A 72089-nucleotide genomic window follows, 5' to 3' on the forward strand; every position below is an offset into this window, starting at 1 on the left:
AATAATAAGTAACAAGTTTTCATCCAAATTTCTAATTCATCAAACTAGCAAAATAGGAATTACAAGTACTTACTTTTTTCTTCCTCTATTGTCATCCATGAACTTTTTGTGTGTCATTCATGGAAGGCAATTGCCAACCCTACAAAACGTCTATGGGAACCCGTATGTCCACATCCCTAGGAACCTTATGTTACATCATTCTTCTTTGATCCAGCATAATATGTAATATTATTTTTGTAAAGTTGTGATTTCCAACTAACTTGTGTTGGCTTTAATTCCGTGCCAAATTTGATTGTAATTTCTACAATCATTTTCCCTGTATGTAGGTGGGTTTATTTGTAAGGGATGAACGTGAGAGATCAGTGAAGAATCAAGGTTCAAAAGATGAATTAGTACAATTCGCGACTAGTTCGCGAGTAGCTCACAAGAAGCAACTCGTGAAAAGGCCAAGTGTGAAGCACATGACTGGAAGCTGAAGAGTCATGCTAGGCGGTCAAATTCACGAGTGTTTCGCAAGAAGGGCCATCCCGCAAAGTTCCCAAGAAACATTTTGTTCAGCAAAAAGTTAAGTTGCTTTACCAAATTCTTTACCCACACTATAAATACCCACATTACCCACAGATTGTAATGAGTGATTTTTAGAGAGAAAACCCCAGCAAATACACTTGAGAGTTAGAGATTATTGTGCCCACAATTATCTGCACATTTTCTTGTTGTTTTCCTCAACTTCTACCTCTCCATCTCTAGATCCTTGAGAGGTTGTTAGCCCAAACACTTACCACACCCATTCTGAGTGTTAAGTGAGATTTTGGTGTTGCTAGGAAGTATTAGAGGGAGCAATTTAGTGGTCAATGCAATCGGGCTGAATTGTAAGATCTGGAAAGCTAGAGAAGACAAGACTCCGAGAAGTTCGTTGGTAGCAGAGGCTTGATGGGCTCAAGTACATGGGGAAGACTAGGCTTGGAGGGTCTTTTGTTATTCGTGTGCTCAACACGCAATATTCTTTGCTATTCTTGATACATGTGCAGATACAATGTGATTTGGCCATCACGAGGTTTTACATGTGTTAATGTATGCTCACTAAACTATCTTGACTTGTTTTTGAAATATAAAATTGGTTAGACTTGTTTAGTGCGTGTGTGTGTGTTTCTTTTTGAGGATCCATGTGCTTAAAATTTTTATTGAGAGATGATTTTGAGAGCTTAATATGTTGATTGGATCATTGGTTGAGTTGCATGTTGGATTGCATTCATGTCTGTGTTTTTCACTTCTCGAAAAACTGTTTTTAAAAATGCTGGCTCGACAGCTCCTCGATACCAAGCTATCTATCGAGCTTCTAAGCTTTTTCTTATTGCAATCTCAACAGCTTCTTGACACCTGGTGGATCGGTCGAGAAAGCTCCTGTCTCTTTAATAGCTTCTCGATACCTAGTGGATCGATCAAGATCCTTTTAGCCTTTTGTTGATTTGTCCCTCGACAGATCCTCGACAGTTGCATCTGTCGACATCTATTATGCTCGACACCTGTCTCGCCACCTCTCGATCGATTGAGATTCCCTTGCATGCATTTCATTTTTCTTTGTTTTGCATTTTTTTTTCCTTTGTGTCCATAGCATATTGTTTTTCTTTTTCTTGTAGGTCTATGGTTCCTTGTTCTCCTCGTTCCCTCTCTGTCAATTTTCTGTTTGTCTCCGTCATATCCTTTGGCTTTTTATGCCCTTTGACAATCGTGTCAAAAAGGGGGAGAAATATGAGAACTGAATGTCTTTCCTCAGGGGGAGTAATAAATTTAGGGGGAGAACTTCATGTTAAAGGGAAGAATGTTTTTGATGTAACTAACTTAGGGGGAGAGTTAGTTTGATACACATTGATATTGATATATTTTTTGTGTTGTGTATCTTTTGGTTTTCTAACCATTTACGAACATCATGTGTTGATTTTATATTTGATGATGATGTATGTGTTTCACTCTTTATCTCACATGTGTTGTTTCTTTTCTCTCACTATACACACATTTCTTGTTTATTTAACTTGTCATTATTTTCCACATGGTACCTTGATGTGTTCTGTTTAGTGCCTTTCAGGGAAGACAAGTTAAAGCCAAGTCAAGATTCCGAACCTTCTTCTTGCAGCAACTTCCAAGGTTTAGATCTTTTACACTAGGCTTATTTATTCTGTAATCTTGAGTAGAATGTATTCTAGGACATTCAATGTACTCTTGTGGTTTTGTCACGGATTGCCAAAGGGGGAGATTGTTGGGGACATATTGTTATGCAATTGGCATATCCTTTGACAAAACGTACTTTACTTGGATTTTGGTAAATCTAAGTAGGTTCAAGATAATCATTACAAGTAGTTATATTGAAGACATAAAAACTACTCAAGCACTACTCAAGAAAAGTGCAAATCTGCAGATCTCGATACCTGCTCGATAGAATCTCGATCTGTCGAGATTCATTAAAGCTTGACAGATACCTCGATCGATCGAGCTTACGGGTTTTCAGATAATAGCCAGCAATGTTTTTATTCTGAAAGGCTATTTGTTTATGGGTTTGTATAATACTTATTGGACTAGGAAAACTCAAGGTTTGTATAAACCTATTTGGAATAGGAGAGCCCATTAAGCCCCTATTTAAAGGAGGTGGGAAAAAGAAAAAGAAAAAAATCCTAGAGAGCTTCATAAGGTTTTCTTTTTCAAACCCTAACTCCTCCTACAGAAGAAAGAGTTCTTGCTACGTTTCTTGTATGCCTTTGGGTTCTGTAACCAAGCAAAATCTCTTGCACCAACATTGAAGATCTTATTGGTGTTTCCATGTGAAGCTGCTGCAAATCAACTACAACAATCAAAGGGTTGCTGTGGAGTTAGTCATGTACTGGGATTCGTGCAAAGGAGTAAGTTACGTACTGGGATCCACGCACCAGATTGGTTAGTCACATACTTGGGAGTCGTGCATCTGAAAGGCGAACTGTCACTACAGAACAAGTCCAATTGGGTATTGGGGTAAGAGTTCAACTGTAGGTTGGTGAGGTACTTGGGATTCCTTTACTTGTAACTGCTTGTTGTGATAATAGTAGAGTTTCGGGAGTAGTAACCTGAAAATTACCCGGTGGGGTTTTTATTGTTAGGTTTTCCCCATTTGTAAACAAATCACCGTGTTATTTATTTTCCGCTGCATAATTAGTTTATTGGTGATTTGTTTGTGCTACCACATTTTTGCATGATAAATTGATTAATTAATAACTTGGCTAATTAATTAATTAATTTCTATCACAGGGGGTCATTCAGTTTGTGGCCTATCACTTAGCCAATGCAAATCTGTGACTATCTGCATGCATATTCCACAACGAATGTCCGCAACAAGAAGCAACTTCATGTGGCTAGAGCATGAGATCACAGAAAAGAGTTGAAAAAACAAGTTTTACGACTTTTGGAAGTGGTGGAGTTATCAATGACCACGTAAGAAACCAATTAATTTGATCTGGGTACATCTAGCAATGAGCCTCAAATAGAGTTAGAGCTCCAATATTGCCCCAAAAAGGCAATTAAGGGCAGAACAGAACGAGAATTTTTTCAGGGAGTCGAAGATTAAAAAAAGAAAGAAAAAAGGATCACTAAATTTTTTCAAACGAACCGTTCTGAAGGAATCTCCTCTAATCCACTAGCAACTTTTTTTTTGTTATATTTGATTTTTCAAATCCATTCCCTCAAGGCCTTCTTCAATTCTTTCATTCATGACTTGTTATATTCTTCCAATTACATTTTGTACAACTCTTCCTCTCCTCCTTTTCACTCTTATTCTCCCCCTCTTCTTTTGGACCCAAGCAATATTCTTCCAACAGTTCTTTCTCTTCCATCTTATTTTTAATATTAATTTTTCATGGAAAATGTTTGGCTCCAAACATATTAATTTGGAGCTATTTTGCTCTAACTTATTATATGACGGTTAAAGAGACCATTCATGTGTAGTTTTTGTCATATGCTCTTTTAATATATTACGTGGCTTGTTTAAGTAATACACATAGATAGTCTTATAAATTATCACATAATAAGTTGAAAAAGGTAACTCCAATCAAGTTTGGAACTAAACTTTTCCCATTTTTCAATACTCTTTTTTGTCCCATTTATATGTCATAAACTCCATTTCTTTAACATTTTAATTGTTTTGGTAGTTTTTTTTTCATTGTTTCTAATATTTTAATATTGATATAATTGTTCAATCACATTTTCTATAAATTTTCTTTTCATTCATCTCATTATGATATGATAACATAAATAGCAACTGTTGGAAATGTCCGATATAAATTTGATAAAATCCAAAAACCAAAAAAATTGATTCAAGAATAGTATTTTCATTTTGACTCTATCAAAACTCGCAACATTATGTTTTACTCACCAGAACTACAAAAAGAGAAAGAGATCATTTTTATATTATAATCTATTCCTCCTTCTTTTCATTGCATCAACACCAAAACATACAAACATAATTAGCCTTCACTTTCTTAATTTTTCCAAATTCTTATTCTAATAGTTGAAATTGGTAAATTAACTAAAACAAAAAAATGGCATATTTTCAAACTCAAAAATTTAAGCCTTTTGTATTCAAGATTTTTTTTTTTTTTTGATAATGATTAATTTGAAATCTTCCTTTTCATAAAATTAATTCCACAAAGAGAGGGCATGCTTATAGGAACGACAGTCAGAGCTTTTTTCTAACCCATATTTATGGTAGTGTTGAGGTCCTTGAGGCATTGGTGGACCTAGATGAGTTGATACCTTCAATATAGAAACACTACATATGGGCAAGTTGGCTATTTATATTTTTTGGGCTTCTTTGGACCAATTTAACTTTTGAGAGGAAGTTACTTACAAGTCTCCAAAGTATAGGATACATACTTTTACTATAATATTCAAAAAAAAAAAAAAAAAAATCTTAGGGGTTGGGAAGGCCATGGCATCACTTGGTCTCTAGATTAGATTCAAATCTTTGATCCTAAATTGTTGTCAACATGTTTTATATCGATGTATATACTACTTTGTTGTTATTATTTTCTTATTTTTACATTTAAATAAATTAGTGGGTAATACAATGTAAAGCCCCCGATATACGAGGGCAAATATAATTAGTTGATTTTATTGAGATATTAACGTACTTCTTCAACCCGTTCAATGGGGTGGATCCCAAGGTTATGGCTCTTGCAGTCAAATATTTTATATTCTAGATAGTTCCTTTTTATTTGAAACTATTTTTAATTATAAATGTTTACAAGAAAATATCAATTTTAATATAAAAACTTATGAAATAGAGATAAATTTGTTATTTGAATCTCAAATAGGACTTTTTGATAAATTTTTACTCAACATAAAAAATATAACTTAAGATTTTAATGAAATTCTCACACGTCAACAAAAAATTCATAAAAAATATATATTTTTATTCACTTATTATATATAATTAAAGATAATAAAATAATATTAACAAACTTCCACATAACATTTTGTCTTTAATTGCATTAAATGGCTCAATATATAAATATATTTGGGGAAATTATTGTATACTCCCGGAGTACCATAAATGCGTACTCCTTCCTCTCACATAAATGGTGGGTCCCACTAATTAAATTCATGGTGGGACCCACCATTGATGTGAGAGAAGGGAGTACGCATTTATGGTACTCTCGGAGTACGTAATAATTTTCCATATATTTGTTATGTTAGTTAATATAGAATTTCAAGTGACTCACTATTATTATGAAGGTTGTGATAATATATATATATATATATATATATGTATGTGTAATTTGTAATTAATTTGTGCATAACATGAACATGAACTGATGAACATGCTACCAATTTAAATATGAAAGAAAGAAAGAAATTCCGCTTAAATTTATTGCACTAAGCCTCAAACTATATCAAGCTGCCTGCTAGTAGGTGTAACCCCACAAAGTTCGAATCCATGGTGAAGGTGAACTTCATGTCATACAACATGAGAGTTATTATCTCTCTTGACTTGCACAGAGAGCTCTAGCTTCATGATTTATGTCAGAAAAATCGGCTGCAACTTGGCCACACTTATCCTATAAAATGGTTGAATGGCCGGCATTTCTACTGCAAGCCAGTTTTGACTATCGATAGAGCAATACACTGTGATTGAGAAATGGCCTTGAAATTAGTTCTCTTTGTTACCGTAATGGTTGCTGCATTGGCACTTCCAATAGCTAAAGGCACTAATGTTGTGGTTGAGGTCCAGCCGTCTTTTGTGCCTTGCAGTTTAGGTGCGAATGTTACTGCCACCCCACCTTTCCCAAGTAAGTTTGCTTTGAATTTGTTACTGTTAGTCCAATGCACCATGACTACACACATTAGTCTAAGCTAATAAGGTACTTCAATCTCACCATTGTTTTGTTATGTTTACTTCTAGATGCTCAAGTACAACTGCGGTTTGGAGCTAGAAATGTGGTTGCTAGTACAACGACCAATGCCAGTGGAGTATTTTCATTTTCCTTCGATTCTAAACAACTTTTTCTCTCACCAACAGTACTCTTGAACCTTTGCAATCTAGTGGTTACAACACCCCTCTCCACCTGCAACTCCACGCTTCCTCCTGTGGGAGTCTTGGAATCGCGCATACAGTTCATTAGAAGCAGTGTTTTAGGGCTCCGTATTGTTCTCACGTTTAGGCCAGTTGGGTTCCGTTACAGTTCTTCAACTTGAGGAATAGAAGAGTATTTACATGAATAAGGTCAATTGAACCAATGATATAGTATTTTCCTTTCCAACTCTTTAATAATGTTATGAAGATTGTCATCCAATCCATAAACTCCTTTCCTAATTAAGGAGTACTCCTATTGCTATATATAATTAGTAAAGCCTTTAATGTCCTTCAAATGAATATAGACTTAGTTGTGGATTTCGTTTGACTTGTATATGATAATCAAGGCTATGTTAATTGGCAAAAAACCTTTTTGATGGTGTTCGTTTTGGTATTATTGTACGAAGGAAGTAAAAGTTTAATTTTAAAACTTATTTTAAATGGAAAGAATTATAGCGTTTCGAATATTTGGTAAACTACGGGGTTAAGTGTTGGAATATTTTTATAAAAATCATAATATTTTATATTTATTATTATTTTTAACTATTTGTTAAGAGTTGGCTGCCTAGTAAACGTTAGTGGCTAACGTTTTTCTATTATTCAATCTTAATTCATTGCTTTAAACCATCATCTTTAATTGGTTGAGTTTGTACATTTTTTATGTTACCATTGACATTGATATATTATGATTCAATATAATTACTATTTACTGTCCATTTTAAAGATAATTATAACAACAATCAAGTAAATTTAAAACCCAAATAAACTTGATCTTTATTGTATGTTTCTTCTGCCAATATGAATATGCAGCTAACATGTCCGATTTTAGATGAGAAAATCAATTTTCTTATAGGCACCATTTTCACGTAAAAAAGAAAACTACCAACATTTTTGTAGAATCAAAATTCGAATCTCATGAAAATAAGATATCCTTCGATATACTATATTTTTGGGAAAAAGAAAAGTACTATTGAGAGATTCCTATTCTACAAGCGATGTGGGCTTGTAAGGATAATCAGCAAGGTGGCTGAGTTGTTGTATCCCGAGGGCGGCACGCACAATGTTATTAGTCTGCTACACCAGAAATAGGAATGGCAATGGGTTGGGTTTCTTTATACCCAAACTCGCTCTGCGGGCTAGTACTCTTTAGTTGAACTCAACAGGTTTAATAAACGAGTTTTTTATTTTTTTTTTCAGGCCCCAAACCCGCCCTCTCTAACTAGGTTAGATTTGGGTAGAAAACACGGCCCAATAAAAGAAAAAAGATGGAATTGAAGCCTATACCGTGGCCCAAGCAAAAAAAAAAAAAAAAAATTCGTATTTTCTCATATTCAAATCTGAGCAGCAAGCACGATTTTCCGATGGAGGAGTCACAGATTAGCAAAAGCTTGAACAAATAATCGCTAAAAAAAGAAAGAAAAAAGCTAAAAAATAGTGATGAAAATTAATGCATGTGTTGAAAATAGAGAGTATAAGTGGTGTTTGGAGAAAAGGAAAATGTGAAAGAAAAGAATGGTGGAGGGCCAGCGGTAAGTTCGAGCTGTGGCTGGCAGTGACAGTGCTTGAGGGTAAGTGAGACTGAGTTACAGTAGTAGAGGAAAGTGAGGGAAATGGGATGGGGCAGCTGTGTGAAGTGAGAGGGTGAGGGTAGGGTTTATAAGTTTATATATATATATATATATGGTTTTTTGGTAATTTTAGTTTTAAACGAGTCGGGGTCAAGGTCGGGCCTAAGTTCAGGGTGGGTTTAACTAAAACTTGGACCTGTTTCGAGTTTTATTTTAAAAATGCAAACCCGACCCTATTGTTTTACAGGCCGGGTAAAACCTGTCCCCTTAGGGTCGAGTCGGGTCGGGTCGGGCCAAATACCCACAGATCGAGTACTTTTTGCCATACCTAACCGAAAACCCCATAGACGAAGTGTATCGTCTAAAGACAGTGACAAGGTTCATGCCTCAAATCTACCATTGTCTTGTTATGTTTACTTCTAGATGCTCTAGTACAACTGCAATGTGGAGCTGGAAATGTGGCTGCTAGTGCAACAACCAATAACGCCAGAATATTTTAAATTCCCTTGAATCCTCTACAGGTTCTTCTCCAAACACTATTGAGTAATTGCAATCTAGTGGTTAACACTCCCCTCTCTAATTGTATGGCCAATCTTCCTTCTCTAGAAAGCTTGGCCTCGCCCTTACAGTACGTCGAAAACACTGTTCTTGGGAGAGATTTTTTAATTGGTACTCGAGCAAGTGAAGGAGGAATACAAGTTTCCTCACTGAACCCTGTTTTTTCTAAGATTTTGATCTGGAAAGCAATGCTATTAGGAGCCATGTTATTAAGAAAGATAGCCTTTAGGAACATTGACTTGGGTAGCCTATAAGAGTTGGGTGGTTTGTAGCAAGCAAAGTCTAGTAAATTAATGGGTCCTTCTCTTTTGTATACAAGATATAGGACAACTAGTCCTGCAACTACTACCATCACAAAATGGTGTACGGTGTTCCAGATAATTAGATCATGGAGGCTAGGAATGATGAGTCTTAGGGTCATTGTTGCCATGGATGGAGGTATAGATTTGTTTTTGGTCTTGACATAATTGAATTAATTTAAGTTTGTTTGGCATGCTTTGCGTTGCATTGATTGGCATATGGGTTTTAAGGTTGAGGAGGTATGGGGTATGAATATTGGAGATAGAGCATTACACATGAGGAAAAAGAAAAAGGCCAGAGGGAAATTGAAAGAGAGGAATATGTATAGGACATTGAACATCCTTTTGGTGCTTGTTTCAGGAATCAAGTTGTGCACGCAATGGTCTATTTCTTTCCTAATGCGGTTTCTTTGCTAAATGAGGGAGCCCAAATTATCTTAACAAACACTCATCCCTATTCCATTTTTGTGCAAATGTGTGACAATTATTAGTGATCACAAATAATCTATGAGTTGAGTTTATATATCTTTATGGTTTTTTTAATATGTGGGCACAAGTATATATATGCTTATGGGCTGAATTTGGAATCATGTTGTAATGAAATGGTCTCTTAATTTAACTACTTTCATTAGGGCCTGGAGCGAGCACTTCTAGAAATTCTCAAAGACCTGAGCCAAATTAAGGCCTAAAAGGTAGGGGTAGGTTTAGGTTGGGGCATTTTAAATCTAAACCAACCTCGTTCGATTAAAAAATTGCCAATCTCAACCAATCAATAATCATGAAAATAACCAGACCAAACCAACCCATAGGTGATTCGTTTGAGTTAATTGAGCTAGGCTTTTTTGTCCTAGCCATTGGGTCATTTATCTCTTTCCAAATTCTTTACCCGCAATATAAATACCCTCAGTACCCATAGATTGTAATGCGTGATTTTTAGAAAGAAAATTCTAACAAATACACTTGAGAGTTAGAGATTGTTATACCCACAATCATCTGCAAATTTTCTTTTGGTTTTCTTCAACTCCTACCTATCCATCTCTAGATCCTTAAGAGGTTGTTAGCCCAAACACTTACCACACCCATTCTGAGTGTTAAGTGAGATTTTGGTGTTGCTAGGAAATATTGGAAAGAGGCATTTAGTAGTGGATGCAATCGAGCTGAATTGCGGGATCCGGAAAGTTAGAGAAGACAAGACTCTGAGAGTCCGTTGGTAGCAAGAGCTTGAAGGGCTCAAGTACATGGGGTAGACTAGGCTTGGAGGGTCTTTTGATATTCGTGCACTCAACTTTATTCTCTAGTGGATCGATTTTGACTAGGGAAGGTCACGGAGAGGTTTTTCGTTGAGTTCTTCGGTTTCCTCTTCGATAACACATCTTGGTGTTATCTTGTGTTTGCATCTCTCTTCCCTACTCTTTAAGCTTTCTTTTTATTGTTGAATATGGCTTAGGGTAGTGTTATCAGTTCATTGCGCTTATTTACTCTTGTTCCGCACTTAGTTTAAGTTAGAGTAAACGTAATTTAGCCGTATTTTTTATTTTGGGGTCTGAACAAACTCTTGTGTCTTAGCATAAATCTGAGCTTTCAATTTTTTAGGGTATTTTTTTTAGACATAATTTGGATGGGCTTTTGTGGGCTTGCCTTGTGTGATAAATACTGTGTAGACTCTAAGAAAACGCATCTTATTCCTACTCCAACTATGAAAGGCACTTTAATAATCGTGCCATATTGCCTTGCACCATCATTAATTTGTTTTAATATCACTAGTTGGGGAGAGAAGACTTTGAGAATACTCTAATTGAAACCTTGATATAACATATAGGATTATACTTAACCCAAAACTTATTATCTCCCCAAAAAATTTCACATAAATTATGAAATTCTCAAATTGTGTAGATTGGACTGAATGAGTTTGTGTTGCGTGAGCATATGCAATATTGATCAAAGAAAAAAAACCTTTGACTAAATTAATGTAATTTAAGAGTCTTAAATGATTGCGATCTAGATTCATATATGGCTATAAAATTTTGAAGTATTACTGGTCAAAGTCACTTCTACCTATAATTCTTTTATTGGGGTCCAAAGTAATAAAGTATTATGTATGTAATTCAACAAAGTAATAAATAAATTGGTTTGGATAATGAAATATTCATTATTATATAAGTTGTGAAATTGAGTGTGAATTTGAATGTGTTTGTATATAGGCCGTAATAAATAATATACGTATAAAGACGGATTGAGAATTAGGGTAAAAATTATAAATGTGTTTACGTCGTTAAATATTAAATAATACTCTTAACTAATCAAGATTACATGTGTTTCCTCGGATTATATTTGTTTTACTTGTTAAATATTGCTCCTTGAGTATTCCATAAGGCCCCTGACAATGACCCATTATGAACCCATAGCCGCATGTAAGCAGTTTCACTTATTACCCTGTGAGTTACTTTTTTTATTTTTTTAAGTTTGTCAAATTCAAAATGTACATGTCCACACTAGCATTGATCTCCTTATGCTCTAGTATTTCATAGCCAATGCAAATATGTGACTGTGTGCATATTCCACAACGAATGTCCGCAGCAAGAAGCAAATTCATGTGGCTAGAGCATGGGATCATAGCAGAGTTGAAAAAACCAGTTTTATGGCTTTTGGAAGTGGTGGAGTTATCATTGACCACGTAAGAAACCAATTAATTTGATTTGGGTACATCTAGCAATGAGTCTCAAATAGAGTTAGAGCTCCAATATTGTCCCAAAAAGGAAATTAAGGGCAGTACAGAACAAGAATTTTTTTCAGAGAGTCAAAGATTATAAAAAGAAAAGAAAAGAAAAAAAGATCACTAAATCTTTTCAAACAAACCGATCTGAAGGAATATCCTCTAATCCACTAGCAAATCTCCACTAATCCACTAGCAACTTTTTTTTTTTTTTTTTGTAATATTTGATTTTTCAAATCCATTCCCTTAAGGCCTTCTTCAATTCTTTCATTCATGACTTCTTATATTCTTCCAATTACATTTTGTACAACTCTTCCTCTCCACATTTTCACTCTTATTCTTCCCCTCTCCTTTTTTGCACCCAAGCAATATTCTTCCAACAGTTCTTTCTCTTCCATCTTATTTTTCATATAAATTTTTTTATGGAAAATGTTTGGCTCCAAACATGTTAATTTGGAGTTATTTTGCTCTAACTTATTAATGTGATGGTTAATGAGACCATTCATGTGTATTTTTTTGTCATATGCTCTTTTAATATATTATGTGACTTGTTTAAATAATACATATAGATAGTCTTATAAATCGTTACATAATAAATTAAAAAAGGTATCTCCAAACAAGTTTGGAACTAAACTTTTCCCATTTTTCATTACTTGTTTTACTCTCATCCCAACCATTTATACATAATAAACTCCATTTCTTTAACATTTTAAATATTTTGGAAGTTTTTTTAATTGTTTCTAATATTTTATTATTGATCTAATTGTAGCATCACATTTTCAAAAAAAAATTCTTTTTATTCATCTCATTATAATATGATAACATAATAGATAGTAAGTGTTGGAAATCTTTGATATAAATTTGATAAAATCCAAAAACTAAAAAAATTGATTCAAGAATAGTATTTTCAATTTGACTCTATCAAAACTCACAACATTATGTTTTACTCACCAACACTACAAAAAGAGAAAGAGATCATTTTTATATTATAATCTATTCCTCATTCTTTTAACTACATGAGCACCAAAACATGCAAATATAATAAGCCTTCACTTTCTTAATTTTTCCAAATTCATATTCTAATAGTTGAAATTGGTTAATTAACTAAAAAAAAAGAATAAATAAAGCATATAAAAAAATTGCATATTTTCAAACTCAAAAATTTAAGCGTTTTGTATTCAAGAAAGAAAAAATCATTAATAACGATTAATTCAAAATCTTTCGTTTCAAAAAATTAATTTCGCAAAGAGAGAGCAGGCTTAGAGGAATAGAAGTCAAAGCTTTTGTCCAGCCCATATTGATGGTAGCGTTGAGGTACTGGTGGTCCTAGATGAGTCGATACCTTCAATATAGAAACACTACATCTGGGCAAGTTGGCTATTTATATTTTTTGGGCCTCTTTGGACCAATTTAACTTTTGAGAGGGAGTTACTTACAAGTCTCCAAAGTATAGACTACATATTTTTACTATAAACCCCATTAAAATATATATATATATATATATATATATATTCTTTGGGGCTGGGTAGGCCATGGCATCACTTGGTCTCTAGATTAGATTCAAATCTTTGATCCTAATTTTTTGTCAACATGTTTTGTTTCGATGTATATGCTACTTTATTGTTATTATTTTCTTATTTTTACATTTTAATAAGTTAGTGGGTAATAGAATGTTAAGCCCTCGATATACAGGGGCAAATATAATTAGTCGATTTTATTCAGATACTCTACCCTTTCAATGGGGTGGATCCCGAGGTTACGGCTCTTGCAATCAAATATTTTATATTCTAGATAGTTCATTTTTATTTGAAAATATTTTTCATTATAAATGTTTACTAGTAAATATCAATTTTAATATAAAAACTTATGAAATAAAGATAAGTTTGTTAATTGAATCTCAAATAGGATTTTTTGATAAATTTTTACTCACAACATAAAAAATATAACACAAGATTTTAATGAAATTCTCACACGTCAACAAAAAATTCATAAAAATATATTTTTTTAATCACTTATTATATATAATTAAACATAGTGAAATAATATTAACAAACTTCCACATAACATTTTGTCTTTAATTACATTAAATGGCTCAATATATAAATATATTTATTGTATTAGTTAATTTAGAATTTCAAGTGACTCACTATTATTATGAAGGTTGTGATAATGTGTGTGTATATATATATATATATATATATAAAATTTGTAATTAATTTGTGTATAACATCACTACAAAAAAAAATTTCTATAGCCACATTTTTAAAACGCGACTATAGCTCATAAAAACGTGGCTATAGGACGTTTTGGCCTATAGCCACGTTTTTTTAAACCACGTTTTCAAAATTGGCCTAAACCCTATGACTGTATGCCTGAGGGGTCTATGGCCGAACATTTTCAAACGCGGCTATAGGCTAGGACCATTGGAACTTTTTAAAACGTGGCTATTGGATCGGACCAATGGCCATGTTTGAAACACGGCTATTGGTGAAAGCTATAGCCACCTTTAAAATGTGGCTATAGGTGACAACTATAGCCGCATTTTTTAAATGTGGCTATAGGATATATTTTTAGTAGAATTTTTAAACGCGGCTATAGCCCTTTTTTTTTTTTTTCTTTTTTCATTTTTTTCCTAGGCCAGATGGCTTAAGAAGGACCTCCACACCTGTTTTCTACATAAGATAAAATGCAAGAGAGGAGGGCAATTAACTCACGGTGCACTTTAGATAAAATTTGTGGTGAGGACTATAAAATTTGACATGCCAAGTTTCTTAATTCAAGTTTCTTGATTAGTATCTAGTCCATCCTACATGGCAGATGTTAGGCATATATTTTGCTACAACATAGTGTACAAATGCATAATTAAGATTTTGGCAAATAGGTTGAAGGGTATAGTGGTAGACTTAAACTTTTAATGACAAATTGAGCAAAAGACCCTTTCTATTCAACAACCATGGCAGTAAGTCACAAGAGCCAAATAGTATTGATTAACTACTTTTAAATTATAAATACTCAGACAAGCCAAAAATTGGTTGAAGCAAGTTCAATTCCAAAGTGGAGAAAACACAATAAAATCCAATAACCACAATGGTGTCGATGATTGGATTTTTAAAGGAGATAAGTACAAAACTGACAAGGGGCACAAAAAAGAATTAAACCCATTTCCTGGTCAGAGAAACAAAAGAAAATATTCTATTGTTTCTCTAGCAATCAAACAATAGTATAATTGTATAATTCATACTTGCAATTTATAGGATTTCAAGGTGACATGAAATTGAAGATGGTCAGGATCAGTTCCAAATCTAAAGAAATTATGGGATACTTAGATACAGGCCTAAAATATATCAAGGGTTTAGTTAGAGTTGGAGGATTTCTACGATTGTGTCTTCCAAATATTCTGTAGTCATTCTCAGGAGAGGAAAAAGGCACTAATATGTTCTAACAGCACTAGTAGTCCTTTATATATTATTCTCCATATTTTTATTTTTCATTCTATAGTTTGAAAGGTCTCTGTTTTTTTTTTTGTGGGTTTACCTTTCTGACTAGTCATTTGTGGTTGATTTTTTGTGATGTGGGTGTCTGTGGTTTGCAGGGGTCTCTACTTCATCTTCATCATCTGGGGTGATATCTGTTGGGCATATGGGGATTATGGATTTGGATCGGTGACTATGGAGAAAAGCTTCAGGGTAAGCATCTATAGGTTTGGCACTTAGGCGCTCTAAAAGAGTTATGATAAAATTGGTTTACTGAGTTATTAAAAGTTTTTTTTTTTTTTTTTCTTTTCAGTTATATAAGCTCTTGTAGTTAAAACCATCTCTTTTGCAAGTTGCAACGTATAGAAATAGCAAGAAACCGACATAAAACTTGAGACCATGTACGTGATCATATATAGTGCAAGCATGATCTACTGCAATTACTATACAAAGTCTGCATCTTTTGGTATCTGATTTCAATTAAGGGAGATACAAGCTACCTGGAATCACAAAGCTGCATTCACATTCAAAAATGAATCTATAGGAATGGTAGCATATTCTAATACAAGATAACAATGTACAACATCAACTAAACCAGCCCCCACCCTCTCTCTCTCTCTCCCCACCTAGAACTTATAAGGGGAGGAGATTTTTAGTTGAGCTAGAGCTCATTAAACTTCGTAGCTTTTGAAAATTTAGATAATTCAATCTTCTACTCTTAAATAAAAATCATTAGCCTTATATAGATAGAAGACTAAAACCTAAACCTAGTGGCTTGAAAACTTAATAAGAGTTGAACTCTTGGGGTTTTTACCACAAAGCCCAAAATAAATAACTAAAAAAAAAAAAAAAAAACCAAAATAGGCCAATGTACTATTAGTATAGCACATCCCTAGAAACCGTAAACAAATTTTCCCAACTGCAAAACCTGATCAATAGCACATGTTAAAATACTATTGTGAGTGTCCATATAAATACATTATCTATAGTGTCTTATAAAAGCACTGTTCTTAAGGTGCTATATTACACCCCCAAAAAAAAAAATTACATATCAATAGACACAAACCATGATAATTATTACACAAATAATTTGAGATCTTATTATCGTTATTTCTTATCACCTTTGAAAAGGTAACACTAATGCTCTTATATTTTTTCCTCTTTTATTAAAACTTTGCTTCTTGCAATTTTTTTCCTACCATTGTATTCCTTTTCCCATTTTTCATTCCTTGTTTTACTCTCATCCCAACCATTTATACATAATAAACTCCATTTCTTTAACATTTTAAATATTTTGGTAGTTTTTTTTAATTGTTTCTAATATTTTATTATTGATCTAATTGTAGCATCACATTTTCAAAAAAAAATTCTTTTTATTCATCTCATTATAATATGATAACATAAGAGATAGTAATTGTTGGAAATCTTTGATATAAATTTGATAAAATCCAAAAACTAAAAAAATTGATTCAAGAATAGTATTTTCAATTTGACTCTATCAAAACTCACAACATTATGTTTTACCCACCAACACTACAAAAAGAGAAAGAGATCATTCTTATGTTATAATCTATTCCTCATTCTTTTAACTACATGAGCACCAAAACATGCAAATATAATAAGCCTTCACTTTCTTAATTTTTCCAAATTCATATTCTAATAGTTGAAATTGGTTAATTAACTAAAAAAAAGAATAAATAAAGCATATAAAAAAAATGGCATATTTTCCAACTCAAAAATTTAAGCGTTTTGTATTCAAGAAAAAAAAATTATTAATAACGATTAATTCAAAATCTTTTGTTTCATAAAATTAATTTCGCAAAGAGAGAGCAGGCTTAGAGAAATAGAAGTCAAAGCTTTTGTCCAGCCCATATTGATGGTAGCGTTGAGGTACTGGTGGTCCTAGATGAGTCGATACGTTCAATATAGAAACACTACATCTGGGCAAGTTGGCTATTTATATCTTTTGGGCCTCTTTGGACCAATTTAACTTTTGAGAGGGAGTTACAAGTCTCCAAAGTATAGACTACATATTTTTACTATAAACGCCATTAAAAAAATAAAATAAAATAAATTCTTTGGGGCTGGGAAGGCCATGGCATCACTTGGTCTCTAGATTAGATTCAAATCTTTGATCCTAAATTTTTGTCAACATTTTTTGTTTCGATGTATATACTACTTTATTGTTAATATTTTCTTATTTTTACATTTTAATAAAATTAGTGGGTAATACAATGTTAAGCCCTCGATATACAGGGGCAAATATAATTAGTCGATTTTATTCAGATATTAACACACTTCTTCTACCCGTTCAATGGGGTGGATCCCGAGGTTACGGCTCTTGCAATCAAATATTTTATATTCTAGATAGTTCATTTTTATTTGAAAATATTTTTCATTATAAATGTGTACTAGTAAATATCAATTTTAATATAAAAACTTATGAAATAAAGATAAATTTGTTAATTGAATCTCAAATAGGATTTTTTGATAAATTTTTACTCACAACATAAAAAATATAGCACAAGATTTTAATGAAATTCTCACATGTCAACAAAAAATTCATAAAAATATATTTTTTTAATCACTTATTATATATAATTAAACATAGTGAAATAATATTAACAAACTTCCACATAACATTTTGTCTTTAATTACATTAAATGGCTCAATATATAAATATATTTGTTATATTAGTTAATTTAGAATTTCAAGTGACTCACTATTATTATGAAGGTTGTGATAATGTGTATATATATATATATATATAAATTTGTAATTAATTTGTGTATAACATCACTACAAAAACATTTCTATAGCCACGTTTTTAAAACGCGGCTATAGCTCATAAAAATGTGGCTATAGGACGATTTGGCCTATAGCCACGTTTTTTTAAACCACGTTTTCAAAAGTGGCCTAAACCCTGTTACTGTATGCCTGAGGGGTCTATGGCCGCACTTTTTCAAATGCAGCTGTAGACTAGGACCAATGGCTACGTTTAAAATGTGGCTATTGGATCGGACCAATGGCCACGTTTGAAACGTGGCTATTGGTGAAAGCTATAGCCGCCTTTAAAATGTGGCTATAGGTGACAACTATAGCCGCATTTTTTAAATGTGGCTATAGGATATATTTTTAGCAGAGTTTTTAAACGCGGCTATAGCCCTTTTTTTTTTCCTTTTTTCATTTTTTTCCTAGGCCAGATTGCTTAAGAAGGACCTCCACACCTATTTTCTACATAAGATAAAATGCAAGAGAGGAGGGCAATTAACTCACGGTGCACTTTAGATAAAATTTGTGGTGAGGACTATAAAATTTGACATGCCAAGTTTCTTGATTAGTATCTAGTCCATCCTACATGGCAAATGTTAGGCATATATTTTGCTACAACATAGTGTACAAATGCATAATTAAGATTTTGGCAAATAGGTTGAAGGGTATAGTGGTAGACTTAAACTTTTAATGACAAATTGAGCAAAAGACCCTTTCTATACAACAACCATGGTCGTAAGTCACTAGAGCCAAATAGTATTGATTAACTACTTTTAAATTATAAATACTCAAACAAGCCAAAAATTGGTTGAAGCAAGTTCAATTCCAAAGTGGAGAAAACACAATAAAATCCAATAACCACAATGGTGTCGGTGATTGGATTTTTAAAGGAGATAAGTACAAAACAGACAACGGGCACAAAAAAGAATTAAACCCATTTCCTGGTCAGAGAAACAAAAGAAAATATTCTATTGTTTCTCTAGCAATCAAACAATAGTATAATTGTATAATTCATACTTGCAATTTATAGGATTTCAAGGTGACATGAAATTGAAGATGGTCAGGATCAGTTCCAAATCTGAAGAAATTATGGGATACTTAGATACAGGCCTAAAATATATCAGGGGTTTAGTTAGAGATGGAGGATTTCTACGATTGTGTCTTCCAAAAATTCTGAAGTCATTCTCAGGAGAGGAAAAAGGCACTAATATGTTCCAAGCAATATTCTTCCAACAGTTCTTTCTCTTCCATCTTATTTTTCATATAAATTTTTCATGGAAAATGTTTGGCTCCAAACATATTAATTTGGAGCTATTTTGCTCTAACTTATTATATGACGGTAAAAGAGACCATTCATGTGTAGTTTTTGTCACATGCTCTTTTAATATATTATGTGGCTTGTTTAAGTAATAAACATAGATAGTCTTATAAATTGTCACATAATAAGTTGAAAAAGGTATCTCCAATCAAGTTTGGAACTAAACTTTTCCCACTTTTCATTACTCTTTTTTGTCCCATTTATATGTCATAAACTCCATTTCTTTAACATTTTAATTGTTTTGGTAGTTTTTTTTTTTAATTGTTTCTAATATTTTATTATTGATCTAATTGTTGCATCACATTTTCTATAAATTTTCTTTTCATTCATCTCATTATGATATGATAACATAAATAGCAACTATTGGAAATGTCCAATATAAATTTGATAAAATCCAAAAACAAAAAAAATTGATTCAAGAATAGTATTTTCATTTTGACACTATCAAAAACTCACAACATTATGTTTTACTCACCAAAACTACAAAAAGAGAAAGAGATCATTTTTATATTATAATCTATTCCTCGTTCTTTTCACTGCATCAGCACCAAAACATACAAACATAATTAGCCTTCACTTTCTTAATTTTTCCAAATTCTTATTGTAATAGTTGAAGTCAGTGAATTAACTAAAAAAAAAAAAAAGAATACAAAAAAATGGCATATTTTCAAACTCAAAAATTTAAGCCTTTTGTATATATATATATTTTTTTGATAATGATTAATTTGAAATCTTCCTTTTCATAAAATTAATTCCACAAAGAGAGGGCATGCTTATAGGAACAGAAGTCAGAGCTTTTGTCTAACCCATATTTATGGTAGTGTTGAGGTCCTTGAGGCATTGGTGGTCCTAGATGAGTTGTTACCTTCAATATAGAAACACTACATATGGGCAAGTTGGCTATTTATATTTTTTGGGCCTCTTGGGACCAATTAAACTTTTGAGAGGAAGTTACTCACAAGTCTCCAAAGTATAGGCTACATACTTTTACTATAAACCCCATTCCAAAAAAAAAAAAAATATCTTAGGGGCTGGTAAGGCCATGGCATCACTTGGTCTCTAGATTAGATTCCAATCTTTGATCCTAAATTGTTGTCAACATGTTTTAAATCGATGTATATACTACTTTGTTGTTATTATTTTCTTATTTTTACATTTAAATAAATTAGTGGGTAATACAATGTAAAGCCCTCGATGTACGAGGGCAAATATAATTAGTTGATTTTATTGAGATATTAACGTACTTCTTCAACCTGTTCAACGGGGGTGGATCCCAAGGTTACGTCTCTTGCAATCAAATATTTTATATTCTAGATAGTTCGTTTTTATTTGAAACTATTTTTAGTTATAAATGTTTACAAGAAAATATCAATTTTAATATAAAAACTTATGAAATAGAGATAACTTTTGTTATTTGAATCTCAAATAGGATTTTTTGATAAATTTTTACTCATCATAAAAAATATAGCACAAGATTTTAATGAAATTCTCACACGTCAACAAAAAAGTCATAAAAAATATGTATTTTTATTCACTTATTATCTATAATTAAAGATAATAAAATAATATTAACAAACTTCCACATAACATTTTTTCTTTAATTGCATTAAATGGCTCAATATATAAATATATTTGTTATATTAGTTAATATAGAATTTCAGGTGACTCACTATTATTATGAAGGTTGTGATAATATATATATATATATATATATATGTAATTTGTAATTAATTTGTGCATAACATGAACATGGACTGATGAACATGCTACCAATTTGAATATGAAAGAAAGAAAGAAATTCCGCTTAAATTTATTGCACTAAGCCTCGAACTATATCAAGCTGCCTGCTAGTAGGTGTAACCCCACAAAGTTCGAATCCATGGTGAAGGTGAACTTCATTTCATACAACATGAGAGTTATTATATCTCTTGACTTGCACAGAGAGCTCTAGCTTCGTGATTTATGTCACAAAAATCGGCTACAACTTGGCCACACTTATCCTATAAAATGGTTGAATGGCCAGCATTTCTACTGCAAGCCAGTTTCGACTATCGATAGAGCAATACACTGTGATTGAGAAATGGCCTTGAAATTAGTTCTCTTTGTTACCGTAATGGTTGCTGCATTGGCACTTCCAATAGCTAAAGGCACTAGTGTTGTGGTTGAGGTCCAGCCGTCTTTTGTGCCTTGCAGTTTAGGTGCGAATGTTACTGCCACCCCACCTTTCCCAAGTAAGTTTGCTCAGAATTTGTTACAGTTAGTCCAATGCACCATGACTACACACATTAGCCTCAGCTAATAAGGTACTTCAATCTCACCATTGTTTTGTTATGTTTACTTCTAGATGCTCAAGTACAACTGCGGTGTGGAGCTGGAAATGTGGTTGCTAGTACAACAACCAATGCTAGTGGAGTATTTTCATTTTCCTTGGATTCTACACGACTTTCTCTCTTACCAACAGTACCCTTGAATCATTGCAATCTAGTGGTTACAACACCCCTCTCCACCTGCAACTCCACGCTTCCTCCTGTGGGAGTCTTGGAATCACGCATACAGTTCATTAGAAGCAGTGTTTTAGGGCTCCGTATTGTTCTCACCTTTGGGCCAGTTGGGTTCCGTTACAGTTCCTCAACTTAAGGAATAGAAGAGTATTTACCTGAATAAGGTCAATTGAACCAATGATATAGTATTTTCCTTTCCAACTCTTTAATAATGTTATGAAGATTGTCATCCAATCTGTAAACTCCTTTCCTAATTAAGGAGTACTCCTGTCGCCATATATAATTAATAAAGCCTTTAATGTCCTTCAAATGAATGTGGACTACATTGTGGATTTCGTTTGACTTGTATATGATAATCAAGGCTATGTTAATTGGCAAAAAGCCTTTTTGATGGTGTTCGTTTTGGTATTATTGTATGAAGGAAGTAAAAGTTTAATTTCAAAACTTATTTTAACCGGAAAGAATTATAGCGTTTAGAATATTTGGTAAACTACGGGGTTAAGTGTTGGAATATTTTTGTGAAAATCATAATATTTTATATTTATTATTATTTTTAACCATTTGTTATGAGTTGGCTGCCTAGTAAACGTTAGTGGCTAACGTTTTTCTATTATTCAATCTTAATTCATTGCTTTAAACCATCATCTTTAATTGGTTGAGTTTGTACACTTTTTATGTTACCGTTGGCATTGATATATTATGATTCAATATAATTACTATTTACTATCCATTTTAAAGATAATTATAACAACAATAAAGTAAATTTAAAACCCAAATAAACTTGATCTTCATTGTATGTTTCTTCAACCAATATGAATATGCAGCCAACATGTCCGAGTTTCAATGAGAAAATCAATTTTCTTATGGGTACCATTTTCATGTAAAAAAGAAAACTACCTACATTTTTGCTGAATCAAAATTCGAATCTCATGAAAGTAAGATATCCTTCGATATACTATATTTTTGGGTAAAAGAAAAGCTATTCTACAAGCAGTGTAGGCTTGTAAGGACAATCAGCAAGGTGGCTGAGTTGTTGTATCCCGAGGGCGGCATGCACAATTTTATTAGTCGACTGCATCGGAAATGGGAATGCCAACAGGTTGGGTTCGGGCTGGGTTTCTTTATACCCGAACCCGCTCCGCGGGCTTGTACTCGTTACCTGAACTCTGCTCGTTTAATAGACGAGTTTTTTTTGTTAGGACATATGTGTTTCACTTGTTAGGAACATATGTCACTACTTTATGTAATTGGCTTATCCTTTGACAAAACGCACTATACTTGAATTTGGGTAGATTTAGGATGTGTTTAAATACTTCAAGAAACCATGTTTCAAGATCAAGTGTTGAAGCCTTCATATCTGTCCAAGAAAACAAGTTGATAGTGCAAATTCATTAAAACTCGACAGCTGGCTCGATAGCTGCATCTATCGAGCTTAAGAAAGCTGTTCAAAAACTGGTGTGCTCGACACCTCCTATCTGTCGAGGTTTAAGAATTTCAAATATGATTTTCTTGGGATCCGTGAATATATCTTTGGGCTTTCTTTTCTCCTAAGCCTAGACATATAAAAGGATTGTTTTAAAGGCCGTCAAACAGTTCACAAGTTGCACAAGCGTTAAGCAAACTCTGTTTAAGGAAATTGTGACCAGAGACGAAGTTCTTGCCCTAGTTCATCTCTTTCTCTTGAAGAAGTTGCTGTATATGTGCATCATAGGGTTTTGTGACCAAGCATCTTCTTGATCTTCATCGTGTGGATGAACTGAATAACTTTGCAACCAATAACCTACTTAGTTAGTGATTGAAGTCGCGTACAGGGATCCACGCAATTGGTTAGTCACGTACTTGGGAGTCGTGCATCAGAAAGGGGAACTGTCTCTACAAAACATGTCCAATTGGGTATTGGTGTAAGGGTTTAACTGTAGGTTGGTAAGGTACTTGGGATTCCTTTACTTGTAACCGCTTGTTGTGATAATAGTGGAGTTTCAGTAGTGGTAACAAGAAAATCACCCTGTGGGGTTTTTGCCGTTAGGTTTTCCCCATTCGCAAACAAATCACCGTGTTATTTATTTTTCTGTTGCATAATTAGTTTATTGGAGATTTGTTTGTGCTACCACGTTTTTGTATGATAAATTGATTAATTAATAACTTGGCTAATTAATTAATTAATTTTTATCACAAGGGGTCATTCAGTTTATGGCCTATCATTTTTTTTTTTTTTAATTTTTTTTTTCAGGCCACAAACCCGCCTTGTCTAGCCAGGTTAGATTTGGGCAAAATCCGCAGCCATATAAAAGAAAAGGATGGAATTAAAGCCTATACCGTGGCCCAAGCAAAAAAAAAATCGTATTTTCTCATATTCAAATTTGAGTAGCAAGCACAATTTTTCAATGGAGGAGTCACTGATTAGCAAAAACTTGAACAAATAATCGCTAAAAAAAAAAAAAAATCCAAAAAATAGAGAAGAAAATTAATGCATGTGTTGAAAATAGAAAGTATAAGTGGTGTTTGGAGAAAAGGAAAATGTGAGAGAAAAGAATGGTGGAGGGCCGGTGTTGAGATCGAGCGATGGTTGGCAGTGACAGAGCTTGAGGGTGAGTGAGATTGAGCTACAGTGGGAGAGGAAAGTAAGGGAAATTGGATGGGGCGACTAAGTGAAATGTGAGGGTGAGGGTGAGGGTAGGGTTTATAAGTTTATATATATAGATATATCTATATATATATATATAAATGGTTTTTTGGTAATTTTAGTTTTAATCGGGTCAAGGTTGGGTTCGGGTCCGAGTTCAGGGCGGGTTTCATAAAAACTTGGACCTGTTTCGGGTTTTATTTTAAAAATTCAAACCCGACCCTATTGTTTTACGGGTCAGGTAAAACCCATCCTCTTAGGGTCAAGTTGGGCCAAATACCCACAAGTCGGGTACTTTTAGCCATACGTAACCGGAAACCCCATAGACGATGTGTCTCATCTGAAGACAGGGACATGGTCCACGCCTCAACTCTAGCAACTTTTTTTTTTTTTTTTGGTTATATTTGATTTTTCAAATCCATTCCCTCAAGGCCTTCTTCAATTCTTTCATTCATGACTTGTTATACTCTTCCAATTACATGTTGTACAACTCTTCCTCTCCTCATTTTCACTCTTATTCTCCCCCTCTTCTTTTGGACCCAAGCAATATTCTTCCAACAGTTCTTTCTCTTCCATCTTATTTTTCATATTAATTTTTCATGGAAAATGATTGGCTCCAAACATATTAATTTGGAGCTATTTTGCTCAAACTTATTATATGACGGTTAAGGAGACCATTCATGTGTAGTTTTTGTCATATGCTCTTTTAATATATTACGTGGCTTGTTTAAGTAATACACATAGATAGTCTTATAAATTATCACATAATAGGTTGAAAAAGATAACTCCAATCAAGTTTGGAACTAAACTTTTCCCATTTTTCATTACTCTTTTTTGTCCCATTTATATATCAAAAACTCCATTTCTTTAACATTTTAATTGTTTTGGTAGTTTTTTTTTTTTTTCATTGTTTCTAATATTTAATTATTGATCTAATTGTTCCATCACATTTTCTATGAATTTTCTTTTCATTCATCTCATTATGATATGATAACATAAATAGCAATTGTTGGAAATGTCCGATATAAATTTGATAAAATCCAAAAACCAAAAAAATTGATTCAAGAATAGTATTTTCTTTTTGACTCTATCAAAACTCGCAACATTATGTTTTACTCACCAAAACTACAAAAAGAGAACGAGATCATTTTTATATTATAATCTATTCCTCCTTCTTTTCACTGCATCAACACCAAAACATACATACATAATTAGCCTTCACTTTCTTAATTTTTCCAAATTCTTATTCTAGTAGTTGAAATTGGTAAATTAACTAAAAAAAAAAAGAATAGAAAAAAATGGCATATTTTCAAACTCAAAAATTTAAGCCTTTTGTATTCAAGATTTTTTTTTTATTTTTTTATTTATTTTTTTTATAATGATTAATTTGAAATCTTCCTTTTCATAAAATTAATTCCACAAAGAGAGGGCATGCTTATAGGAACGGAAGTCAGAGCTTTTGTCTAACCAATATTTATTGTAGTGTTGAGGTCCTTGAGGCACTGGTGGTCCAAGACGAGTTGATACCTTCAATATAGAAACACTACATATGGGCAAGTTGGCTATTTATATTTTTTGGGCCTCTTTGGACCAATTTAACTTTTGAGAGGAAGTTACTTACAAGTCTCCAAAGTATAGGATACATACTTTTACTATAAACCCCATTCAAAAAAAAAAAAAAAAATTAGGGGTTGGGAAGGCCATGGCATCACTTGGTCTCTAGATTAGATTCAAATCTTTGATCCTAAATTGTTGTCAACATGTTTTATATCGATGTATATACTACTTTGTTGTTATTATTTTCGTATTTTTACATTTAAATAAATTAGTGGGTAATACAATGTACAGCCCCCGATATACGAGGGCAAATATAATTAGTTGATTTTATTGAGATATTAATGTACTTCTTCAACCTGTTCAATGGGGTGGAGCCCAAGGTTATCGCTCTTGCAGTCAAATATTTTATATTCTAGATAGTTCCTTTTTATTTGAAACTATTTTTAATTATAAATGTTTACAAGAAAATATCAATTTTAATATAAAAACTTATGAAATAGATATAAATTTGTTCTTTGAATCTCAAATAGGATTTTTTGATAAATTTTTAATCAACATAAAAAATATAACATAAGATTTTAATGAAATTCTCACACGTCAACAAAAAATTCATAAAAAATGTATATTTTTATTCACTTATTATATATAATTAAAGATAATAAAATAATATTAACCAACTTCCACATAACATTTTGTCTTTAATTGCATTAAATGGCTCAATATATAAATATATTTGTTATATTAGTTAATATAGAATTTCAAGTGACTCACTATTATTATGAAGGTTGTGATAATATATATATATATATATATATATATGTGTGTGTGTGTGTGTAATTTGTAATTAATTTGGGCATAACATGAACATGAACTGATGGACATGCTACCAATTTAAATATGAAAGAAAGAAAGAAATTCCGCTTAAATTTATTGCACTAAGCCTCAAACTATATCAAGCTGCCTGCTAGTAGGTGTACCCCACAAAGTTCGAATCCATGGTGAAGGTGAACTTCATGTCATACAACATGAGAGTTATTATCTCTCTTGACTTGCACAGAGAGCTCTAGCTTCGTGATTTATGTCAGAAAAATCGGCTGCAACTTGGCCACACTTATCCTATAAAATGGTTGAATGGCCGGCATTTCTACTACAAGCCAGTTTCGACTATCGATAGAGCAATACACTGTGATTGAGAAATGGCCTTGAAGTTAGTTCTCTTTGTTACCGTAATGGTTGCTGCATTGGCACTTCCAATAGCTAAAGGCACTAATGTTGTGGTTGAGGTCCAGCCGTCTTTTGTGCCTTGCAGTTTAGGTGCGAATGTTACTGCCACCCTGCCTTTCCCAAGTAAGTTTGCTCTGAATTTGTTACTGTTAGTCCAATGCACCATGACTACACACATTAGTCTCAGCTAATAAGGTACTTCAATCTCACCATTGTTTTGTTATGTTTACTTCTAGATGCTCAAGTACAACTGCGGTGTGGAGCTAGAAATGTGGTTGCTAGTGCAACAACCAATGCCAGTGGAGTATTTTCATTTTCCTTGGATTCTACATAACTTTTTCTCTCACCAACAGTACTCTTGAATCTTTGCAATCTAGTGGTTACAACACCCCTCTCCACCTGCAACTCCACGCTTCCTCCTGTGGGAGTCTTGGAATCGCGCATACAGTTCATTAGAAGCAGTGTTTTGGGGCTCCGTATTGTTCTCACGTTTGGGCCAGTTGGGTTCCGTTACAGTTCCTCAACTTGAGGAATAGAAGAGTATTTACATGAATAAGGTCAATTGAACCAATGATATAGTATTTTCCTTTCCAACTCTTTAATAATGTTATGAAGATTGTCATCCAATCCGTAAACTCCTTTCCTAATTAAGGAGTACTCCTGTCGCTATATATAATTAATAAAGCCTTTACTGTCCTTCAAATGAACATAGACTTAGTTGTGGATTTCGTTTGACTTGTATATGATAATCAAGGCTATGTTAATTGGCAAAAAACCTTTTTGATGGTGTTCGTTTTGGTATTATTGTACGAAGGAAGTAAAAGTTTAATTTCAAAACTTATTTTAACCGGAAAGAATTGTAGCGTTTAGAATATTTGGTAAACTACGGGTTAAGTGTTGGAATATTTTTATAAAAATCATAATATTTTACATTTATTATTATTTTTAACTATTTGTTAAGAGTTGGCTGCCTAGTAAACGTTAGTGGCTAACGTTTTTCTATTATTCAATCTTAATTCATTGCTTTAAACCATCATCTTTAATTGGTTGAGTTTGTACATTTTTTATGTTACCGTTGACATTGATATATTATGATTCAATATAATTACTATTTACTGTCCATTTTAAAGATAAATATAACAACAATCAAGTAAATTTAAAACCCAAATAAATGTGATCTTTATTGTATGTTTCTTCAGCCAATATGAATATGCAGCCAACATGTCCGATTTTAGATGAGAAAATCAATTTTCTTATGGGCACCATTTTCACTTAAAAAAGAAAACTACCAACATTTTTGCAGAATCAAAATTCGAATCTCATGAAAATAAGATATCCTTCGATATACTATAATTTTGGGTAAAAGAAAAGTACTATTGAGAGATTCCTATTCTACAAGCGGTGTGGGCTTGTAAGGATAATCAGCAAGGTGGCTGAGTTGTTGTATCTCGAGGGCGGCACGCGCAATGTTATTAGTCTGCTACACCAGAAATAAGAATGGCAATGGGTTTGGTTTCTTTATACCCAAACCCGCTCTGCGGGCTAGTACTCTTTACTTGAACTCGACAGGTTTAATAAACGAGTTTTTTATTTTTTATTTTTATTTTTTCAGGCCCCAAACCCGCCTTGTCTAACCAGGTTAGATTTGGGTAGAAACCACAGCCCCATAAAAGAAAAATGATGGAATTGAAGCCTATACCGTGGCCCAAGCAAAAAAAAAAAAAAATCGTATTTTCTCATATTCAAATTTGAGCAGCAAGCACGATTTGCCGATGGAGGAGTCACAGATTAGCAAAAGCTTGAACAAATAATCGCTAAAAAATGAAAAAAAAAATCTAAAAAATAGTGACGAAAATTAATGCATGTGTTGAAAATAGAAAGTATAAGTGGTGTTTGGAGGAAAGGAAAATGTGAAAGAAAAGAATGGTGGAGGGCTAGCGGCGAGTTCGAGCGATGGCTAGTAGTGACAGTGCTTGAGGGTAAGTGAGACTGAGTTACAGTAATAGAGGAAAGTGAGGGAAACGGGATGGGGTGGCTATGTGAAGTGAGAGGGTGAGGGTAGGGTTTATAAGTTTATATATATATATATATATATATATGGTTTTTTGGTAATTTTAGTTTTAAACGAGTCGGGGTCAAGGTCGGGCCTGTGTTCAGGGTGGGTTTAACTAAAACCTAGACTTGTTTCGGGTTTTATTTTAAAAATTCAAACCCGACCCTATTGTTTTACAGGCCGGGTAAAACCTGTCCCCTTAGGGTTGGGTCGGGTCGGGTCGGGCCAGATATCCACAGATCGAGTACTTTTTGCCATACCTAACCAGAAACCCCATAGACGATGTGTATCGTCTAAAGACAGTGACAAGGGTCATGCCTCAAATCTACCATTGTTTTGTTATGTTTACTTCTAGATGCTCTAGTACAACTGCAATGTGGAGCTGGAAATGTGGCTGCTAGTGCAACAACCAATAACGCCAGAATATTTTAAATTCCCTTGAATCCTCTACAAGTTCTTCTCCAAACACTATTGAGTAAGTGCAATCTAGTGGTTAACAATCCCCTCTCTAATTGTATGGCCAATCTTCCTTCTCTGGAAAGCTTGGCCTCGCCCTTACAGTACGTCGAAAACACTGTTCTTGGGAGAGATTTTTTAATTGGTACTCGAGCAGGTGAAGGAGGAATACAAGTTTCCTCACTGAACCCTATTTTTTCTAAGATTTTGATCTGGAAAGCAATGCTATTAGGATCCATGTTATTAAGAAAGACAGCCTTTAGGAATATTGACTTGGGTAGCCTATAAGAGTTGGGTGGTTTGTAGCAAGCAAAGTCTAGTAAATTAATGGGTACTTCTCTTTTGTATACAAGATATAGGACAACTAGTCCTGCAACTACTACCATCACAAAATGGTGTAGGGTGTTCCAGATAATTAGATCATGGAGGCTAGGAATGATGAGTCTTAGGGTCATTGTTGCCATGGATGGAGGTATAGATTTGTTTTTGGTCTTGATAGAATTGAATTAATTTAAGTTTGTTTGGCATATGGGTTTTAAGGTTGAGGAGGTATGGGGTATGAATATTGGAGATAGAGCATTACACATGAGGAGAAAGAAAAAGGCCAGAGGGAAATTGAAAGAGAGGAATCTGTATAGGACATTGAACATCCTTTTGGTGCTTGTTTCAGGAATCAAGTTGTGCACGCAATGGTCTATTTCTTTCCTGATGCGGTTTCTTTGCTAAATGAGGGAGCCCAAATTATCTTAACAAACACTCATCCCTATTCCATTTTTGTGCAAATGTGTGACAATTATTAGTGATCACAAATAATCTATGAGTTGAGTTTATATATCTTTATGGTTTTGTTAAGATGTGGGCACAAGTATATATATGCTTATGGGCTGAATTTGGAATCATGTTGTAATGAAATGGTCTCTTAATTTAACTACTTTCATTGGGGCCTGGAGCGAGCACTTCTAGAAATTCTCAAAGGCCTGAGCCAAATTAAGGCCTAAAAGGTAGGGGTTGGTTTAGTTTGGGGCATTTTAAATCTAAACCAACCTCGTTCGATTAAAAAATTGCCAATCTCAACCAATCAATTATCATGAAAATAACTAGACCAAACCAAGCCATAGGTGATTCGTTTGAGTTAATTGAGCTAGGCTTTTTTGTCCTTGCCATTGGGTCATTTATCTCTTATATTGAAAATTAACTTCCTATGTTTTCCAAAAAAATAAAAAAATAAACTTCCTATAATTTTTTTCTTTTTTTTTTAAATTCTCAGGTGCATAAAACTAATAACAAGTAACAAGTTTTCTTCCAAATTTCTAATTCACCAAACTTGCAAAATAGGAATTACAAGTACTTACTTTTTCTTCCTCTATCATCATCCATGAACTTTTTGTAGGTCATTCATGGAAGGCGATTGCCAACCCTACAGAACGTCTATGGAACCCGTATGTCCACATCCATGGGAACCCTATGTTACATCATTCTTCTTTGATCTAGCATAATATGTAATATTATTTTTGTAAAGTTGTGATTTCCAACTAACTTGTGTTGGCTTTAATTCCGTGCCAAATTCGATTGTAATTTCTTCAATCATTTTCCCTGTATGTAGGTGGGTTTATTTGTAAGGGATGAGTGTGAGAGATCGGTGAAGAATCAAGCTTCAAAAGATGAATTAGTACAATTAGTGACTAGTTCGCGAGTAACTCGCAAGAAGCAACCCGTGAAAAGGCCACATGTGAAGCACATGATAGGAAGCTGAAGAGTCATGCCAGGCTATCAAGTTCGTGAGTGTTTCGCGAGAAGGGCCATCCCACAAAGTTCCCAAGAAACATTCTGTTTGGAAAAAAGTTAAGTTGCTTTACCAAATTCTTTACCCACAATATAAATACCCTTAGTACCCATGGATTGTAATGCGTGATTTTTAGAAAGAAAATCCTAACAAATACACTTGAGAGTTAGAGATTTTTATACCCACAATCATTTACAAATTTTCTTTTGGTTTTCTTCAACTCCTACCTATCCATCTCTAGATCCTTAAGAGGTTGTTAGCCCAAACACTTACCACACCCATTCTGAGTGTTAAGTGAGATTTTGGTATTGCTAAGAAATATTGGAAGGAGGCATTTAGTAGTGGATGCAATCGAGCTGAATTGCGGGATCCGGAAAGTTAGAGAAGACAAGACTCTGAGAAGTCCGTTGGTAGCAAGAGCTTGAAGGGCTCAAGTACATGGGGTAGACTAGGCTTGGAGGGTCTTTTGATATTCGTGCGCTCAACTTTATTCTCTAGTGGATCGATTTTGACTAGGAAGATCACGGAGAGGTTTTTCGCTGAGTTCTTCGGTTTCCTCTTCGATAACACATCTTGGTGTTATCTTGTGTTTGCATCTCTCTTCCCTACTCTTTAAGCTTTCTTTTTATTGTTGAATATGGCTTAGGTAGTGTTATCAGTTCATTGCGCTTATTTACTCTTGTTCCGCACTTAGTTTAAGTTAGAGTAAACGTAATTTAGCCGTATTTTTTATTTTGGGGTCTGAACAAACTCTTGTGTTTTAGCATAAATCCGAGCTTTCAATTTTGTAGGGTATTTTTTTAAAACATAATTTGGATGGGCTTTTGTGGGCTTGCCTTGTGTGATAAATACTGTGTAGACTCTAAGAACACGCATCTTATTCCTACTCCAACTATGAAAGGCACTTTAATAATCGTGCCATATTGCCTTGCACCATCATTAATTTGTTTTAATATCACTAGTTGGGGAGAGAAGACTTTGAGAATACTCTAATTGAAACCTTGATATAACATATAGGATTATACTTAACCCAAAACTTATTATCTCCCCAAAAAATTTCACATAAATTATGAAATTCTCAAATTGTGTAGATTGGATTGAATGAGTTTGTGTTGCGTGAGCATATGCAATATTGATCAAAGAAAAAAAACCTTTGACTAAATTAATGTAATTTAAGAGTCTTAAATGATTGCGATCTAGATTCATATATGGCTATAAATTTTTGAAGTATTACTGGTCAAAGTCACTTCTACCTATAATTCTTTTATTGGGGTCCAAAGTAATAAAGTATTATGTATGTAATTCAACAAAGTAATAAATAAATTGGTTTGGTTAATGAAATATTCATTATTATATAAGTTGTGAAATTGAGTGTGAATTTGAATGTGTTTGTATATAGGCCGTAATAAATAATATACGTATAAAGACGGATTGAGAATTAGGGTAAAAATTATAAATGTGTTTACGTCGTTAAATATTAAATAATACTCTTAACTAATCAAGATTACATGTGTTTCCTCGGATTATATTTGTTTTACTTGTTAAATATTGCTCCTTGCGTATTCCATAAGGCCCCTAACAATGACCCATTATGAACCCATAGCCGCATGTAAGCAGTTTCACTTATTTACCCTGTGAGTTACTTTTTTTTATTTTTTTAAGTTTGTCAAATTCAAAATGTACATGTCCACTGTTAGAATATGTTAGTATGTGTTAGTATGTTACTATATGTTAGTATGTGTTAGTATGTTAGTGAGGTGTGTGATGATGTTAGTGATGTGTATGTTGCTGCACTAGCTATGTGTATGCAGCTGCATGAGGGGGCGTATGATGCTGCATATGGGGTGCTGGTGTGGGGCGTGTACAAGTTGCTGATGGGGCATGCAGGAGCAGCTGATGATGCACGCAAGAGCAGCTGATGAGTCATGCAGGAGCAGCTGATGATGGTGCTGCTACTAGTAATGTTACCAAATAAGAGTTAGTTAAATAAATGGTTAGTGTTGGCATATTGGCAGCTGGTTAACAGCTAGCTTGGCCGTTAGGCAGTTAGGGAGTGAGGCTGAGAGAGTATTAGAATCCTGGAAAGAAGGAAGCATGTATCAGAATTCATTTCCAAATTTACCAGTTCTTCAATTCTATGTTTCCTCTCTCTCTCTAATTCTCTGTTCTTATTTCTTCTCTAATTCCTTGTTCTTATCTCTTCTCTGTTCTTGGAAGCATAATTTCAACTATCCAAGCTCTCTGTTCCTAACATTTGGTATCAGAGCAAGACTTTCCTCGGCCATGGCGGAGACACGATCAACTACCGCTGCGACTCAAGAGGCTCTGGCTTCATTAAGAACTGCAAGTGATCACCATGGTAAAGAAATTCAAGAAATGCGTACTATCCAGGAAGTGCATACATGCACTATGAACGAAATGAATCAACAACTCGCAATTTTGGTGCAGAGGCGTAATGGTTCTGATCAAGGAGGATTGCCTCAGTCTCCAACATATGGTGAACCTAGGAATATGAATTCATCAACAATGGTGATGTCTCGTTCTGTGAGATTGGAATTTCCAAGGTTCTTTGGAGAAGATCCTGCAGGTTGGGTCTACAGGGCCAACCAATATTTTAAGTATTACAATACACCAGTTGCAGAGAAGGTGATGCTAGCTTCGTTTCATATGGAAGGTGAGGCTCTAGTCTGGTTTCAAGATAGTGAAGAAGTAGGCCTCGTTGTTGATTGGGAGTCATTGGTTCAAGCATTGCATATCAGATTTGGTGCTACAGCTTATGATGATCCTATGGAAACGCTTACCAGGCTGAGACAAACTGCTTCAGTGTCATTATATAAAGCTCAATTTGAGGTGTTATCCAACAGGATTAAGGGATTATCTGCTGCTCACAAGTTAAGCTGTTTTTTAAGTGGGTTAAGAGATGAGATAAGGCTTCCAGTAAGAATGCTTAGTCCTAAATCTCTGAATGAGGCTTTTGGATTGGCAAAGATTCAGGAAGAATATAATTGGAGTTGCAGGAAGTTTTCCAAATTCCATGGAGATCAAGGAAAGCCTTCTATTTTGGGAGCTCCTCCAAAAGCTCCTACTCTGTTGGAGCCAAAGCCAAGGCTACCTATTAGGAGGATTTCACCTGCTCAAATGGAAGAAAGGAAGAAGAAGGGGTTGTGTTATAATTGTGATGAAAAATGGACCCCTGGCCACAAGTGCAAGAGTGCTACATTATTTCTGTTAGATCATGTAGAACTGACTCAGGAGAATGCAAATTCTGTGGTGCACCTGACTGAATTGGAGGAAAAGGGATGTACAGATCAGAGTGGACAGGCTTGGCAAGATCAAGAAGATGCAGAGATTACTTTATATGCATTGAGTGGCACCCCTACTTCAGGTACGATGAGAGTCATGGGAAAGTTTAATCAAAGGTCTTTTGTAATTCTAATTGATTCAGGGAGCACTCACAATTTTATTGATGCTGTGCTGGTTTCACAATTACATATCCATGTAGACACTTCTCAAATTCTGGAAGTAAAGGTTGCTAATGGGGATGTTATTAAACTCAGGGGGTTTGTAAGGCAGTGCCTATTTTGATGCAAGGGGTGGAGTTTGTAGTACACTTACATGTGCTACCAATGGGGGGATGTGACTTAGTTTTGGGCACTCACTGGTTGGGAACCTTGGGAGTAATTCAGTGGGACTTTAAGTTGCTCATAATGAGTTTTACTTATGGTTACAAGCAAATCCAATTACAAGGATTGAAGACTGCTATTGATTCTCAATTGCAAGAGGGTGATGATTTCTTGAAACAATCTGTGAAGAAGGGGCTGATTCTCCAGATTTCAGTCCAGTTGCAGCCTAAATTGATGTCTGCAGAAGGTCAAATCCCTGAAGCTATTGCAGCCTTGTTGATGGATTATAAGACTGTTTTTGCTACTCCCTAAGGCCTGCCTCCTTTAAGGGATCATGAACATCATATCACCTTGAAGGAAGGGACTCAAGCTGTATCTCAGAGGCCTTACAGGTATCCTTATTATCAAAAAAATGAAATAGAGAACATTGTTAAGGAGTTGTTGTCTGTGGGGTTCATCAGAAATAGTAGCAGTCCATTTGCTTCACCTGTTCTTTTAGTTAGGAAGGCTGATGGCTCTTGGAGGATGTGTATTGATTATAGAGCTTTGAATCAAGAAACTATTAAAGATAAGTATCCCATACCTGTTATTGATGAACTGCTAGATGAACTATTTGGTGCTACTGTTTTTTCTAAATTGGATTTGAGATCCGGATATCATCAGATTAGAATGAAGGAGGAAGACATTCCTAAGACTACCTTTAGAACTCATGAGGGTCACTATGAGTTCTTAGTGATGCCATTTGGTTTAACCAATGCACCCTCAACTTTCCAGTCACTTATGAATTCAGTTTTCAAACCTTACTTAAGGAAATTTGTCTTGGTGTTTTTTGATGACATACTTGTGTATAGTAAGGATTTGGCTGCTCATGTCAGTCACCTTAAGTTGGTGTTGGATACATTGGTGAATCACCAATTGTATGCAAAACAATCAAAGTGTGTGTTTGCATGTAAAGAGGTAGAGTATTTAGGACATTTAATCTCTAGTGAAGGGGTGAAAACAGACCCAAGGAAGACTGCTGCTATGTAGCAATGGCCTACTCCTCATGATGTGAAGGCTTTGAGGGGTTTCCTGGGCTTGACTGGTTACTATAGGAAGTTTGTGAAAGGGTATGGCTTGATTGCAGCTCCTTTAACTGCCTTGTTAAGGAAAGACTCCTTCAATTGGACTCCTGCAGCTTCACATGCCTTCCAGCTGCTCAAGGATGCTATGTCCAGTCCACCTGTGCTAGCTTTGCCCGATTTCACTAAACCATTTGTTGTGGAATGTGATGCTTCAGGGTTGGGAATAGGGGCTGTCTTAATGCAGAATCAAAGGCCCATTGCTTTCCACAGCCAAGCTTTGAAGGGGAAGGCACTTGCCCTTTCTACTTATGAAAAAGAATTGTTGGCTTTAGTAGTGGCTGTGAAGAAATGGAGACCTTACCTCCTTGGAAGACCTTTTGTAATCAAGACAGACTATCAAAGTCTGAAATATTTGTTGGAGCAGAAGATTGGTACCCCTGCACAACAAAAATGGATTACCAAATTACTTGGATATGCCTTTATAGTTGAATATAAGCATGGCAAGGAAAATCTAGTTGCTGATGCACTGTCCAGAAGAGAAATGGCTGGGGATGATGATGCTAACTGCAGTGGAGTGGGTACTCTATGCATTATCTCATTCCCTACTCCTAATTGGCTTGATGATCTTAAAGCAAGTTATGCCACTGATCCAGCTATCCAGCAGACTATCCAGGCTATTGAATCAGGGCAGAATGTTCCAGTGGGGTTTACATTTTGTAATGGATTGTTGTTTTATAAGGGTAGACTATACTTGGGAAGCTCCAATCAGACCTTGAAGACCCTTGCCTTGCAGCAAGTCCATGAGAGCCCTTTAGGGGGTCATTCTGGATATTTGAAGTCCTTCCATAGACTCAAGAAAGACTTTTATTGGTCTGGTATGGGCAAGGACTTGAAGACTATGGTCAAGGAATGTGATGTATGTCAAAGGTTGAAGACTGAGACTTGCTTCCCTGCTGGCTTGTTGCAGCCCTTAGTTATTCCAAATAGGCCTTGGCTTGACATTAGCATGGACTTTGTAGAGGGCCTGCCTAAATCTCAACAGAAGTCAGTAGTGTTTGTTATGGTAGACAGGTTCACTAAATATGTTCACTTCATTCCCTTGGCTCATCCCTACACTGCTGCTAAGGTGGCTCAGCTCTTCATGCAGTCTGTTTTTAAGCTACATGGACTGCCTTCTACCATTGTGAGTGATAGAGATCCAATATTCACCTCTAAATTCTGGTCTGAATTGATGAAACTGCAAGGGATAAGCTTGGCTATGTCATCTTCTTATCACCCACAAACTGATGGCCAGACTGAAGTTGTGAACAAAAGTTTGGAACATTATTTGAGGGCCTTTGCTGCTGACAGACCTCAAGCTTGGGTGACCTGGCTTCCCTTGGCAGAGTTTTGGTTCAACACTAATTTCCATTCCTCTCTTAAGCTTACTCCATTTAAAGCCCTCTATGGATATCCTCCTCCCAAGCTTGTGGATTATGTTCCAGGCACTACAAGGGTGGCAGCTGTGGATTCAATTCTGCAGGATAGACAACAACTCTTCTCATTACTCAAGCACAATTTGACTGCTGCACAAGAGAGGATGAAATGGTTTGCTGACAAGAAACGGGTGGATAGGTCTTTTACTGTGGGGGATTGGGTGTATCTTAGACTGCAACCTTACAAGCAGTCCTCAGTTCAGTCCAAGAAGTTTGGCAAGTTAGCTCCTCGTTTTTATGGACCTTACCAGGTTGTGCAGAAGGTGGGAGAGGTGTCTTATAAGCTGGAATTGCCTGCAGGTTCTCAAATACATCCTGTGTTTCATGTCTCCAACCTCAAGGCTAAGTTAGGTGCTCAGATAGTTCCAAGGTCTGCTTTACCTGCTGTGAATGTGGATCAGATTCCTAACCCTGAACCAGTGGCTATTTTAGCTACCAGGTCACATCAGTTGAGGAGTAGAACTATCACCCAGGTGCTGGTGCAGTGGCAAGATGAAAGCAAGGATGATGCTACTTGGGAGAATCTTTTTGTGCTGCAACAGAAGTTTCCCCACCTTGTGGGCAAGGTGCTTTGAAGGGGAGGGTATTTTTAGAATATGTTAGTATGTGTTAGTATGTTACTATATGTTAGTATGTGTTAGTATGTTAGTGAGGTGTGTGATGATGTTAGTGACGTGTATGTTGCTGCACTAGCTATGTGTATGCAGCTGCATGAGGGGGCGTATGATGCTGCATATGGGGTGTTGGTGTGGGGCATGTACAAGTTGCTGATGGGGCATGCAGGAGCAGCTGATGATGCACGCAGGAGCAGCTGATGAGTCATGCAGGAGCAGCTGATGATGGTGCTGCTACTAGTAATGTTACCAAATAAGAGTTAGTTAAATAAATGGTTAGTGTTGGCATATTGGCAGCTGGTTAACAGCTGGCTTGGCCGTTAGGCAGTTAGGGAGTGAGGCTGAGAGAGTATTAGAATCCTGGAAAGAAGGAAGCATGTATCAGAATTCATTTCCAAATTTACCAGTTCTTCAATTCTATGTTTCCTCTCTCTCTCTCTAATTCTCTGTTCTTATTTCTTCTCTAATTCCCTGTTCTTATCTCTTCTCTGTTCTTGGAAGCATAATTTCAACTATCCAAGCTCTCTGTTCCTAACATCCACACTAGCATTGATCTCCTTATGCTCTAGTATTTCATAGCCAATGCAAATATGTGACTGTGTGCATATTCCACAACGAATGTCCGCAGCAAGAAGCAAATTCATGTGGCTAGAGCATGGGATCATAGCAGAGTTGAAAAAACCAGTTTTATGGCTTTTGGAAGTGGTGGAGTTATCATTGACCACGTAAGAAACCAATTAATTTGATTTGGGTACATCTAGCAATGAGCCTCAAATAGAGTTAGAGCTCCAATATTGTCCCAAAAAGGAAAGTAAGGGCAGTACAGAACAAGAATTTTTTTCAGAGAGTCAAAGATTATAAAAAGAAAAGAAAAGAAAAAAAGATCACTAAATCTTTTCAAACAAACCGATCTGAAGGAATATCCTCTAATCCACTAGCAAATCTCCACTAATCCACTAGCAACTTTTTTTTTTTTTGTAATATTTGATTTTTCAAATCCATTCCCTTAAGGCCTTCTTCAATTCTTTCATTCATGACTTCTTATATTCTTCCAATTACATTTTGTACAACTCTTCCTCTCCACATTTTCACTCTTATTCTTCCCCTCTCCTTTTTTGCACCCAAGCAATATTCTTCCAACAGTTCTTTCTCTTCCATCTTATTTTTCATATAAATTTTTTTATGGAAAATGTTTGGCTCCAAACATGTTAATTTGGAGTTATTTTGCTCTAACTTATTAATGTGATGGTTAATGAGACCATTCATGTGTATTTTTTTGTCATATGCTCTTTTAATATATTATGTGACTTGTTTAAATAATACATATAGATAGTCTTATCAATTGTCACATAATAAATTAAAAAAGGTATCTCCAAACAAGTTTGGAACTAAACTTTTCCCATTTTTCATTACTTGTTTTACTCTCATCCCAACCATTTATACATAATAAACTCCATTTCTTTAACATTTTAAATATTTTGGTAGTTTTTTTACTTGTTTCTAATATTTTATTATTGATCTAATTGTAGCATCAGATTTTCAAAAAAAATTTCTTTTTGTTCATCTCATTATAATATGATAACATAATAGATAGTAATTGTTGGAAATCTTTGATATAAATTTGATAAAATCCAAAAACTAAAAAAATTGATTCAAGAATAGTATTTTCAATTTGACTCTATCAAAACTCACAACATTATGTTTTACTCACCAACACTACAAAAAGAGAAAGAGATCATTTTTATATTATAATCTATTCCTCATTCTTTTAACTACATGAGCACCAAAACATGCAAATATAATAAGCCTTCACTTTCTTAATTTTTCCAAATTCATATTCTAATAGTTGAAATTGGTTAATTAACTAAAAAAAAAGAATAAATAAAGCATATAAAAAAATTGCATATTTTCAAACTCAAAAATTTAAGCGTTTTGTATTCAAGAAAGAAAAAATCATTAATAACGATTAATTCAAAATCTTTCGTTTCAAAAAATTAATTTCGCAAAGAGAGAGCAGGCTTAGAGGAATAGAAGTCAAAGCTTTTGTCCAGCCCATATTGATGGTAGCGTTGAGGTACTGGTGGTCCTAGATGAGTCGATACCTTCAATATAGAAACACTACATCTGGGCAAGTTGGCTATTTATATTTTTTGGGCCTCTTTGGACCAATTTAACTTTTGAGAGGGAGTTACTTACAAGTCTCCAAAGTATAGACTACATATTTTTACTATAAACCCCATTAAAATATATATATATATATATATATTCTTTGGGGCTGGGAAGGCCATGGCATCACTTGGTCTCTAGATTAGATTCAAATCTTTGATCCTAATTTTTTGTCAACATGTTTTGTTTCGATGTATATGCTACTTTATTGTTATTATTTTCTTATTTTTACATTTTAATAAGTTAGTGGGTAATAGAATGTTAAGCCCTCGATATACAGGGGCAAATATAATTAGTCGATTTTATTCAGATACTCTACCCTTTCAATGGGGTGGATCCCGAGGTTACGGCTCTTGCAATCAAATATTTTATATTCTAGATAGTTCATTTTTATTTGAAAATATTTTTCATTATAAATGTTTACTAGTAAATATCAATTTTAATATAAAAACTTATGAAATAAAGATAAGTTTGTTAATTGAATCTCAAATAGGATTTTTTGATAAATTTTTACTCACAACATAAAAAATATAGCACAAGATTTTAATGAAATTCTCACACGTCAACAAAAAATTCATAAAAATATATTTTTTTAATCACTTATTATATATAATTAAACATAGTGAAATAATATTAACAAACTTCCACATAACATTTTGTCTTTAATTACATTAAATGGCTCAATATATAAATATATTTATTGTATTAGTTAATTTAGAATTTCAAGTGACTCACTATTATTATGAAGGTTGTGATAATGTGTGTGTATATATATATATATATATATATAAAATTTGTAATTAATTTGTGTATAACATCACTACAAAAAAAAATTTCTATAGCCACATTTTTAAAACGCGGCTATAGCTCATAAAAACGTGGCTATAGGACGTTTTGGCCTATAGCCACGTTTTTTTAAACCACGTTTTCAAAATTGGCCTAAACCCTATGACTGTATGCCTGAGGGGTCTATGGCCGAACTTTTTCAAACGCGGCTATAGTCTAGGACCATTGGAACTTTTTAAAACGTGGCTATTGGATCGGACCAATGGCCATGTTTGAAACACGGCTATTGGTGAAAGCTATAGCCACCTTTAAAATGTGGCTATAGGTGACAACTATAGCCGCATTTTTTAAATGTGGCTATAGGATATATTTTTAGTAGAATTTTTAAACGCGGCTATAGCCCTTTTTTTTTTTTTTCTTTTTTCATTTTTTTCCTAGGCCAGATGGCTTAAGAAGGACCTCCACACCTGTTTTCTACATAAGATAAAATGCAAGAGAGGAGGGCAATTAACTCACGGTGCACTTTAGATAAAATTTGTGGTGAGGACTATAAAATTTGACATGCCAAGTTTCTTAATTCAAGTTTCTTGATTAGTATCTAGTCCATCCTACATGGCAGATGTTAGGCATATATTTTGCTACAACATAGTGTACAAATGCATAATTAAGATTTTGGCAAATAGGTTGAAGGGTATAGTGGTAGACTTAAACTTTTAATGACAAATTGAGCAAAAGACCCTTTCTATACAACAACCATGGCCGTAAGTCACAAGAGCCAAATAGTATTGATTAACTACTTTTAAATTATAAATACTCAGACAAGCCAAAAATTGGTTGAAGCAAGTTCAATTCCAAAGTGGAGAAAACACAATCAAATCCAATAACCACAATGGTGTCGATGATTGGATTTTTAAAGGAGATAAGTACAAAACTGACAACGGGCACAAAAAAGAATTAAACCCATTTCCTGGTCAGAGAAACAAAAGAAAATATTCTATTGTTTCTCTAGCAATCAAACAATAGTATAATTGTATAATTCATACTTGCAATTTATAGGATTTCAAGGTGACATGAAATTGAAGATGGTCAGGATCAGTTCCAAATCTAAAGAAATTATGGGATACTTAGATACAGGCCTAAAATATATCAAGGGTTTAGTTAGAGTTGGAGGATTTCTACGATTGTGTCTTCCAAAAATTCTGTAGTCATTCTCAGGAGAGGAAAAAGGCACTAATATGTTCTAACAGCACTAGTAGTCCTTTATATATTATTCTCCATATTTTTATTTTTCATTCTATAGTTTGAAAGGTCTCTGTTTTTTTTTTTTTGTGGGTTTACCTTTCTGACTAGTCATTTGTGGTTGATTTTTTGTGATGTGGGTGTCTGTGGTTTGCAGGGGTCTCTACTTCATCTTCATCATCTGGGGTGATATCTGTTGGGCATATGGGGATTATGGATTTGGATCGGTGACTATGGAGAAAAGCTTCAGGGTAAGCATCTATAGGTTTGGCACTTAGGCGCTCTAAAAGAGTTATGATAAAATTGGTTTACTGAGTTATTAAAAGTTTTTTTTTTTTTTTTTCTTTTCAGTTATATAAGCTCTTGTAGTTAAAACCATCTCTTTTGCAAGTTGCAACGTATAGAAATAGCAAGAAACCGACATAAAACTTGAGACCATGTACGTGATCATATATAGTGCAAGCATGATCTACTGCAATTACTATACAAAGTCTGCATCTTTTGGTATCTGATTTCAATTAAGGGAGATACAAGCTACCTGGAATCACAAAGCTGCATTCACATTCAAAAATGAATCTATAGGAATGGTAGCATATTCTAATACAAGATAACAATGTACAACATCAACTAAACCAGCCCCCACCCTCTCTCTCTCTCTCCCCACCTAGAACTTATAAGGGGAGGAGATTTTTAGTTGAGCTAGAGCTCATTAAACTTCGTAGCTTTTGAAAATTTAGATAATTCAATCTTCTACTCTTAAATAAAAATCATTAGCCTTATATAGATAGAAGACTAAAACCTAAACCTAGTGGCTTGAAAACTTAATAAGAGTTGAACTCTTGGGGTTTTTACCACTAAGCCCAAAAAAAATAACTAAAAAAAAAAAAAAAAAACCAAAATAGGCCAATGTACTATTAGTATAGCACATCCCTAGAAACCGTAAACAAATTTTCCCAACTGCAAAACCTCAATAGCACATGATACTATTGTGAGTGTCCATATAAATACATTATCTATAGTGTCTTATAAAAGCACTGTTCTTAAGGTGCTATATTACACCCCCCAAAAAAAAAAATTACATATCAATAGACACAAACCATGATAATTATTACACAAATAATTTGAGATCTTATTATCCTTATTTCTTATCACCTTTGAAAAGGTAACACTAATGCTCTTATATTTTTTCCTCTTTTATTAAAACTTTGCTTCTTGCAATTGTTTTCCTACCATTGTATTCCTTTTCCCATTTTTCATTCCTTGTTTTACTCTCATCCCAACCATTTATACATAATAAACTCCATTTCTTTAACATTTTAAATATTTTGGTAGTTTTTTTTAATTGTTTCTAATATTTTATTATTGATCTAATTGTAGCATCACATTTTCAAAAAAAAATTCTTTTTATTCATCTCATTATAATATGATAACATAATAGATAGTAATTGTTGGAAATCTTTGATATAAATTTGATAAAATCCAAAAACTAAAAAAATTGATTCAAGAATAGTATTTTCAATTTGACTCTATCAAAACTCACAACATTATGTTTCACCCACCAACACTACAAAAAGAGAAAGAGATCATTTTTATATTATAATCTATTCCTCATTCTTTTAACTACATGAGCACCAAAACATGCAAATATAATAAGCCTTCACTTTCTTAATTTTTCCAAATTCATATTCTAATAGTTGAAATTGGTTAATTAACTAAAAAAAAGAATAAATAAAGCATATAAAAAAAATGGCATATTTTCCAACTCAAAAATTTAAGCGTTTTGTATTCAAGAAAAAAAAATTATTAATAACGATTAATTCAAAATCTTTTGTTTCATAAAATTAATTTCGCAAAGAGAGAGCAGGCTTAGAGGAATAGAAGTCAAAGCTTTTATCCAGCCCATATTGATGGTAGCGTTGAGGTACTGGTGGTCCTAGATGAGTCGATACCTTCAATATAGAAACACTACATCTGGGCAAGTTGGCTATTTATATCTTTTGGGCCTCTTTGGACCAATTTAACTTTTGAGAGCGAGTTACAAGTCTCCAAAGTATAGACTACATATTTTTACTATAAACGCCATTAAAAAAATAAAATAAAATAAATTCTTTGGGGCTGGGAAGGCCATGGCATCACTTGGTCTCTAGATTAGATTCAAATCTTTGATCCTAAATTTTTGTCAACATTTTTTGTTTCGATTTATATACTACTTTATTGTTATTATTTTCTTATTTTTACATTTTAATAAATTAGTGGGTAATACAATGTTAAGCCCTCGATATACAGGGGAAAATATAATTAGTCAAGTTTATTCAGATATTAACACACTTCTTCTACCCGTTCAATGGGGTGGATCCCGAGGTTACGGCTCTTGCAATCAAATATTTTATATTCTAGATAGTTCATTTTTATTTGAAAATATTTTTCATTATAAATGTGTACTAGTAAATATCAATTTTAATATAAAAACTTATGAAATAAAGATAAATTTGTTAATTGAATCTCAAATAGGATTTTTTGATAAATTTTTACTCACAACATAAAAAATATAGCACAAGATTTTAATGAAATTCTCACATGTCAACAAAAAATTCATAAAAATATATTTTTTAATCACTTATTATATATAATTAAAGATAGTGAAATAATATAAACAAACTTCCACATAACATTTTGTCTTTAATTACATTAAATGGCTCAATATATAAATTTATTTGTTATATTAGTTAATTTAGAATTTCGAGTGACTCACTATTATTATGAAGGTTGTGATAATATATATATATATATATATGTATGTGTAATTTGTAATTAATTTGTGCATAACATGAACATGAACTGATGAACATGCTACCAATTTAAATATGAAAGAAAGAAAGAAATTCCGCTTAAATTTATTGCACTAAGCCTCAAACTATATCAAGCTGCCTGCTAGTAGGTGTAACCCCACAAAGTTCGAATCCATGGTGAAGGTGAACTTCATGTCATACAACATGAGAGTTATTATCTCTCTTGACTTGCACAGAGAGCTCTAGCTTCGTGATTTATGTCAAAAAAATCGGCTGCAACTTGGCCACACTTATCCTATAAAATGGTTGAATGGCCGGCATTTCTACTACAAGCCAGTTTCGACTATCGATAGAGCAATACGCTGTGATTGAGAAATGGCCTTGAAGTTAGTTCTCTTTGTTACCGTAATGGTTGCTGCATTGGCACTTCCAATAGCTAAAGGCACTAATGTTGTGGTTGAGGTCCAGCCATCTTTTGTGCCTTGCAGTTTAGGTGCGAATGTTACTGCCACCCCGCCTTTCCCAAGTAAGTTTGCTCTGAATTTGTTACTGTTAGTCCAATGCACCATGACTACACACATTAGTCTCAGCTAATAAGGTACTTCAATCTCACCATTGTTTTGTTATGTTTACTTCTAGATGCTCAAGTACAACTGCGGTGTGGAGCTAGAAATGTGGTTGCTAGTGCAACAACCAATGCCAGTGGAGTATTTTCATTTTCCTTGGATTCTACACAACTTTTTCTCTCACCAACAGTACTCTTGAATCTTTGCAATCTAGTGGTTACAACACCCCTCTCCACCTGCAACTCCACGCTTCCTCCTGTGGGAGTCTTGGAATCGCGCATACAGTTCATTAGAAGCAGTGTTTTGGGGCTCCGTATTGTTCTCACGTTTGGGCCAATTGGGTTCCGTTACAGTTCATCAACTTGAGGAATAGAAGAGTATTTACATGAATAAGGTCAATTGAACCAATGATATAGTACATTCCTTTCCAACTCTTTAATAATGTTATGAAGATTATCATCCAATCCGTAAACTCCTTTCCTAATTAAGGAGTACTCCTGTCGCTATATATAATTAATAAAGCCTTTAATGTCCTTCAAATGAACATAGACTTAGTTTTGGATTTCGTTTGACTTGTATATGATAATCAAGGCTATGTTAATTGGCAAAAAACCTTTTTGATGGTGTTCGTTTTGGTATTATTGTACGAAGGAAGTAAAAGTTTAATTTGAAAACTTATTTTAACCGGAAAGAATTGTAGCGTTTAGAATATTTGGTAAACTACGGGGTTAAGTGTTGGAATATTTTTATAAAAATCATAATATTTTATATTTATTATTATTTTTAACTATTTGTTAAGAGTTGGCTGCCTAGTAAACGTTAGTGGCTAACGTTTTTCTATTATTCAATCTTAATTCATTGCTTTAAACCATCATCTTTAATTGGTTGAGTTTGTACATTTTTTATGTTACCGTTGACATTGATATATTATGATTCAATATAATTACTATTTACTGTCCATTTTAAAGATAATTATAACAACAATCAAGTAAATTTAAAACCCAAATAAACGTGATCTTTATTGTATGTTTCTTCAGCCAATATGAATATGCAGCCAACATGTCCGATTTTAGATGAGAAAATCAATTTTCTTATGGGCACCATTTTCACTTAAAAAAGAAAACTACCAACATTTTTGCAGAATCAAAATTCGAATCTCATGAAAATAAGATATCCTTCGATATACTATATTTTTGGGTAAAAGAAAAGTACTATTGAGAGATTCCTATTCTACAAGCGGTGTGGGCTTGTAAGGATAATTAGCAAGGTGGCTGAGTTGTTCTATCCCGAGGGCGGCAGGCGCAATGTTATTAGTCTGCTACACCAGAAATAGGAATGGCAATGGGTTTGGTTTCTTTATACCCAAACCCACTCTGCGGGCTAGTACTCTTTACTTGAACTCGACAGGTTTAATAAACGAGTTTTTTATTTTTATTTTTTCAGGCCCCAAACCCGCCCTGTCTAACCAGGTTAGATTTGGGTAGAAACCACAGCCCAATAAAAGAAAAAAGATGGAATTGAAGCCTATACCGTGGCCCAAGCAAAAAAAAAAATTCGTATTTTCTCATATTCAAATTTGAGCAGCAAGCACGATTTTCCGTTGGAGGAGTCACAGATTAGCAAAAGCTTGAACAAATAATCGCTAAAAAATGAAAAAAAAAATCTAAAAAATAGTGACGAAAATTAATGCATGTGTTGAAAATAGAAAGTATAAGTGGTGTTTGGAGGAAAGGAAAATGTGAAAGAAAAGAATGGTGGAGGGCTAGCGGCGAGTTCGAGCGATGGCTAGTAGTGACAGTGCTTGAGGGTAAGTGAGACTGAGTTACAGTAATAGAGGAAAGTGAGGGAAACGGGATGGGGTGGCTATGTGAAGTGAGAGGGTGAGGGTAGGGTTTATAAGTTTATATATATATATATATATATATATGGTTTTTTGGTAATTTTAGTTTTAAACGAGTCGGGGTCAAGGTCGGGCCTGTGTTCAGGGTGGGTTTAACTAAAACCTAGACTTGTTTCGGGTTTTATTTTAAAAATTCAAACCCGACCCTATTGTTTTACAGGCCGGGTAAAACCTGTCCCCTTAGGGTTGGGTCGGGTCGGGTCGGGCCAGATATCCACAGATCGAGTACTTTTTGCCATACCTAACCAGAAACCCCATAGACGATGTGTATCGTCTAAAGACAGTGACAAGGGTCATGCCTCAAATCTACCATTGTTTTGTTATGTTTACTTCTAGATGCTCTAGTACAACTGCAATGTGGAGCTGGAAATGTGGCTGCTAGTGCAACAACCAATAACGCCAGAATATTTTAAATTCCCTTGAATCCTCTACAAGTTCTTCTCCAAACACTATTGAGTAAGTGCAATCTAGTGGTTAACAATCCCCTCTCTAATTGTATGGCCAATCTTCCTTCTCTGGAAAGCTTGGCCTCGCCCTTACAGTACGTCGAAAACACTGTTCTTGGGAGAGATTTTTTAATTGGTACTCGAGCAAGTGAAGGAGGAATACAAGTTTCCTCACTGAACCCTATTTTTTCTAAGATTTTGATCTGGAAAGCAATGCTATTAGGATCCATGTTATTAAGAAAGACAGCCTTTAGGAATATTGACTTGGGTAGCCTATAAGAGTTGGGTGGTTTGTAGCAAGCAAAGTCTAGTAAATTAATGGGTACTTCTCTTTTGTATACAAGATATAGGACAACTAGTCCTGCAACTACTACCATCACAAAATGGTGTAGGGTGTTCCAGATAATTAGATCATGGAGGCTAGGAATGATGAGTCTTAGGGTCATTGTTGCCATGGATGGAGGTATAGATTTGTTTTTGGTCTTGATAGAATTGAATTAATTTAAGTTTGTTTGGCATATGGGTTTTAAGGTTGAGGAGGTATGGGGTATGAATATTGGAGATAGAGCATTACACATGAGGAGAAAGAAAAAGGCCAGAGGGAAATTGAAAGAGAGGAATATGTATAGGACATTGAACATCCTTTTGGTGCTTGTTTCAGGAATCAAGTTGTGCACGCAATGGTCTATTTCTTTCCTGATGCGGTTTCTTTGCTAAATGAGGGAGCCCAAATTATCTTAACAAACACTCATCCCTATTCCATTTTTGTGCAAATGTGTGACAATTATTAGTGATCACAAATAATCTATGAGTTGAGTTTATATATCTTTATGGTTTTGTTAAGATGTGGGCACAAGTATATATATGCTTATGGGCTGAATTTGGAATCATGTTGTAATGAAATGGTCTCTTAATTTAACTACTTTCATTGGGGCCTGGAGCGAGCACTTCTAGAAATTCTCAAAGGCCTGAGCCAAATTAAGGCCTAAAAGGTAGGGGTTGGTTTAGTTTGGGGCATTTTAAATCTAAACCAACCTCGTTCGATTAAAAAATTGCCAATCTCAACCAATCAATTATCATGAAAATAACTAGACCAAACCAAGCCATAGGTGATTCGTTTGAGTTAATTGAGCTAGGCTTTTTTGTCCTTGCCATTGGGTCATTTATCTCTTATATTGAAAATTAACTTCCTATGTTTTCCAAAAAAATAAAAAAATAAACTTCCTATAATTTTTTTCTTTTTTTTTTAAATTCTCAGGTGCATAAAACTAATAACAAGTAACAAGTTTTCTTCCAAATTTCTAATTCACCAAACTTGCAAAATAGGAATTACAAGTACTTACTTTTTCTTCCTCTATCATCATCCATGAACTTTTTGTAGGTCATTCATGGAAGGCGATTGCCAACCCTACAGAACGTCTATGGAACCCGTATGTCCACATCCATGGGAACCCTATGTTACATCATTCTTCTTTGATCTAGCATAATATGTAATATTATTTTTGTAAAGTTGTGATTTCCAACTAACTTGTGTTGGCTTTAATTCCGTGCCAAATTCGATTGTAATTTCTTCAATCATTTTCCCTGTATGTAGGTGGGTTTATTTGTAAGGGATGAGTGTGAGAGATCGGTGAAGAATCAAGCTTCAAAAGATGAATTAGTACAATTAGTGACTAGTTCGCGAGTAACTCGCAAGAAGCAACCCGTGAAAAGGCCACATGTGAAGCACATGACAGGAAGCTGAAGAGTCATGCCAGGCTATCAAGTTCGTGAGTGTTTCGCGAGAAGGGCCATCCCACAAAGTTCCCAAGAAACATTCTGTTTGGAAAAAAGTTAAGTTGCTTTACCAAATTCTTTACCCACAATATAAATACCCTCAGTACCCATGGATTGTAATGCGTGATTTTTAGAAAGAAAATCCTAACAAATACACTTGAGAGTTAGAGATTGTTCTACCCACAATCATTTACAAATTTTCTTTTGGTTTTCTTCAACTCCTACCTATCCATCTCTAGATCCTTAAGAGTTTGTTAGCCCAAACACTTACCACACCCATTCTGAGTGTTAAGTGAGATTTTGGTGTTGCTAAGAAATATTGGAAGGAGGCATTTAGTAGTGGATGCAATCGAGCTGAATTGCGGGATCCGGAAAGTTAGAGAAGACAAGACTCTGAGAAGTCCGTTGGTAGCAAGAGCTTGAAGGGCTCAAGTACATGGGGTAGACTAGGCTTAGAGGGTCTTTTGATATTCGTGCGCTCAACTTTATTCTCTAGTGGATCGATTTTGACTAGGAAGGTCACGGAGAGGTTTTTCGCTGAGTTCTTCGGTTTCCTCTTCGATAACACATCTTGGTGTTATCTTGTGTTTGCATCTCTCTTCCCTACTCTTTAAGCTTTCTTTTTATTGTTGAATATGGCTTAGGGTAGTGTTATCAGTTCATTGCGCTTATTTACTCTTGTTCCGCACTTAGTTTAAGTTAGAGTAAACGTAATTTAGCCATATTTTTTATTTTGGGGTCTGAACAAACTCTTGTGTTTTAGCATAAATCCGAGCTTTCTATTTTGTAGGGTATTTTTTTTAAACATAATTTGGATGGGCTTTTGTGGGCTTGCCTTGTGTGATAAATACTGTGTAGACTCTAAGAGCACGCATCTTATTCCTACTCCAACTATGAAAGGCACTTTAATAATCGTGCCATATTGCCTTGCACCATCATTAATTTGTTTTAATATCACTAGTTGGGGAGAGAAGACTTTGAGAATACTCTAATTGAAACCTTGATATAACATATAGGATTATACTTAACCCAAAACTTATTATCTCCCCAAAAAATTTCACATAAATTATGAAATTCTCAAATTGTGTAGATTGGATTGAATGAGTTTGTGTTGCGTGAGCATATGCAATATTGATCAAAGAAAAAAAACCTTTGACTAAATTAATGTAATTTAAGAGTCTTAAATGATTGCGATCTAGATTCATATATGGCTATAAATTTTTGAAGTATTACTGGTCAAAGTCACTTCTACCTATAATTCTTTTATTGGGGTCCAAAGTAATAAAGTATTATGTATGTAATTCAACAAAGTAATAAATAAATTGGTTTGGATAATGAAATATTCATTATTATATAAGTTGTGAAATTGAGTGTGAATTTGAATGTGTTTGTATATAGGCCATAATAAATAATATATGTATAAAGACGGATTGAGAATTAGGGTAAAAATTATAAATGTGTTTACGTCGTTAAATATTAAATAATACTCTTAACTAATCAAGATTACATGTGTTTCCTCGGATTATATTTGTTTTACTTGTTAAATATTGCTCCTTGCGTATTCCGTAAGGCCCCTGACAATGACCCATTATGAACCCATAGCCGCATGTAAGCAGTTTCACTTATTTACCCTGTGAGTTACTTTTTTTTATTTTTTTAAGTTTGTCAAATTCAAAATGTACATGTCCACACTAGCATTGATCTCCTTATGCTCTAGTATTTCATAGCCAATGCAAATATGTGACTGTGTGCATATTCCACAACGAATGTCCGCAACAAGAAGCAAATTCATGTGGCTAGAGCATGGGATCATAGCAGAGTTGAAAAAACCAGTTTTATGGCTTTCTACGATTGTGTCTTCCAAAAATTCTGTAGTCATTCTCCGGAGAGGAAAAAGGCACTAATATGTTCTAACAACACTAGTAGTCCTTTATATATTATTCTCCATATTTTTATTTTTCATTCTATACTTTGAAAGGTCTCTTCTTTTTTTTTTTGTGGGTTTACCTTTCTGACTAGTCATTTGTGGTTGATTTTTTGTGATGTGGGTGTCTGTGGTTTGCAGGGGTCTCTACTTCATCTTCATCATCTGGGTTGATATCTGTTGGGCATATGGGGATTATGGATTTGGATCGGTGACTATGGAGAAAAGCTTCAGGGTAAGCATCTATAGGTTTGGCACTTAGGCGCTCTAAAAGAGTTATGATAAAATTGGTTTACTGAGTTATTAAAAGTTTTTTTTTTTTTTTTTCTTTTCAGTTATATAAGCTCTTGTAGTTAAAACCATCTCTTTTGCAAGTTGCAACGTATAGAAATAGCAAGAAACCGACATAAAACTTGAGACCATGTACGTGATCATATATAGTGCAAGCATGATCTACTGCAATTACTATACAAAGTCTGCATCTTTTGGTATCTGATTTCAATTAAGGGAGATACATGCTACCTGGAATCACAAAGCTGCATTCACATTCAAAAATGAATCTATAGGTATGGTAGCATATTCTAATACAAGATAACAATGTACAACATCAACTAAACCACCCCCCACCCTCTCTCTCTCTCTCCCCACCCAGAACTTATAAGGGGAGGAGATTTTTAGTTGAGCTAGAGCTCATTAAACTTCGTAGCTTTTGAAAATTTAGATAATTCAATCTTCTACTCTTAAATAAAAATCATTAGCCTTATATAGATAGAAGACTAAAACCTAAACCTAGTGGCTTGAAAACTTAATAAGAGTTGAACTCTTGGGGTTTTTACCACTAAGCCCAAAATAAATAACTAAAAAAAAAAAAAAAAAACCAAAATAGGCCAATGTACTATTAGTATAGCACATCCCTAGAAACCGTAAACAAATTTTCCCAACTGCAAAACCTCAATAGCACATGTTAAAATACTATTGTGAGTGTCCATATAAATACATTATCTATAGTGTCTTATAAAAGCACTGTTCTTAAGGTGCTATATTACACCCCCAAAAAAAAAAATTACATATCAATAGACACAAACCATGATAATTATTACACAAATAATTTGAGATCTTATTATCGTTATTTCTTATCACCTTTGAAAAGGTAACACTAATGCTCTTATATTTTTTCCTCTTTTATTAAAACTTTGCTTCTTGCAATTTTTTTCCTACCATTGTATTCCTTTTCCCATTTTTCATTCCTTGTTTTACTCTCATCCCAACCATTTATACATAATAAACTCCATTTCTTTAACATTTTAAATATTTTGGTAGTTTTTTTTAATTGTTTCTAATATTTTATTATTGATCTAATTGTAGCATCACATTTTCAAAAAAAAATTCTTTTTATTCATCTCATTATAATATGATAACATAATAGATAGTAATTGTTGGAAATCTTTGATATAAATTTGATAAAATCCAAAAACTAAAAAAATTGATTCAAGAATAGTATTTTCAATTTGACTCTATCAAAACTCACAACATTATGTTTTACCCACCAACACTACAAAAAGAGAAAGAGATCATTTTTATATTATAATCTATTCCTCATTCTTTTAACTACATGAGCACCAAAACATGCAAATATAATAAGCCTTCACTTTCTTAATTTTTCCAAATTCATATTCTAATAGTTGAAATTGGTTAATTAACTAAAAAAAAGAATAAATAAAGCATATAAAAAAAATGGCATATTTTCCAACTCAAAAATTTAAGCATTTTGTATTCAAGAAAAAAAAATTATTAATAACGATTAATTCAAAATCTTTTGTTTCATAAAATTAATTTCGCAAAGAGAGAGCAGGCTTAGAGGAATAGAAGTCAAAGCTTTTGTCCAGCCCATATTGATGGTAGCGTTGAGGTATTGGTTGTCCTAGATGAGTTGATACCTTCAATATAGAAACACTACATCTGGGCAAGTTGGCTATTTATATCTTTTGGGCCTCTTTGGACCAATTTAACTTTTGAGAGGGAGTTACAAGTCTCCAAAGTATAGACTACATATTTTTACTATAAACGCCATTAAAAAAATAAAATAAAATAAATTCTTTGGGGCTGGGAAGGCCATGGCATCACTTGGTCTCTAGATTAGATTCAAATCTTTGATCCTAAATTTTTGTCAACATTTTTTGTTTCGATGTATATACTACTTTATTGTTATTATTTTCTTATTTTTACATTTTAATAAATTAGTGGGTAATACAATGTTAAGCCCTCGATATACAGGGGCAAATATAATTAGTCGATTTTATTCAGATATTAACACACTTCTTCTACCCGTTCAATGGGGTGGATCCCGAGGTTACGGCTCTTGCAATCAAATATTTTATATTCTAGATAGTTCATTTTTATTTGAAAATATTTTTCATTATAAATGTGTACTAGTAAATATCAATTTTAATATAAAAACTTATGAAATAAAGATAAATTTGTTAATTGAATCTCAAATAGGATTTTTTGATAAATTTTTACTCACAACATAAAAAATATAGCACAAGATTTTAATGAAATTCTCACATGTCAGCAAAAAATTCATAAAAATATATTTTTTTAATCACTTATTATATATAATTAAAGATAGTGAAATAATATTAACAAACTTCCACATAACATTTTGTCTTTAATTACATTAAATGGCTCAATATATAAATATATTTGTTATATTAGTTAATTTAGAATTTCAAGTGACTCACTATTATTATGAAGGTTGTGATAATGTGTATATATATATATATATATATATAAAATTTGTAATTAATTTGTGTATAACATCACTACAAAAAACATTTCTATAGCCACGTTTTTAAAACGTGGCTATAGCTCATAAAAACGTGGCTATTGGACGATTTCGCCTATAGCCACGTTTTTTTAAACCACGTTTTCAAAAGTGGCCTAAACCCTGTTACTGTATGCCCGAGGGGTCTATGGCCGCACTTTTTCAAACGCGGCTGTAGGCTAGGACCAATGGCTACGTTTAAAACGTGGCTATTGGATCGGACCAATGGCCACGTTTGAAACGTGGCTATTGGTGAAAGCTATAGCCACCTTTAAAATGTGGCTATAGGTGACAACTATTGCCGCATTTTTTAAATGTGGCTATAGGATATATTTTTAGCAGAGTTTTTAAACGCGGCTTTAGCCCTTTTTTTTTCCTTTTTTCATTTTTTTCCTAGGCCAGATTGCTTAAGAAGGACCTCCATACCTGTTTTCTACATAAGATAAAATGCAAGAGAGGTGGGCAATTAACTCACGGTGCACTTTAGATAAAATTTGTGGTGAGGACTATAAAATTTGACATGCCAAGTTTCTTGATTAGTATCTAGTCCATCCTACATGGCAAATGTTAGGCATATATTTTGCTACAACATAGCGTACAAATGCATAATTAAGATTTTGGCAAATAGGTTGAAGGGTATAGTGGTAGACTTAAACTTTTAATGACAAATTGAGCAAAAGACCCTTTCTATACAACAACCATGGTCGTAAGTCACTAGAGCCAAATAGTATTGATTAACTACTTTTAAATTATAAATACTCAAACAAGCCAAAAATTGGTTGAAGCAAGTTCAATTCCAAAGTGGAGAAAACACAATAAAATCCAATAACCACAATGGTGTCGGTGATTGGATTTTTAAAGGAGATAAGTACAAAACAGACAACGGGCACAAAAAAGAATTAAACCCATTTCCTGGTCAGAGAAACAAAAGAAAATATTCTATTGTTTCTCTAGCAATCAAACAATAGTATAATTGTATAATTCATACTTGCAATTTATAGGATTTCAAGGTGACATGAAATTGAAGATGGTCAGGATCAGTTCCAAATCTGAAGAAATTATGGGATACTTAGATACAGGCCTAAAATATATCAGGGGTTTAGTTAGAGATGGAGGATTTCTACGATTGTGTCTTCCAAAAATTCTGAAGTCATTCTCAGGAGAGGAAAAAGGCACTAATATGTTCCAAGCAATATTCTTCCAACAGTTCTTTCTCTTCCATCTTATTTTTCATATAAATTTTTCATGGAAAATGTTTGGCTCCAAACATATTAATTTGGAGCTATTTTGCTCTAACTTATTATATGACGGTAAAAGAGACCATTCATGTGTAGTTTTTGTCACATGCTCTTTTAATATATTATGTGGCTTGTTTAAGTAATAAACATAGATAGTCTTATAAATTGTCACATAATAAGTTGAAAAAGGTATCTCCAATCAAGTTTGGAACTAAACTTTTCCCACTTTTCATTACTCTTTTTTGTCCCATTTATATGTCATAAACTCCATTTCTTTAACATTTTAATTGTTTTGGTAGTTTTTTTTTTAATTGTTTCTAATATTTTATTATTGATCTAATTGTTGCATCACATTTTCTATAAATTTTCTTTTCATTCATCTCATTATGATATGATAACATAAATAGCAACTGTTGGAAATGTCCAATATAAATTTGATAAAATCCAAAAACTAAAAAAATTGATTCAAGAATAGTATTTTCATTTTGACACTATCAAAAACTCACAACATTATGTTTTACTCACCAAAACTACAAAAAGAGAAAGAGATCATTTTTATATTATAATCTATTCCTCGTTCTTTTCACTGCATCAGCACCAAAACATACAAACATAATTAGCCTTCACTTTCTTAATTTTTCCAAATTCTTATTGTAATAGTTGAAGTCAGTGAATTAACTAAAAAAAAAAAAAAGAATACAAAAAAATGGCATATTTTCAAACTCAAAAATTTAAGCCTTTTGTATATATATATATTTTTTTGATAATGATTAATTTGAAATCTTCCTTTTCATAAAATTAATTCCACAAAGAGAGGGCATGCTTATAGGAACAGAAGTCAGAGCTTTTGTCTAACCCATATTTATGGTAGTGTTGAGGTCCTTGAGGCATTGGTGGTCCTAGATGAGTTGTTACCTTCAATATAGAAACACTACATATGGGCAAGTTGGCTATTTATATTTTTTGGGCCTCTTGGGACCAATTAAACTTTTGAGAGGAAGTTACTCACAAGTCTCCAAAGTATAGGCTACATACTTTTACTATAAACCCCATTCCAAAAAAAAAAAAAATATCTTAGGGGCTGGTAAGGCCATGGCATCACTTGGTCTCTAGATTAGATTCCAATCTTTGATCCTAAATTGTTGTCAACATGTTTTAAATCGATGTATATACTACTTTGTTGTTATTATTTTCTTATTTTTACATTTAAATAAATTAGTGGGTAATACAATGTAAAGCCCTCGATGTACGAGGGCAAATATAATTAGTTGATTTTATTGAGATATTAACGTACTTCTTCAATTCGTTCAATGGGGGTGGATCCCAAGGTTACGTCTCTTGCAATCAAATATTTTATATTCTAGATAGTTCGTTTTTATTTGAAACTATTTTTAATTATAAATGTTTACAAGAAAACATCAATTTTAATATAAAAACTTATGAAATAGAGATAAATTTGTTATTTGAATCTCAAATAGGATTTTTTGATAAATTTTTACTTATCATAAAAAATATAGCACAAGATTTTAATGAAATTCTCACACGTCAACAAAAAATTCATAAAAAGTATGTATTTTTATTCACTTATTATATATAATTAAAGATAATAAAATAATATTAACAAACTTCCACATAACATTTTTTTTTTAATTGCATTAAATGGCTAAATATATAAATATATTTGTTATATTAGTTAATATAGAATTTCAAGTGACTCACTATTATTATGAAGGTTGTGATAATATATATATACATATATATATATATATGTAATTTGTAATTAATTTGTGCATAACATGAACATGAACTGATGAACATGCTACCAATTTAAATATGAAAGAAAGAAAGAAATTCCGCATAAATTTATTGCACTAAGCCTCAAACTATATCAAGCTGCCTGCTAGTAGGTGTAACCCCACAAAGTTCGAATCCATGGTGAAGGTGAACTTCATTTCATACAACGTGAGAGTTATTATCTCTCTTGACTTGCACAGAGAGCTCTAGCTTCGTGATTTATGTCAGAAAAATCGGCTACAACTTGGCCACACTTATCCTATAAAATGGTTGAATGGCCGGCATTTCTACTGCAAGCCAGTTTCGACTATCGATAGAGCAATACACTGTGATTGAGAAATGGCCTTGAAATTAGTTCTCTTTGTTACTGTAATGGTTGTTGCATTGGCACTTCCAATAGCTAAAGGCACTAGTGTTGTGGTTGAGGTCCAGCCGTCTTTTGTGCCTTGCAGTTTAGGTGCGAATGTTACTGCCACCCCACCTTTCCCAAGTAAGTTTGCTCAGAATTTGTTACAGTTAGTCCAATGCACCATGACTACACACATTAGTCTCAGCTAATAAGGTACTTCAATCTCACCATTGTTTTGTTATGTTTACTTCTAGATGCTCAAGTACAACTGCGGTGTGGAGCTGGAAATGTGGTTGCTAGTACAACAACCAATGCCAGTGGAGTATTTTCATTTTCCTTGGATTCTACACGACTTTCTCTCTTACCAACAGTACCCTTGAATCTTTGCAATCTAGTGGTTACAACACCCCTCTCCACCTGCAACTCCACGCTTCCTCTTGTGGGAGTCTTGGAATCACGCATACAGTTCATTAGAAGCAGTGTTTTAGGGCTTCGTATTGTTCTCACCTTTGGGCCAGTTGGGTTCCGTTACAATTCCTTAACTTGAGGAATAGAAGAGTATTTACATGAATAAGGTCAATTGAACCAATGATATAGTATTTTCCTTTCCAACTCTTTAATAATGTTATGAAGATTGTCATCCAATCTGTAAACTCCTTTCCTAATTAAGGAGTACTCCTGTCGTCATATATAATTAATAAAGCCTTTAATGTCCTTCAAATGAATGTGGACTACATTGTGGATTTCGTTTGACTTGTATATGATAATCAAGGCTATGTTAATTGGCAAAAAGCCTTTTTGATGGTGTTCGTTTTGGTATTATTGTATGAAGGAAGTAAAAGTTTGATTTCAAAACTTATTTTAACCGGAAAGAATTATAGCGTTTAGAATATTTGGTAAACTACGGGCTTAAGTGTTGGAATATTTTTGTGAAAATCATAATATTTTATATTTATTATTATTTTTAACCATTTGTTATGAGTTGGCTGCCTAGTAAACGTTAGGGGCTAACGTTTTTCTATTATTCAATCTTAATTCATTGCTTTAAACCATCATCTTTAATTGGTTGAGTTTGTACACTTTTTATGTTACCGTTGGCATTGATATATTATGATTCAATATAATTACTATTTACTGTCCATTTTAAAGATAATTATAACAACAATAAAGTAAATTTAAAACCCAAATAAACTTGATCTTTATTGTATGTTTCTTCAACCAATATGAATATGCAGCCAACATGTCCGAGTTTGAATGAGAAAATCAATTTTCTTATGGGTACCATTTTCATGTAAAAAAGAAAACTACCTACATTTTTGCTGAATCAAAATTCGAATCTCATGAAAGTAAGATATCCTTCGATATACTATATTTTTGGGTAAAAGAAAAGCTATTCTACAAGCAGTGTAGGCTTGTAAGGATAATCAGTAAGGTGGCTAAGTTGTTGTATCCCGAGGGCGGCATGCACAATTTTATTAGTCGACTGCACCGGAAATGGGAATGCCAACAGGTTGGGTTCGGGCTGGGTTTCTTTATACCCGAACCCGCTCCGCGGGCTTGTACTCATTACCTGAACTCTGCTCGTTTAATAGACGAGTTCTTTTTGTTAGGACGTATGTGTTTCACTTGTTAGGAACATATGTCACTACTTTATGTAATTGGCTTATCCTTTGACAAAACGCACTATACTTGAATTTGGGTAGATTTAGGATGTGTTTAAATACTTCAAGAAACCATGTTTCAAGATCAAGTATTGAAACCTTCATATCTGTCCAAGAAAACAAGTTGATAGTGCAAATTCATTAAAGCTCGACAGCTGGCTCGATAGCTGCATCTATCGAGCTTAAGAAAGCTGTTCAAAAACTGGTGTGCTCGACACCTCCTATCTGTCGAGGTTTAAGAATTTCAGAATTCAAATATGATTTTCTTGGGATCCGTGAACATGTCTTTGGGCTTTCTTTTTTCTTAACCCTAGACATATAAAAGGATTGTTTTAAAGGCCGTCAAACAGTTCACAAGTTGCACAAGTGTTAAGCAAACTCTGTATAAGGATATTGTGATCGGAGACGAAGTTTTTACCCTAGTTCATCTCTTTCTCTTGAAGAAGTTGCTGTATATGTGCATCGTAGGGTTTTGTGATCAAGCATCTTTTTGATCTTCATTGTGTGGATGAACTGAATAACTTTGCAACCAACAACCTACTTAGTTGGTGATTGAAGTCGCGTACAGGGATCCACGCAATTGGTTAGTCACGTACTTGGGAGTCGTGCCTCAGAAAGGGGAACAGTCTCTACAAAACATGCCCAATTGGGTATTGGTGTAAGGGTTTAACTATAGGTTGGTAAGGTACTTGGGATTCCTTTACTTGTAACCGCTTGTTGTGATAATAGTGGAGTTTCGGTAGTGGTAACAAGAAAATCACCCTGTGGGGTTTTTGCCGTTAGGTTTTCCCCATTCGCAAACAAATCACCGTGTTATTTATTTTTCTGTTGCATAATTAGTTTATTGGAGATTTGTTTGTGCTACCACGTTTTTGTATGATAAATTGATTAATTAATAACTTGGCTAATTAATTAATTAATTTTTATCACAAGGGGTCATTCAGTTTATGGCCTATCATTTTTTTTTTTTTTAATTTTTTTTTTCAGGCCACAAACCCGCCTTGTCTAGCCAGGTTAGATTTGGGCAAAATCCGCAGCCATATAAAAGAAAAGGATGGAATTAAAGCCTATACCGTGGCCCAAGCAAAAAAAAAATCGTATTTTCTCATATTCAAATTTGAGTAGCAAGCACAATTTTTCAATGGAGGAGTCACTGATTAGCAAAAACTTGAACAAATAATCGCTAAAAAAAAAAAAAAATCCAAAAAATAGAGAAGAAAATTAATGCATGTGTTGAAAATAGAAAGTATAAGTGGTGTTTGGAGAAAAGGAAAATGTGAGAGAAAAGAATGGTGGAGGGCCGGTGTTGAGATCGAGCGATGGTTGGCAGTGACAGAGCTTGAGGGTGAGTGAGATTGAGCTACAGTGGGAGAGGAAAGTAAGGGAAATTGGATGGGGCGACTAAGTGAAATGTGAGGGTGAGGGTGAGGGTAGGGTTTATAAGTTTATATATATAGATATATCTATATATATATATATATATATATATAAATGGTTTTTTGGTAATTTTAGTTTTAATCGGGTCAGGGTTGGGTTCGGGTCCGAGTTCAGGGCGGGTTTCATAAAAACTTGGACCTGTTTCGGGTTTTATTTTAAAAATTCAAACCCGACCCTATTGTTTTACGGGTCAGGTAAAACCCATCCTCTTAGGGTCAAGTTGGGCCAAATACCCACAAGTCGGGTACTTTTAGCCATACGTAACCGGAAACCCCATAGACGATGTGTCTCATCTGAAGACAGGGACATGGTCCACGCCTCAACTCTAGCAACTTTTTTTTTTTTTTTTGGTTATATTTGATTTTTCAAATCCATTCCCTCAAGGCCTTCTTCAATTCTTTCATTCATGACTTGTTATACTCTTCCAATTACATGTTGTACAACTCTTCCTCTCCTCATTTTCACTCTTATTCTCCCCCTCTTCTTTTGGACCCAAGCAATATTCTTCCAACAGTTCTTTCTCTTCCATCTTATTTTTCATATTAATTTTTCATGGAAAATGATTGGCTCCAAACATATTAATTTGGAGCTATTTTGCTCAAACTTATTATATGACGGTTAAGGAGACCATTCATGTGTAGTTTTTGTCATATGCTCTTTTAATATATTACGTGGCTTGTTTAAGTAATACACATAGATAGTCTTATAAATTATCACATAATAGGTTGAAAAAGATAACTCCAATCAAGTTTGGAACTAAACTTTTCCCATTTTTCATTACTCTTTTTTGTCCCATTTATATGTCAAAAACTCCATTTCTTTAACATTTTAATTGTTTTGGTAGTTTTTTTTTTTTCATTGTTTCTAATATTTTATTATTGATCTAATTGTTCCATCACATTTTCTATGAATTTTCTTTTCATTCATCTCATTATGATATGATAACATAAATAGCAATTGTTGGAAATGTCCGATATAAATTTGATAAAATCCAAAAACCAAAAAAATTGATTCAAGAATAGTATTTTCTTTTTGACTCTATCAAAACTCGCAACATTATGTTTTACTCACCAAAACTACAAAAAGAGAACGAGATCATTTTTATATTATAATCTATTCCTCCTTCTTTTCACTGCATCAACACCAAAACATACATACATAATTAGCCTTCACTTTCTTAATTTTTCCAAATTCTTATTCTAGTAGTTGAAATTGGTAAATTAACTAAAAAAAAAAAGAATAGAAAAAAATGGCATATTTTCAAACTCAAAAATTTAAGCCTTTTGTATTCAAGATTTTTTTTTTATTTTTTTATTTATTTTTTTTATAATGATTAATTTGAAATCTTCCTTTTCATAAAATTAATTCCACAAAGAGAGGGCATGCTTATAGGAACGGAAGTCAGAGCTTTTGTCTAACCAATATTTATTGTAGTGTTGAGGTCCTTGAGGCACTGGTGGTCCAAGACGAGTTGATACCTTCAATATAGAAACACTACATATGGGCAAGTTGGCTATTTATATTTTTTGGGCCTCTTTGGACCAATTTAACTTTTGAGAGGAAGTTACTTACAAGTCTCCAAAGTATAGGATACATACTTTTACTATAAACCCCATTCAAAAAAAAAAAAAAAAATTAGGGGTTGGGAAGGCCATGGCATCACTTGGTCTCTAGATTAGATTCAAATCTTTGATCCTAAATTGTTGTCAACATGTTTTATATCGATGTATATACTACTTTGTTGTTATTATTTTCGTATTTTTACATTTAAATAAATTAGTGGGTAATACAATGTACAGCCCCCGATATACGAGGGCAAATATAATTAGTTGATTTTATTGAGATATTAATGTACTTCTTCAACCTGTTCAATGGGGTGGAGCCCAAGGTTATCGCTCTTGCAGTCAAATATTTTATATTCTAGATAGTTCCTTTTTATTTGAAACTATTTTTAATTATAAATGTTTACAAGAAAATATCAATTTTAATATAAAAACTTATGAAATAGATATAAATTTGTTCTTTGAATCTCAAATAGGATTTTTTGATAAATTTTTAATCAACATAAAAAATATAACATAAGATTTTAATGAAATTCTCACACGTCAACAAAAAATTCATAAAAAATGTATATTTTTATTCACTTATTATATATAATTAAAGATAATAAAATAATATTAACCAACTTCCACATAACATTTTGTCTTTAATTGCATTAAATGGCTCAATATATAAATATATTTGTTATATTAGTTAATATAGAATTTCAAGTGACTCACTATTATTATGAAGGTTGTGATAATATATATATATATATATATGTATGTGTAATTTGTAATTAATTTGTGCATAACATGAACATGAACTGATGAACATGCTACCAATTTAAATATGAAAGAAAGAAAGAAATTCCGCTTAAATTTATTGCACTAAGCCTCAAACTATATCAAGCTGCCTGCTAGTAGGTGTAACCCCACAAAGTTCGAATCCATGGTGAAGGTGAACTTCATGTCATACAACATGAGAGTTATTATCTCTCTTGACTTGCACAGAGAGCTCTAGCTTCGTGATTTATGTCAGAAAAATCGGCTGCAACTTGGCCACACTTATCCTATAAAATGGTTGAATGGCCGGCATTTCTACTACAAGCCAGTTTCGACTATCGATAGAGCAATACACTGTGATTGAGAAATGGCCTTGAAGTTAGTTCTCTTTGTTACCGTAATGGTTGCTGCATTGGCACTTCCAATAGCTAAAGGCACTAATGTTGTGGTTGAGGTCCAGCCGTCTTTTGTGCCTTGCAGTTTAGGTGCGAATGTTACTGCCACCCCGCCTTTCCCAAGTAAGTTTGCTCTGAATTTGTTACTGTTAGTCCAATGCACCATGACTACACACATTAGTCTCAGCTAATAAGGTACTTCAATCTCACCATTGTTTTGTTATGTTTACTTCTAGATGCTCAAGTACAACTGCGGTGTGGAGCTAGAAATGTGGTTGCTAGTGCAACAACCAATGCCAGTGGAGTATTTTCATTTTCCTTGGATTCTACACAACTTTTTCTCTCACCAACAGTACTCTTGAATCTTTGCAATCTAGTGGTTACAACACCCCTCTCCACCTGCAACTCCACGCTTCCTCCTGTGGGAGTCTTGGAATCGCGCATACAGTTCATTAGAAGCAGTGTTTTGGGGCTCCGTATTGTTCTCACGTTTGGGCCAATTGGGTTCCGTTACAGTTCATCAACTTGAGGAATAGAAGAGTATTTACATGAATAAGGTCAATTGAACCAATGATATAGTACATTCCTTTCCAACTCTTTAATAATGTTATGAAGATTATCATCCAATCCGTAAACTCCTTTCCTAATTAAGGAGTACTCCTGTCGCTATATATAATTAATAAAGCCTTTAATGTCCTTCAAATGAACATAGACTTAGTTTTGGATTTCGTTTGACTTGTATATGATAATCAAGGCTATGTTAATTGGCAAAAAACCTTTTTGATGGTGTTCGTTTTGGTATTATTGTACGAAGGAAGTAAAAGTTTAATTTGAAAACTTATTTTAACCGGAAAGAATTGTAGCGTTTAGAATATTTGGTAAACTACGGGGTTAAGTGTTGGAATATTTTTATAAAAATCATAATATTTTATATTTATTATTATTTTTAACTATTTGTTAAGAGTTGGCTGCCTAGTAAACGTTAGTGGCTAACGTTTTTCTATTATTCAATCTTAATTCATTGCTTTAAACCATCATCTTTAATTGGTTGAGTTTGTACATTTTTTATGTTACCGTTGACATTGATATATTATGATTCAATATAATTACTATTTACTGTCCATTTTAAAGATAATTATAACAACAATCAAGTAAATTTAAAACCCAAATAAACGTGATCTTTATTGTATGTTTCTTCAGCCAATATGAATATGCAGCCAACATGTCTGATTTTAGATGAGAAAATCAATTTTCTTATGGGCACCATTTTCACTTAAAAAAGAAAACTACCAACATTTTTGTAGAATCAAAATTCGAATCTCATGAAAATAAGATATCCTTCGATATACTATAATTTTGGGTAAAAGAAAAGTACTATTGAGAGATTCCTATTCTACAAGCGGTGTGGGCTTGTAAGGATAATCAGCAAGGTGGCTGAGTTGTTGTATCCCGAGGGCGGCACGCGCAATGTTTTTAGTCTGCTACACCAAAAATAGGAATGGCAATGGGTTTGGTTTCTTTATACCCAAACCCACTCTGCGGGCTGGTACTCTTTACTTGAACTCGACAGGTTTAATAAACGAGTTTTTTATTTATTTATTTTTTTTTCAGGCCCCAAACCCGCCCTGTCTAACCAGGTTAGATTTGGGTAGAAACCGCAGCCCAATAAAAGAAAAAAGATGGAATTGAAGCCTATACCGTGGCCCAAGCAAAAAAAAAAAAAAATTTCGTATTTTCTCATATTCAAAATTGAGCAGCAAGCACGATTCTCCGATGGAGGAGTCACAGATTAGCAAAAGCTTGAACAAATAATCGCTAAAAAAAGAAAAAAAAATATCTAAAAAATAGTGACGAAAATTAATGCATGTGTTGAAAATAGAAAGTATAAGTGGTGTTTGGAGAAAAGGAAAATGTGAAAGAAAAGAATGGTGGAGGGCCAGCGGTGAGTTCGAGCGATGGCTAGCAGTGACAGTGCTTGAGGGTAAGTGAGACTGAGGTACAGTAGTAGAGGAAAGTGAGGGAAACGGGATGGGGCGGCTATGTGAAGTGAGAGGGTGAGGGTAGGGTTTATAAGTTTATATATATATATATATATATATATGGTTTTTTGGTAATTTTAGTTTTAAACGAGTCGGGGTCAAGGTCGGGCCTGAGTTCAGGGTGGGTTTAACTAAAACCTAGACCTGTTTCGGGTTTTATTTTAAAAATTCAAACCCGACCCTATTGTTTTACAGGCCGGGTAAAACCTGTCCCCTTAGGGTTGGGTCGGGTCGGGTTGGGCCAAATACCCACAGATCGAGTACTTTTTGCCATACCTAACCAAAAACCCCATAGACGATGTGTATCATCTAAAGACAGTGACAAGGTTCATGCCTCAAATCTACCATTGTTTTGTTATGTTTACTTCTAGATGCTCTGGTACAACTGCAATGTGGAGCTGGAAATGTGGCTGCTAGTGCAACAACCAATAACGCCAGAATATTTTAAATTCCCTTGAATCCTCTACAAGTTCTTCTCCAAACACTATTGAGTAAGTGCAATCTAGTGGTTAACAATCCCCTCTCTAACTGTATGGCCAATCTTCCTTCTCTGGAAAGCTTAGCCTCGCCCTTACAGTACGTCGAAAACACTGTTCTTGGGAGAGATTTTTTAATTGGTACTCGAGCAAGTGAAGGAGGAATACAAGTTTCCTCACTGAACCCTATTTTTTCTAAGATTTTGATATGGAAAGCAATGCTATTAGGATCCATGTTATTAAGAAAGACAGCCTTTAGGAATATTGACTTGGGTAGCCTATAAGAGTTGGGTGGTTTGTAGCAAGCAAAGTCTAGTAAATTAATGGGTACTTCTCTTTTGTATACAAGATATAGGACAACTAGTCCTGCAACTACTACCATCACAAAATGGTGTAGGGTGTTCCAGATAATTAGATCATGGAGGCTAGGAATGATGAGTCTTAGGGTCATTGTTGCCATGGATGGAGGTATAGATTTGTTTTTGGTCTTGATAGAATTGAATTAATTTATGTTTGTTTGGCATGCATTGCGTTGCATTGATTGGCATATGGGTTTTAAGGTTGAGGAGGTATGGGGTATGAATATTGGAGATAGAGCATTACACATGAGGAGAAAGAAAAAGGCCAGAGGGAAATTGAAAGAGAGGAATATGTATAGGACATTGAACATCCTTTTGGTGCTTGTTTCAAGAATCAAGTTGTGCACGCAATGGTCTATTTCTTTCCTGATGCGGTTTCTTTGCTAAATGAGGGAGCCCAAATTATCTTAACAAACACTCATCCCTATTCCATTTTTGTGCAAATGTGTGACAATTATTAGTGATCACAAATAATCTATGAGTTGAGTTTATATATCTTTATGGTTTTGTTAATATGTGGGCACAAGTATATATATGCTTATGGGCTGAATTTGGAATCATGTTGTAATGAAATGGTCTCTTAATTTAACTACTTTCATTGGGGCCTGGAGCGAGCACTTCTAGAAATTCTCAAAGGCCTGAGCCAAATTAAGGCCTAAAAGGTAGGGGTTGGTTTAGTTTGGGGCATTTTAAATCTAAACCAACCTTGTTCGATTAAAAAATTGCCAATCTTAACCAATCAATTATCATGAAAATAACCAGACCAAACCAACCCATAGGTGATTCGTTTGAGTTAATTGAGCTAGGCTTTTTTGTCCTAGCCATTGGGTCATTTATCTCTTATATTGAAAATTAACTTCCTATGTTTTCCAAAAAAATAAAAAAATAAACTTCCTATAGTTTTTTTTTTTTTTAAAAAAAAAAAAAAATTCTCAGGTGCATAAAACTAATAACAAGTAACAAGTTTTCTTCCAAATTTCTAATTCACCAAACTTGCAAAATAGGAATTACAAGTACTTACTTTTTCTTCCTCTATCATCATCCATGAACTTTTTGTATGTCATTCATGGAAGGCGATTGCCAACCCTACAGAACGTCTATGGAACCCGTATGTCCACATCCATGGGAACCCTATGTTACATCATTCTTCTTTGATCTAGCATAATATGTAATATTATTTTTGTAAAGTTGTGATTTCCAACTAACTTGTGTTGGCTTTAATTCCGTGCCAAATTCGATCGTAATTTCTTCAATCATTTTCCCTGTATGTAGGTGGGTTTATTTGTAAGGGATGAGTGTGAGAGATCGGTGAAGAATCAAGCTTCAAAAGATGATTAGTACAATTAGCGACTAGTTCCCGAGTAACTCGTAAGAAGCAACCCGTGAAAAGGCCACGTGTGAAGCACATGACAGGAAGCTGAAGAGTCATGCCAGGCTATCATGTTCGTGAGTGTTTCGCGAGAAGGGCCATCCCACAAAGTTCCCAAGAAACATTCTGTTTGGAAAAAAGTTAAGTTGCTTTACCAAATTCTTTACCCACAATATAAATACCCTCAGTACCCATGGATTGTAATGCGTGATTTTTAGAAGGAAAATCCTAACAAATACACTTGAGAGTTAGAGATTGTTATACCCACAATCATCTACAAATTTTCTTTTGGTTTTCTTCAACTCTTACCTATCCATCTCGAGATCCTTAAGAGGTTGTTAGCCCAAACACTTACCACACCCATTCTGAGTGTTAAGTGAGATTTTGGTGTTGCTAGGAAATATTGGAAGGAGGCATTTAGTAGTGGATGCAATCGAGCTAAATTGTGGGATCCGGAAAGTTAGAGAAGACAAGATTCTGAGAAGTCCATTGGTAGCAAGAGCTTGAAGGGCTCAAGTACATGGGGTAGACTAGGCTTGGAGGGTCTTTTGATATTCGTGCGCTCAACTTTATTCTCTAGTGGATCGATTTTGACTAGGAAGGTCACGGAGAGGTTTTTCGCTGAGTTCTTCGGTTTCCTCTTCGATAACACATCTTGGTGTTATCTTGTGTTTGCATCTTTCTTCCCTACTCTTTAAGCTTTCTTTTTATTGTTGAATATGGCTTAGGGTAGTGTTATCAGTTCATTGCGCTTATTTACTCTTGTTCCGCACTTAGTTTAAGTTAGAGTAAACGTAATTTAGCCGTATTTTTTATTTTGGGGTTTGAACAAACTCTTGTGTTTTAGCATAAATCTGAGCTTTCAATTTTGTAGGGTATTTTTTTTAAACATAATTTGGATGGGCTTTTGTGGGCTTGCCTTGTGTGATAAATACTGTGTAGACTCTAAGAACACGCATCTTATTCCTACTCCAACTATGAAAGGCACTTTAATAATCGTGCCATATTGCCTTGCACCATCATTAATTTGTTTTAATATCACTAGTTGGGGAGAGAATACTTTGAGAATACTCTAATTGAAACCTTGATATAACATATTCGATTATACTTAACCCAAAACTTATTATCTCCCCAAAAAATTTCACATAAATTATGAAATTCTCAAATTGTGTAGATTGGATTGAATGAGTTTGTGTTGCGTGAGCATATGCAATATTGATCAAAGAAAAAAAACCTTTGACTAAATTAATGTAATTTAAGAGTCTTAAATGATTGCGATCTAGATTCATATATGGCTATAAATTTTTGAAGTATTACTGGTCAAAGTCACTTCTACCTATAATTCTTTTATTGGGGTCCAAAGTAATAAAGTATTATGTATGTAATTCAACAAAGTAATAAATAAATTGGTTTGGATAATGAAATATTCATTATTATATAAGTTGTGAAATTGAGTGTGAATTTGAATGTGTTTGTATATAGGCCGTAATAAATAATATACGTATAAAGACGGATTGAGAATTAGGGTAAAAATTATAAATGTGTTTACGTCGTTAAATATTAAATAATACTCTTAACTAATCAAGATTACATGTGTTTCCTCGGATTATATTTGTTTTACTTGTTAAATATTGCTCCTTGCGTATTCCATAAGGCCGCTGACAATGACCCATTATGAACCCATAGCCGCATGTAAGCAGTTTCACTTATTTACCCTGTGAGTTACTTTTTTTTATTTTTTTAAGTTTGTCAAATTCAAAATGTACATGTCCACACTAGCATTGATCTCCTTATGCTGTAGTATTTCATAGCCAATGCAAATATGTGACTGTGTGCATATTCCACAACAAATGTCCGTAGCAAGAAGCAAATTCATGTGGCTAGAGCATGGGATCATAGCAGAGTTGAAAAAACCAGTTTTATGGCTTTTGGAAGTGGTGGAGTTATCATTGACCACGTAAGAAACCAATTAATTTGATTTGGGTACATCTAGCAATGAGCCTCAAATAGAGTTAGAGCTCCAATATTATCCCAAAAAGGAAAGTAAGGGCAGTACAGAACAAGAATTTTTTTCAGAGAGTCAAAGATTATAAAAAGAAAAGAAAAGAAAAAAAGATCACTAAATCTTTTCAAACAAACCGATCTGAAGGAATATCCTCTAATCCACTAGCAAATCTCCACTAATCCACTAGCAACTTTTTTTTTTTTTGTAATATTTGATTTTTCAAATCCATTCCCTTAAGGCCTTCTTCAATTCTTTCATTCATGACTTCTTATATTCTTCCAATTACATTTTGTACAACTCTTCCTCTCCACATTTTCACTCTTATTCTTCCCCTCTCCTTTTTTGCACCCAAGCAATATTCTTCCAACAGTTCTTTCTCTTCCATCTTATTTTTCATATAAATTCTTTTATGGAAAATGTTTGGCTCCAAACATGTTAATTTGGAGTTATTTTGCTCTAACTAATTAATGTGATGGTTAATGAGACCATTCATGTGTATTTTTTTGTCACATGCTCTTTTAATATATTATGTGACTTGTTTAAATAATACATATAGATAGTCTTATAAATCGTCACATAATAAATTAAAAAAGGTATCTCCAAACAAGTTTGGAACTAAACTTTTCCCATTTTTCATTACTTGTTTTACTCTCATCCCAACCATTTATACATAATAAACTCCATTTCTTTAACATTTTAAATATTTTGGTAGTTTTTTTACTTGTTTCTAATATTTTATTATTGATCTAATTGTAGCATCAGATTTTCAAAAAAAATTTCTTTTTGTTCATCTCATTATAATATGATAACATAATAGATAGTAATTGTTGGAAATCTTTGATCTAAATTTGATAAAATCCAAAAACTAAAAAAATTGATTCAAGAATAGTATTTTCAATTTGACTCTATCAAAACTCACAACATTATGTTTTACTCACCAACATTACAAAAAGAGAAAGCGATCATTTTTATATTATAATCTATTCCTCATTCTTTGAACTACATAAGCCCCAAAACATGCAAATATAATAAGCCTTCACTTTCTTAATTTTTCCAAATTCATATTCTAATAGTTGAAATTGGTTAATTAACTAACAAAAAGAATAAATAAAGCATATAAAAAATTGGCATATTTTCCAACTCAAAAATTTAAGCGTTTTGTATTCAAGAAAAAAAAAATCATTAATAACGATTAATTCAAAATTTTTCATTTCATAAAATTAATTTCGCAAAGAAAGAGCAAGCTTAGAGGAATAGAAGTCAAAGCTTTTGTCCAGCCCATATTGATGGTAGCGTTGAGGTACTGGTGGTCCTAGATGAGTCGATACCTTCAATATAGAAACAATACATCTAGGCAAGTTGGCTATTTATATTTTTTGGGCCTCTTTGGACCAATTTAACTTTTGAGAGGGAGTTACTTACAAGTCTCCAAAGTATAGACTACATACTTTTACTATAAACCCCATTAAAAAAAAAAAAAAAATTCTTTGGGGCTGGGAAGGCCATGGCATCACTTGGTCTCTAGATTAGATTCAAATCTTTGATCCTAAATTTTTGTCAACATGTTTTGTTTCGATGTATATACTACTTTATTGTTATTATTTCCTTATTTTTACATTTTAATAAATTAGTGGGTAATACAATGTTAAGCCCTCGATATACAGGGGCAAATATAATTAGTCGACTTTACTTAGATATTAACGCACTTCTTCTACCCGTTCAATGGGGTGGATCCCGAGGTTACGGCTCTTGCAATCAAATATTTTATATTCTAGATAGTTCATTTTTATTTGAAAGTATTTTTAATTATAAATGTTTACTAGTAAATATCAATTTTAATATAAAAACTTATGAAATAAAGATAAATTTGTTAATTGAATCTCAAATAGGATTTTTTGATAAATTTTTACTCACAGCATAAAAAATATAGCTCAAGATTTTAATGAAATTCTCACATGTCA

At 33.7% G+C, this 72089-nt stretch overlaps 5 protein-coding genes and 1 pseudogene across 6 annotated transcripts; all 6 read left to right on the forward strand.

Moving 5' to 3' along the window:
* Nucleotides 1–6124: 6124 nt before the first annotated feature.
* Nucleotides 6125–6892, forward strand: LOC115950844 (phylloplanin-like). Its single transcript, XM_031068101.1, has 2 exons — nt 6125–6308; nt 6422–6892. Exons 1-2 carry the CDS (start codon nt 6158–6160, stop codon nt 6712–6714), a joined length of 444 nt encoding a protein of 147 aa, XP_030923961.1. The 5' UTR covers nt 6125–6157; the 3' UTR covers nt 6715–6892.
* A 14417-nt stretch (nt 6893–21309) lies between these two features.
* LOC115994094 (phylloplanin-like) lies at nt 21310–22185 on the forward strand. The gene is made up of 2 exons (XM_031118123.1): nt 21310–21524; nt 21638–22185. The coding sequence occupies exons 1-2, from the start codon at nt 21374–21376 to the stop codon at nt 21928–21930; spliced, it is 444 nt and encodes a 147-aa protein (XP_030973983.1). The 5' UTR covers nt 21310–21373; the 3' UTR covers nt 21931–22185.
* Nucleotides 22186–27108: 4923 nt separating this feature from the next.
* Nucleotides 27109–27982, forward strand: LOC115994095 (annotated as a pseudogene). The gene is made up of 2 exons (XR_004093117.1): nt 27109–27321; nt 27435–27982. The product of XR_004093117.1 is annotated as a phylloplanin-like (transcript).
* A 17606-nt stretch (nt 27983–45588) lies between these two features.
* Nucleotides 45589–46446, forward strand: LOC115950557 (phylloplanin-like). The gene is made up of 2 exons (XM_031067748.1): nt 45589–45772; nt 45886–46446. Exons 1-2 carry the CDS (start codon nt 45622–45624, stop codon nt 46176–46178), a joined length of 444 nt encoding a protein of 147 aa, XP_030923608.1. The 5' UTR covers nt 45589–45621; the 3' UTR covers nt 46179–46446.
* An 11554-nt stretch (nt 46447–58000) lies between these two features.
* LOC115994125 (phylloplanin-like) lies at nt 58001–58872 on the forward strand. Its single transcript, XM_031118156.1, has 2 exons — nt 58001–58204; nt 58318–58872. Exons 1-2 carry the CDS (start codon nt 58054–58056, stop codon nt 58608–58610), a joined length of 444 nt encoding a protein of 147 aa, XP_030974016.1. The 5' UTR covers nt 58001–58053; the 3' UTR covers nt 58611–58872.
* A 4919-nt stretch (nt 58873–63791) lies between these two features.
* Nucleotides 63792–64677, forward strand: LOC115994126 (phylloplanin-like). Its single transcript, XM_031118157.1, has 2 exons — nt 63792–64003; nt 64117–64677. The coding sequence occupies exons 1-2, from the start codon at nt 63853–63855 to the stop codon at nt 64407–64409; spliced, it is 444 nt and encodes a 147-aa protein (XP_030974017.1). The 5' UTR covers nt 63792–63852; the 3' UTR covers nt 64410–64677.
* Nucleotides 64678–72089: the final 7412 nt, after the last annotated feature.

This window comes from Quercus lobata, chromosome 6, assembly GCF_001633185.2.
Source record: "Quercus lobata isolate SW786 chromosome 6, ValleyOak3.0 Primary Assembly, whole genome shotgun sequence".
NCBI classification, from domain to species: Eukaryota; Viridiplantae; Streptophyta; class Magnoliopsida; order Fagales; family Fagaceae; genus Quercus; species Quercus lobata.

Bases quoted from the DNA above. Each gene is read 5' to 3' on its own strand.
- LOC115994125 (XM_031118156.1), top strand. From the start codon at position 58,054: ATGGCCTTGAAATTAGTTCTCTTTGTTACTGTAATGGTTGTTGCATTG. The intron at 58,205-58,317 runs GTAAGTTTGCTC...GTTTACTTCTAG, and splicing joins TGCCACCCCACCTTTCCCAA to ATGCTCAAGTACAACTGCGG.
- LOC115994126 (XM_031118157.1), top strand. From the start codon at position 63,853: ATGGCCTTGAAGTTAGTTCTCTTTGTTACCGTAATGGTTGCTGCATTG. The intron at 64,004-64,116 runs GTAAGTTTGCTC...GTTTACTTCTAG, and splicing joins TGCCACCCCGCCTTTCCCAA to ATGCTCAAGTACAACTGCGG.
- LOC115950844 (XM_031068101.1), top strand. From the start codon at position 6,158: ATGGCCTTGAAATTAGTTCTCTTTGTTACCGTAATGGTTGCTGCATTG. The intron at 6,309-6,421 runs GTAAGTTTGCTT...GTTTACTTCTAG, and splicing joins TGCCACCCCACCTTTCCCAA to ATGCTCAAGTACAACTGCGG.
- LOC115994094 (XM_031118123.1), top strand. From the start codon at position 21,374: ATGGCCTTGAAATTAGTTCTCTTTGTTACCGTAATGGTTGCTGCATTG. The intron at 21,525-21,637 runs GTAAGTTTGCTC...GTTTACTTCTAG, and splicing joins TGCCACCCCACCTTTCCCAA to ATGCTCAAGTACAACTGCGG.
- LOC115950557 (XM_031067748.1), top strand. From the start codon at position 45,622: ATGGCCTTGAAGTTAGTTCTCTTTGTTACCGTAATGGTTGCTGCATTG. The intron at 45,773-45,885 runs GTAAGTTTGCTC...GTTTACTTCTAG, and splicing joins TGCCACCCCGCCTTTCCCAA to ATGCTCAAGTACAACTGCGG.